Source organism: Triticum aestivum, chromosome 2A, assembly GCF_018294505.1.
Source record: "Triticum aestivum cultivar Chinese Spring chromosome 2A, IWGSC CS RefSeq v2.1, whole genome shotgun sequence".
Lineage (NCBI taxonomy): Eukaryota > Viridiplantae > Streptophyta > Magnoliopsida > Poales > Poaceae > Triticum > Triticum aestivum.
Window position 1 is genome coordinate 107,758,964 of NC_057797.1, and position 70,957 is coordinate 107,829,920.

Consider the following 70,957-nt stretch of genomic DNA (forward strand, 5'->3'; position numbering starts at 1 on the left):
TGGCGGGATTATAAGTGGCGTGCTAGCTAAGCCTCCAGGCCGCCGCCCGTTCTTGGCCTGTCACGCGAGGGCACGTGGCTAGGCCGTCCTGCCAGCCCACGCGTGCAATGGGACAGGCCCACAGGCGGGGCCCGCCACTACCGCGCCTCGGCGCCCGAGCGGATCCGCTGCGGCCCCGGTGGACGGTTGGGATTCCCATGGAGTTACTACGTGCAGTAACTTTACGTGGATCGTGGGGGTCGCGGGGTTGTGGGCGCAGTAAATCCCCATGTCCGCCCCTCGGCTTTGCAGCCCACAGGGCTATAAGTAGGGGGGAGAGGGGGGCACGCGCGCCCCTCCTTCCCACTACTCCTCGCTCTCTTCCTCCTTGCCGCTCCTCGCACTCCTCCTTCCTCTTTTCTTCTTTGCTCCGCCGCACGCCCAAGCTCCGGCGAACGCCGCGGTGACAGCTCGCGATGAGTTCTTCCTCCGCTGTCGCGCCTCCCCCAGTGCGTTCCGGCACCTGGGACGGCTCCGAGGTTCATGAAGACCACATCGAGTTCCTCCGCCGGACCCGTCGGCTTCCCAGCGAGGATCACGTGCAGGTGCGTCTTGCGCCGGAGGGGGAGATTTCCCCCACCCCGCAGGAGGGCGAGCAGGTCATCTTCTGCTCGCACTGCTTGCGCGGGCTGGGGCTGCCGGCGAGCAGCTTCTTCCGGTCTTTCTTGGAGTTCTACGGCCTCCAGCCGCACCACCTCACCCCCAACACAGTGGTGCTGCTGTCCGCCTTCGTGGCCTTGTGCGAAGGCTTCCTCGGAGTCCTCCCCACCCTCGAGCTCTGGGGGGAGTTCTTCTTCTCCAAGATCGGTACCCTGGCCGCGGGCGTGCCGGCTCAATGCGGCGCCTTCATCACCGTGCGAAGGTCAGGAGTCGACAACCCCTTCCCCTCCATCTCGCTGATAAAGTCGGTGAAGATGTGGTAGAGATCCTACTTCTACGTTAGGAATGTCGCCACGAGGGGCGACTGGGTCAATCTACCGGCTTTCGAAGCCGGCCCGCCGGCTGGAAGACTGCCCAACTGGTCGTACCGGGCCAAGTCGTTGACGCCTGCGGGAGCGGCGCCATCACGCGACTCCGAGTGCTGACGCAGTCGGAGGGTCTGACTGGTCCGGACCTGCTGGCCGCCTTCGTCTCGCGCCGAGTTCTCCCACTCCAAGGCCGACCTCGCATGATATGCCAGATGAGCGGGCACCGCGACCCGAGTTGGATGTGCACCAAGGACATGCCTCACGAAGAGGTGGCCTTCATGGTGAACTACCTCTCGGACAGCAGGCTCCTGGAGGACTGGCGATTCGGCAAGGAGCCGTACTCCCGCGCCAACCCCCCGCCCGTGGTGAGCGCCTTTCTTTTCTTTCTTTAGATTGTCTTCTTCTTGCCGAGTTTTGTTTTGACCAGTCGGCTTTGGTTAGAATCCGCTTCTTCACCCACCAGCCGTCACCTTGGGGCCTGCCCGTGAGTTCGTCGCCGACCGGGCGGAGAGCGACGTCGATGACCCCAATCTGGGGGCGGCGGCTCTGGAAGACGACGCCGAGGGAGGAGGGACAGCAGGCGACTTCAGGCCTTCGGCTACCTTCGCCGACTGGCCTGAAGACAGCACCGAGGGAGAAGTCGCCGCTCGCCATCGGCCAGGAGCCAGCCAGCCTGGCGCGGCTCTTCTGCCGCGCCGGGCGCTCCAGGCGGCGGGAAGAAGCGCAGGGTCGTGCTGACCTTGTTCGGCAGTCGACCGAAGAAGCCCAAGGGCTCGGCTGCGGCGACCCGGCGGGACGAGGCAGCCACGAAGGCCATCCGCTTCCGTAAGGAAGTGAAGAAGCCGCCGTTGGTCTCCGCGTAAGTATTCTGTCTTCAAAGTTTTATTCTTTCTTCGTGATTTGTCTGAGTCTCTGCTTGCCCCTCTTTCTTCAGGGCTCCCCTCTCTCTTGAGCGGGTCGCCGCCGCCTCCGTCATGGGGTCAGCGGAGACGTCCGCCACCACTCGGCGGATTGACCCCGCTGCTGACCTCCGGGAGGCGACGGAGCGGAATGCGCAAGAGAGGCGCAACGAAGAAGAGGCCCTCCGCCTGGAGAAGGCGGAGGCCGACAGGGCGGAGGCCTCCGCTAAGAAAAAACTAGCGGAGGCCGAAACCGCCGCCGCGGCGAAGCAGCAGGCTGAGGAAGCCGCACGCCGCCAGTCGGCCTTGCTCGTCACCCCGCTGAACTCTGCGCCGCCGCCTCCGGAGTTCATGGGGCCAACTGGAGATGCCGGCGGGGAGAACCTAGTCGAGGAGAGGGAAGGCGGCGACCCCTCTACTCCCGACGCGAATGTTCCGCCGCCGCCTCCGCCGCTGTCTGAAGGCGCCCAAGGTGAGCAGCCAGCGGACCCTCCAGTGCCGCCGACCGAAGACGAGGCCGTGGCGAGGCTACTCCTCCAAGTCGGCTCGCCAACGCGCCATTGTTTGGAGAAGGCGACTTCGGCACCTCACCCCCTGGAAGCCGGCACCGCCAGCTTGGCGGCCCCAGATGCCGAGGGGACGAGCGCCGCACCTGTTGGGTGGGTGCGAGGAGGCGGCACAGGGCCGCTGAACTGGGTGCTCCTGGACGTCCAGGCGAAGCTCCGTGCTGAGGGCGACGCTCTCCAGAGTTGCACCAAGGCGTTCCTAGCGTCGCGGGCAGCCGTCCGGGTATGTTTTTTTCCTTTGGTCTTTGTTTTCTTGCTCCTCTCTGTGGGGGCGCGCCAACGCACCCACTGGGTGTAGTCCCCGAGTTTCGGGCCGGCTACTGAGAAGGTGGCCCGGAACTCCAATTGATGAACTTCTGGGTACTAACTTTGTCTGAAATGCTTGTCGCAGGATTACCACAACCTCCGCGTCACTGCCTTCAACCGTAACGTTGAAGAGCTGGGCAAGCGGACCGCCGACTTGGCGGAGAGCCGGAGTAAGTCCCCCTTTTTTTCTCTGCGGGGGCGCGCTAGCGCACCCGCGGGCTGTAGTCCCCGAGATTCGGGCCGACTGCTGAGCAGCCGGGCCGGATCTCCCCGGCGACCTACTTTATTGACGATTGTTGTCTTTCTTCCTTTCCTTCAGGAGCCAATGCTGCTCTTCAAAAGCAGCTGAGCGAAGCCAACTCCGCCCTGCGCGCCAAAGGGGGGGAGTGCAGCAAGCTCGCCACAGAGCGCGATCTGCTGGCCACTCAGTTGGCAGAGCAGAAGGAGCTGCTTGTGAAGTCGCAGAGGGAGGCGGAGGAGACGGAAACCGCCCTCTTGGCCGAGTTCGCGAGCGAGCGCTCCTCCTGGTCTGACAAGGAGGCGCTGTTGTCCTCTGGCTTCCACGAGATTGAAGACATCGTTGATGGTGAGCCTCTTTATTTTCTTTCTTCGAGCTGCCGACTTAGATCGTGCCGACTCCTAGTTTTTGACTTGCTTCTTCGTTTCTTCGTGTCTGTGCAGACTTCTTCCCTGGGCAGTCGCAGGCCGCCATCCAAGCCATCGAGGCTGACCGTGAAGGTCGGAGGGCGGAGGGCGCAGAGATCGCCGCCGATGCCCCCCGAACTCTTGACGAGCACATCCTGAGCATCAAGGCTCACCTCCGGCCGGCTCACCAAATGTTACGCTGGCTCCAGCGCGTCGGTGCCCAAGTGATTGCTGCCCTTTGGCCGGATGTGCAGGCTCCGCGCACCCCCAGCCTGACGGCCAACTGGCTGGAGGTCGCGGCTGGTCGTCTTGAGGCCTGGAAGGGCTCTTCGGCCTGGGCTGGAGTGTGCCGGGCCTTGGAGTTCGTCAAGGCGTGGTACCCGGGGCTGGATCTAGACCGGTTGGCCATGCTTTGGTCGGAGGCCCACCCGGAGCTGGCGGCTGCGGAAGACGCCCTCGTCAAGCGTCCTGCGGCGATCGCCGAGTACACCGACACCAGCATCTTCGTCCCCGAGCGGTCTGAGGACGGCGAGGAGGCACCGCCGGAGTGGTTTGGGATGAACCCAGACTATGGCGAAGACTCGGCGGAGGTGATTGGCTCCAGCGTTGAGGAGGAGGACGAAGCGGAGGATGGAGGCGAGGCGGAGGCACCAGAAGACGGAGCAGACGGCCAGCCTCAGCCCGACCGCGCCTCCAGCAACGAGCCGCGTGCGACCGAGTCAACTGCCGCCGGAGGTGATCGAGCCGAGACTAGCCCGCCGGCTGCCCCGACGCCTGACGCTGGCGCCTCCTCCAACCCTCCGAATCCGTCTGCTGCCTCCTAAGCTGCCGATGTATCTTTCATTTTATCTGCTTCAGTAGTCTTTGAAGAACTTGTTAATTCGCACAATTCCACCCACGGGGTGTATTTTGAACCTCTACTCGACAATTCGGCCAAAGGCCTATGTTATGTAAATATATATATCTATCTTTTCTTGCTCATTGTTCTTTTGGATTTTTTCCTTTGCCGCTTTCTCTTAGTTGCCTGCCTTGCCAATCGGACAGCCGCTCTGCGGACTGTTGCTGGATCAAGTGCTAGGCTACTTTGGGGAAGCAAGTACTTAGCCGATTTCAAGATTGTTTGAGCAAGTTGGATAGAAGACGACAATCCGACTATCCGACAGTCGGTTTGCGAGAAAGGCTGGAAGCCGTCTTGAGCTATGTTTTATGCTTTGAGTCCTTAGCCATTTTTCATGCGAACACCCATTCTACCTTACCTCTACCCACTGTACAATCGCTCTACGAGCTGCGGCTTCTCACAGAAGACGGTTTGGGTGTTACACACTACTTGTCCGGCTGCAGGAAGCATTTCATAGTGCAAGGCGGAAAGTCCCCGGGCCGACTTGTCGAACCCGGTGCCAAGCGGCATGACAAAGAGTAACATGCTTGTAGGCATAATTTTTATCATACAGACAAAAGAGGGCAGTCCCCGAGCTCGTCTCGAGGGGCCCGAAGTCTTGGTACTTTAATACAAAAGGTAGCGTGGTACATACTGCATCAACTGTAAAATCTTCGGAGGAGATTTGCATTCCATGGCCGCTCTGTCTCCTTGCCGGAGTCGTCCCTCTTGCGTGCTCGGGGCTTCTGAGCGTCGATCAGGTAGTAGGAATCGTTGCCCAGTACTTTGCTGATGATGAAAGGGCCTTCCCAAGGCGCCGACAGCTTGTGCTGGCCGGCTGTTCGCTGGATCAGCCGGAGCACAAGGTCGCCTTCTTGGAAAGATCTTGGCCTGACCTTCCTGTTGTGGTATCGGCGCAGGCTCTGCTGGTAGATGCTGGACCGGCTGAGTGCCAACAGCCGGCCCTCTTCCAGCAGATCGACGCCGTCTTGTCGTGCTTCTTCTGCTTCCTCCTTGGTGTACATGGTGACTCGTGGGGAGTCAAACTCTATGTCCGTTGGGATGACGGCTTCGGCACCGTAGACGAGGAAGAAGGGCGTGAAGCCGGTTGACTTGTTTGGAGTCGTGCGCAGACTCCAGAGGACGGCTGGCAGCTCGTCGAGCCAGCAGCCAGCCGAGCGCTCCAGAGGCTCGATCAACCGAGGCTTGATGCCGGACAGGATGAGGCCGTTTGCTCGCTCCACTTGGCCGTTTGACTGCGGATGGGCGACGGACGCTAGGTCCAGTCGGATGCCCTGTGTTGCGCAGAAACGGGCCAAGGCGCCTTTGGCAAAATTTGTGCCGTTGTCGGTGATGATGCTGTGTGGTATGCCGTACCGAATTGTGATATCGGTGATGAAGGTCACGGCAGTCGGACCGTTCAGTTTCTTAATTGGCTTCGCTTCCACCCACTTGGTGAACTTGTCCACTGCGACAAGTAGGTGAGTTAAACCACCTCGTGCTGTCTTGAATGGTCCCACCATGTCTAGACCCCAAACTGCGAAAGGCCAGGCAATGGGGATGGTCTTGAGCGCAGAAGCCGGCTGGTGCGGCTTGGAGCTGAACTTCTGGCACCCTTTGCATTTTTGGACCAACTCCTTGGCCTCTTCCAAGGCAGTCGGCCAGAAGAAACCGTGCCGAAAGGCTTTGGCGACGAGTGCTCTTGAAGCCGCATGGTGGCCGCATTCGCCTTGATGGATGTCTTTGAGAATCGCCTGGCCTTGCTCTGGCTCTACGCAGCGCTGGTAGACACCAGTGACGCTGCGCCTGACCAGCTCTCTGTTGATTATGGTATAGGCTGCCGCCCGGCGTTGTACTTGCCGAGCTGAGGTCTCATCAGTTGGTAGCTCTTTGTTCACCAGGAATTTGAGGATGGGCTGGGCCCATGAGGGTGCTGCTATTTCTTCGACTACCAGAACTGCGACTTGGACGAGGGCGGCTGGGCTGGGAGGCGGCGGGTTGGAGTCAACAGCCGCTTGCTGGGTTGATGAAGTCCCCAGGCCGACTGGCGCGGTCCTTGGGCCGAGTTCTGGAATCTTCGAGTCCGCCACCGCAGTCCCCGGGCCGGGCTCGACTGTGGCGGCTTTGGAGTCATCCGCCAAAGTCCCCGTTCCGTCTGCCGGAGCTCTGGAGTCGGATCCGCCGTCTTCGGGAGGAGCCGGCACAAAAATGGAGTCTGATTCTGGTGAAGGCTTGACAGACGGCTTGAGGAGGCGTTGAAGGGCGACGCCAGATGGTATTGCTTGGCGGGTAGAGCCGATTCGTGCCAAGGCGTCTGCTTGGTCGTTGTCGTTTCTTGGCACATGGAGGAACTCGCACCCTTCGAAATACCCGCTGAGTTGCTGCACGAGGAAACGGTAGCTCGCCATGTTTGCGTCTTTCGCGTCCCAGTCGCCAGATGACTGCTGGACCACTAAGTCCGAGTCGCCATAACACAAGATCCGGCGGATGCCAAGTTCTTTGGCAAGCCGGAGCCCGTGAATGAGCGCCTCGTACTCGGCAACGTTGTTGGAGGCGGCAAAATGGATTTGCAGTGCATATTTGAGCTTGTCGCCTTTGGAGAGGTGAGGACGACGCCGGCTCCCAAGCCGGTGCGCATCTTGGAGCCGTCGAAGTGCATCCGCCAATGGGTGGAGTCAGGCGCTGGAGGCAGGTACTGGGTCTCGGCCCAGTCGACGAGGAAGTCGGCCAGTGCTTGTGATTTGATAGCGGTGCGGGGCTGGTAGTAGATGGTGTAAGGAGCCAGCTCTATGGCCCACTTGGCCACTCGACCAGAGGCATCTCGGCTACCGATGATCTCGGCAAGTGGGGCCGTGCAGACCACTGTGATTGGATGCTCTTGAAAGTAAGGCTTCAATTTCTTGGCAGCAAAGTGTACGCCATAGCACATCTTCTGGTAGTGGGGGTAGTTCTGCTTGGAGGTCGACAGTACCTCGCTCAGGTAATATACTGGTCTCTGGACAGGCAGCGCCTTGCCTTCCTCCTTGCGCTCCACTACCATGACTGTGCTGACTACTCGGCTGGTGGCGGCGATGTACAGGAGCATAGGTTCCTTGGGAGTCGGAGCCGCCAGGACGGGTGGAGTAGTCAGCATCTTCTTCAACTGGTGAAAAGCTTCGTCCGCCTTATGGTTCCACTCGAAAAAAGTGGTCTTCTTCATGAGTTGGTATAAGGGGAGGGCTTTCTCGCCCAGCCGACTGATGAATCGGCTGATGGATGCTAAGCAGCCGGTGAACTTCTGCACATCCAGCAGTCGGCTGGGTACCTCCATTCTCTCGATGGCCTTGATTTTTACTGGGTTGCATTCTATGCCGCGTTCAGAGACAAGGAAACCTAGCAGCTGGCCGGCTGGTACTCCGAAGACACACTTCTCGGGGTTGAGCTTGATCTGGAATCGGCGCAGGTTCTCAAAGGTCTCTTTGAGGTCTTCCAGCAGTGTTCCATGCTTTTCCGTCTTCACCACCACGTCGTCCATGTAAACATGGGCGTTCCGGCCGAGCTGCTTGAGGAGACACTTCTGCATGCAACGCTGAAAGGTGGCGCCGGCATTCCTCAAGCCGAACGTCATGGTGAGGTAGCAGAATGCTCCAAACGGCGTGATGAAGGCGGTCTTCAATCTGTCAGCCGGGTTCAGCTTGATCTGGTGATATCCTGAGTATGCATCCAAGAAACTCAACAACTCGCATCCGGCTGTGGAGTCTATCACCTGGTCAATTCTTGGTAGAGCAAATGGGTCCTTGGGGCAGGCCTTGTTGAGGCTCGTGTAGTCAATACACATTCGCCATTGCTTGTTCTTCTTTAGCACCAGGACCGGATTTGCCAGCCACTCCGGGAAGAAAACTTCCATAATGAAGCCGGCTGCTAGGAGTCGGGCTATCTCTTCTCCGACAACTCTTCTCTTTTCTTCTGATAAGCAGCGCAGGGGCTGCCTGACCGGCTTTGCATCAGATCGGACATGTAACTTGTGCTCGGCGAAATCCGTCGGTACACCTGGCATGTCTTTGGGAGACCATGCGAAGATGTCCCGATTCTCACGGAGGAAATCGACGAGCTCGCCTTCCTATTTGCTGTCGAGGTTTGCACCTACGACGGCGTACCTCTCTGGGTGCTCCGGATCCAAGGGTATCTTCTTTGTCTCTTTGGCCGGCTTGAACGAACCTTCGGCTTCCGACTCCTTCGGGTCGGGCGATATCTCCGGCTGCTTGCCGGCCATCGCCACAACTCGTTCAAGGAGTCGCTTCTCGGCTGCGATCACCAGGGACTCGGCCAGCCGACTGCTCTCGGCCGCGCAAGCGGACGACTTCCGGTAGTCGCCGGCCACAGTCAGAATTCCCCTGGAACTGGGCATCTTCATCTTGAGGTAGGCGTAGTGGGGGACCGCCATGAACTTGGCCAAGGCGGGTCGGCCAAGTAGCGCATGGTATGGGCTCTCAAGGTCCACCACCTCAAACCAAACAGACTCTCTTCGGAAGTGATCTTTGTCCCCAAAGAGGACGTCAATCAGGATCTTGCCGATTGGTGAGCAGGAAAGCCCAGGAACAATGCCGTGGAACACAGTCCGGCTGTTCTGAAGCTGTCTTTGCTTGATTCCTAACTTCTCCATGGTGTCCTTGTACAGGATATTGATGCTGCTGCCCCCGTCTATCAGAACTCGCGAGAAACGCGCGGCCCGTTTGTCCGTGGCAAAGGTGGCGTCCAGGACCAAGGCGTAGGAGCCCGGACTCGGCATCACTTCTGGGTGGTCAGCCCTGCTCCAGCTGATGGGCTTCTCAGACCAGTGCATGAACTCTGGCGTCTCTGAGGCTACTGCGTTCACCTCTTGTCGCTGCAGCCGCCTGCTGCGTCGATCATCAGCCACACTGGTGAACACCACATAGGCTCCATGCTCTTCAGGGTATTCGTCTTGTACTGCGCCGACTGGCCTGACTGCCGGCTGCTGGGGCGGAGGCGGAGGCGGCTGCCCAGCAGGCGGGGGTGGCAGGAGGCCGTCTCCCTTGGCGATCCTGGTGAGCCAGTGGCACTTCCGGGTGGTGTGATTCGACGGCTTCGCGCCGCTGTGGAACTTGCAAGGTCCATCCAAGGTCTGCTCATAGGAGAAGGCCGGCAACCAGTTCGGCTTGCCGCCTTTCTGTCGCTTGGGCGGAGGCTGCTCTTCTGGCTGCTGGGCTTCAACGGTCGCGACCTGCCGGCTGCCGGAAGCCGGCTGCGGGGCCTTGCGCTTGTTGTCGCCCTGCTGTTGTCGCCGGCCGGCGTCTGCCGCCGGAGTTCTTGGAGCCTGAGGAGCTACTTTGCCAGTCGTGCTGATTTGAATTTCCGCCTTCATGGAGGAGTCGGCCGTGGCGTACTTGTCCGCTATGATCAGCAGCTCGTCGAGGGTTTCTGGCTCGTCGCAGAGGAGCTTGTGCTTGAGGAGGGTGCCTTCTCGGCACCCGGCTGTGAAGTACTCGATGGCCTGCACCTCGTGCACGCCCTCGCAGGAGTTCCGGAGCTCAGCCCAACGCGTGAGGTAGTCGCGAGTCGACTCGTCAGGACCTTGCACGCACAAGGAGAGCTGACGAGGCTTGGGAGGACGCTTGTACGTGCTGGTGAAGTTGCGGACGAACGCTTCAGTGAAGTCGACCCAGCTGTTGATGCTGCGGGGCTTTAGGCTGTTCAGCCATGTCCGGGCCGTGCCCTGGAGCATGAGCGGAACGTACTTTACGGCGACACGCTTGTTGCCGTTTGCTATGCTGACAGCCGTGGAGTAGTCGACTAGCCAGTCTTCCGGCTTCACGGAGCCGGTATACTTGGGCGTGTCTCTTGGGAGCGTGAACCCTCTGGGAAAGGGCTCGTCCCGAATGCGGGGCCCGAAACAAGGCGGACCCAGCTCGTCTTCTTCTTCCAGCGCCAGGGACCGGTGAAGTCGGTCGATCCGGTGGCGGGCGTCATTCTCTCCAACTCCCTCTCGGCGGCCAAGGCGGTCACCGAGAGTCGGATGGTCAACAGGCGGCGGGGAGACTCGCCTCTCCTTGCGGGGAGGGGGAGGCGGACAGTCGTCCCGTCGTTCCACTGCTCTCGGGCGGCCATCTCGGTCGCGCTCTATGGTAATGCGAGTCCGACTGTGGCTGACAGCCGGCTCCTTGTCCTTTCTTCCTCGGGCGCCGCCAGTCGGCGTCCGAGACGTCGCGCCTTGATCTCGGTGCGGGTCGTCGTTTGGCCGCTGCGGCGCCTCCGTGCGGCAGCCGGCCTCGTTCTGCGCGGCGGCCGCGTCGAGGAGCCGCTGGACTCGCTCCATCATGAGGCGGCGTTCTTCGCCCTCGAAATTGTCCAGCTCATCCGCCGCTGCCTGGGCGGCTCGGATGTTCTCCGCCGGTGTAGCGTACACGGGGCGGCTAGCCCCAAACAGGCTGGCGATGGCTACGCCGCGCTGCTGGACCGCGCCAAGGCGGCTGGGCCCTGCCGGGGCCGGCGAGCCGCCAACGGCGCGATCCATCTCCCGCTGGTAAGCTTCTGACAAGCGTCTCATGCTGGCCAGCTTCTTCGCGCCTTCAACGAGCTGAAGGCGGCGCGCTTCTAACGTCTCCGCGTCAGCATCTTCCGGAATGGGCGCAGTCAGGTCTTGCAGCGCTGCGCCGAGTGAGTCGGGCGCTCCTCCGCCAGGGAACTCGTCATGACTGATGACTAGCACCTCAGTGACGGTGCTTCCGTCGCTCTCTGCGTGGGGGAGAGGTTCATCGTAGACCACCACGTTGGTGGGGAACGCGTCGATCGACGCGGTGTCAGAGTCGACCAGCATCGGGTCGGTGGAGCCTACGGACTCCAAGTCTACGGCAGGCTCGCCGGAAACGTGGAGTTGATCGAGGAGGCCCGCGAGGAGGTTTTCGGGGCCGCCCGCGCCTGCGTCGGACGCAGGTTCGTCGGAGAGGCGGACCTCGCCGACAAGTTCGGCCAAGGAGCTGGCTGCGCAGGCGATCTCAACGCCGCGCAGCGCATCGATGCAAACTTCGCCTGGCGTGCCTGGCTGGCTGCGCTCGCCAGGGAGGAAAAGGGTTCCCGTCCAGAACAGATCTCCGGACGGCGGTGCACCAGGCCCCACGGTGGGCACCAAATGTCGGGGGTTTGGTGCGACATATGCCAACAGATGGCTTATCATGGAGGGGGCGAGTAGAACGTCGCCGGTGCCTGGAAACGGGATCAGGTGAAGACATGCACGCCCGCGAATCTTACCCAGCTTCGGGGCTCTCCGGGGAGATAATACCCCTACTGCTGCTCTGCGGGGTCTAAGCATTATCACTATGGCCAAGTGTTTACACGGTGGCTCCTTGAGCTGTTTCTGGTGGTAGAAGAGGGCAAGGCTAGCTCTCTCCTTCTATCTGGTATGGTCTAGAACTACTGGGATCCAACCCCTTGCATGGGTGCCCTGGGGGGTTTATATAGGCCTACCCCCCAGGGGTACAATGGTAATTCGACTGGGCGCGGGCCCATTCGTTAGTGCCTCCGACCTCTGACTTCTCCGCCAACTGCTGGGGCCCGCCGACTGGTGGGCCCCGCCGACTGGTCTGGTACGGAGCCGACAGGCCGCGTCCGCCGCGGGCGGGTCTTGCCAGCTGCTGATTACTGTAGTGGCAACAGCCCCGCCGCCTGGCGGGCGATCACCGTGGCCACTCCCCATCTCATCTTGATTAATGGCGCGTGGGCCCCGGGGGAGGGCTCGGCCGACTCCCCCGGGCCGACTCTCGACGGGTCCGACTAGCGGTCCTCCCACCGTCTCCCGAGGTCTCGCTGACTGGTGGGCCCCGCTACCTCCAGGCCGTACAGACAAGCCATCGTGGGCGCAGGACTTGGTACTATGGTGCTGATGTCAGGGCCGGATGGGCAACAGTGCCACGCCGCACGGAGATCTTCCTGGGTACGGCGTGATGTGGCCATGCCTGCCCTTGGTAAGGGGCGGGGAGTGGGCTTCACTGTAGCCACGCCCCTGCCCGTCCCCTCCGATGAGGTCATGGTTTGTTGGAGTCGCCGGCTGACTCCCCAAAGCCGGCTTCCCTGGAAGTCGTCCCTGGAACTCGGCCGTGAGCGGGCAGTCGGCCGCCCTGCCGTCGACTCCTCAGGAGACGGCTCTTCATCCTGGGGTCTTGACGGGCGCAGCCTGCCCCGATGTCTTGAAAGGTCATGGGACCCGGGTTGGCCTACCCGTGGCCCATTACTCCGACATTCCTGCAATTGCACAATAATGTGCTATTAGCAAAAAGACCATGCATGAGCAAACCTCGATGGTAAATCGCAGTGTCTCCCATTGTTTCCCTGCAACACATATAAGGAAGATCTTGATCAGGTTAACTGAGAGTTGGCATACTATCAGTAGAATATGTATTGAGTACAGCCAAATTCGATTTATTTCTCACATGCATAACAATACAAAATTGTACCCGCAGCAAATGAAAATCAAATTGCAAAATTGAACCAGATAGTTAAATGGACAGCAGACCAAATGAACCAAAATAGTTAACTGAGCATGACATTGCAGAATAGAAACATGTACTAGAAGATAAGACAGGTAACAAAACAAAGAATGCTTGAGAATTGTACTACAAAATGTAGCAATTGTTGGACCAAACTATTAACTGAACATTACATTTCAGAGGACCAAACTTTTAACTGAACATCAGATTGCATATTAACATTACAGAGGACAAATCACTAGAAGGCACTGGCGGTGGCCTCGAGAAAACAGCACAAACTGTATTTTAAAGTAGACAACCGTGTGGCGGTGTCCACGGTGGCCTCGAAGAAGATGTGCTCCTCCAAGATCTGGTGGTCGGCACGCATGGAAGCCATAGCAACCTCGTGCGCGCGTGCGGCCATGATTTGCTTCTCCGCTGCCAGAGCAACCAAGCTCCATGTTATACTGTGTGCAAAATGGCTATGTGTGGCACTTAATTGGAGGTCATCGAACGGGGCATGTGGGACGAGGAAGAAGGAGAGGTGTGGGTGGTGTGTGGATTACCTGACCATATTGACAAGGAGGCGAGGAGGCCGCGCAATAAGAAGAAGGGTCGGCAGCAAGGAGGCGGCGCTGCAAGAAGAAGGGTCGCCGGCGATCGAGGAGGCGACGCTGCAAGAAGAAGGGACGCCAGCGAGGATGTGGCGCTGCAAGAAGAAGGGTTGTCGGCGAGGAGGCTGAGCTGCCAGTAAGCAGTAGTGAAGGTTTGAACTTGGAAAGCAAGGAGGAACAATGGAAATGTGGCTTTTGGTGGGAGGGAGGGGGGCAGATAGATATTTCCGCGGTGGTACAAAAAATTTGCTCGGTGCCGCAAGAGACTGGCGCACAAGTGTGGTTCAAGCGCGAGCGGTGGACTGTAGACGACGAAGCTTCGGCGTAAGCCAGACAAGACGGTGCACCAAGATATTTTATATCGCATCCCACACGATTCTTGCTAGTAAACTTTTTGTGGTATACCTTATTTTTTCATGATGTTTTGAAAGACAAAATGGTGTTATGGTGGGAAAGGATGGTGTTTGAATTGCTAAATCATTTATGTACAATGAACATGCAACTACATGAGTGTCATGTTTAAATTTGGAATTATTCCAGGTTCGCTTGGCATTTTTATGCATTAATTGAGTTTCTAGGCATTTAATGTGCATAATTCAATTTTGAACTACAAGCACGTGCTCTAGTGCACCAAATTTGAACTACAAGCACATGCTCTAGTGCACCAAAGTTCGGAGTCCCGGATGATATCCCGGACGTCATGAGGAGTTCCAGAATGGTCCGGAGGTAAAGATTTATATATGGGAAGTCATCATACGGTCACCAGAATAATTCGGGGGTTACTGGTATTGTACCGGGACCACCGGAGGGGTTCCGGGGGTCCACCGGGAGGGTCCACCTGCCCCGGAGGGCCCTATGGGCTATATGTGGAGAGGGACCAGCCCCTTAGTGGGCTGGGCGCCTCCCCCCCTAGGGCCCATGCGCCTAGGGTTTGGGGGAACCCTAAAGGGGGGGGCACCCCCTTGCCTTGGGGGGCAAGGCAACCCCCCTTGGCCGCCGCCCCCTCCTCAGATTGGATCTGAGGGGGCCGGCCCCCCTCTCCCTTGCCCCTATATATATGTGGGGGTTGGGAGGGCAGCCGCACCCAAGTTCCGGCGCAGCCCTCCCCCTCTCCCAAGTTCTTCTCTTCTCCTACGCTGCTTGGCGAAGCCCTGCAGGATTACCACGCTCCTCCTTCACCACCATGCCGTTGTGCTGCTGCTGGATGGAGCCTTCCCCAACCTCTCCTTCTCCCCTTGCTGGATCAAGGCGTAGGAGATGTCACCGGGCTGTACGTGTGTTGAACGCGGAGGTGCCGTTCGTTCGGCACTAGGATCATCGGTGATTTGGATCACGACGAGTACGACTCCATCAACCCTGTTCACTTGAACGCTTCCGCTTAACGATCTACAAGGGTATGTAGATGCACTCCCCTTCCCCTCGTTGCTAGATTACTCCATAGATTGATCTTGGTGATGCGTAGAAAATTTTAAATTTCTGCTATGATCTCCAACACATGGCACTTGAAAACTTGTTGCTCCAATGCCTCGAGCCTTGTCTCCATGCTTCCGGTCCTCCTTGGTCCCTCAACATCGCGGATATGCAGCAACCCCTCACACATATCAATAGTTTGAGGGTTTTGCAGCACCTCCGCGAGGTAGGGGTTGATGACCTTCTCGAAGAACTTGTCCTTGGGGGCACTTGAAGACGCCATGGCCATCTAGATTTGTCAGAAAAACAGCTCGAAACAAAGACAGAGGATATTTGCGTGATACGGTGGTCAAAACCTTCAGGAGATTATATAATGAATTTTTACCGACCAAAAGAAGAATCGTGCAAGAAAACGGAGTCCGAAGAGCACACGAGGTGCCCACGAGGCAGGGGGCGCGCCCTCCACCCTCGTGAAAGCCTCGTGTCCTTTCCGGTCTGCTTCTTATTTTCCTATTTTCTTAAATATTCCAAAACGGAGAAAAATTGCCATTAGAACTGTTTTGGAGTCGATTTACTTACCGTACCACGTACCTATTCCTTTTTGGATTCTAAAACGTTCTGGAAAGTGTCCCTTATGTATTCCTCCGGGGTTACGGTTTCAATAACATTGGTTTCAACATTTATGGGATTACCTGACATATAATGTTTGATTCTTTGACCGTTCACCACCCTCGGATTTGTGCCTTCGAAGTTGTTGATTTTTATGGCACCAGAACGATAGACCTCCTCGATGATGTAAGGGCCTTCCCATTTAGAGAGGAGTTTGCCTGCAAAAAATCTTAAACGAGAGTTGTATAACAATACATAATCACCTACATTAAACTCATGTTTTTGTATCCTTTTGTCATGCCATCTTTTAACTTTTTCTTTAAACAGTTTAGCATTCTCGTAGGCCTGAGTTCTCCATCCATCAAGTGAGCTGATGTCAAAAAGCATCTTCTCACCAGCCAGTTTGAAGTCATAGTTGAGATCTTTAATAGCCCAATGTGCCTTATGTTCTAATTCAAGAGGTAAGTGACATGCATTATCATAAACCATTTTATACGGAGACATACCCATATGATTTTTATATGCAGTTCTATAAGCCCATAATGCATCATCAAGTTTCTTGGACCAATTCTTTCTAGATCTATTGACAGTCTTTTGCAAAATTAATTTAAGCTCTCTGTTGGTAAGTTCTACTTGACCACTAGACTGTGGATGATATGGAGATGCAATTCTATGATTAACATCATACTTAGCAAGAATTTTACGGAAAGCACCATGAATAAAATGTGAACCACCATCAGTCATTAAATATCTAGGGACTCCAAACCTCGGAAAAAATAATTTCTTTAAGCATCTTAATAGAGGTGTTATGATCAGCACTACTAGTTGGAATAGCCTCTACCCACTTAGTAATGTAATCAACAGCAACTAAAATATGTGTATACCCATTAGAGGAAGGAAAAGGTCCCATATAATCAAAGCCCCGGACATCAAATGGTCCAATAACAAGTGAATAATTCATAGGCATTTCTTGACCTCTACTAATATTACCAATTCTCTAACATTCATCACAAGACAAAACAAACTTACGGGCATCCTTGAAGAGAGTAGGCCAATAAAAACTGGATTACAATACCTTGTGTGCAATTCTGTCTCCAGCGTGGTGTCCTCCATAAGCTTCGGAGTGGCACTTGCGTAGGATGTGTTCCTGTTCATGCTTAGGTACATAATGTCTAATAACACCATCTACTCCTTCTTTATAAAGATGTGGGTCATCCCAGAAGTAATGTCTTAAATCATAGAAGAACTTTTTCTTTTGCTGGTATGTGAAACTAGGTGGTATAAATTTAGCAAAAATGTAATTAGCATAATCAGCCTACCATGGAGCAGTACGAGAAGCATTTATGACAGCTAGTTGTTCATCAGGAAAACTATCATCAATAGGTAGTGGGTCATCAAGAACATTCTCTAACCTAGACAAGTTGTCTGCAATGGGGTTCTCAGCTCCCTTTCTATCAATAATATGCAAATCAAATTCTTGTAGCAAAGAGAACCCATCTAATAAGTCTAGATTTAGCATCTTTCTTTTCCATAAGATATTTAATAGCAGCATGATCAGTGTGAATAGTTACTTTAGAATCAACAATATAAGGTCTGAACTTATCACAAGCAAATACAACAGCTAAAAATTCTTTTTCAGTAGTAGCATAATTTCTTTGGGCACTATCTAGAGTTTTACTAGCATATTGGATAACATTTAATTTCTTATCAACTCTTTGTCCTAGAACAGCCCCTACAGCATAATCACTAGCATCACACATAATTTCAAATGGTAAATTCCAATCAAGAGATTGAACAATAGGTGCAGAAAACAAATCTTTCTTAAGTATTTCAAATGCTTCTACACAGTCATCATCAAAGACAAAATGGACGTCTTTTTGTAAGAGATTAGTCAGAGGCCGAGAGATTTTAGAGAAGTCCTTAATGAACCTCCTATAAAAACCGGCATGACCAAGGAAACTTCTTATACCTTTAATGTCCTTGGGGCACAGCATCTTTTCAATAGCATCAACTTTAGCTTTATCAACTTCAATACCTCTTTCAGAAATTTTATGCCCCAAGACAATACCTTCATTAACCATAAAGTGGCACTTCTCCCAATTCAAGATAAGATTAGTTTCTTCACGTCTCTGTTCTCTCCGCCGCCGCCGCCTCCTACGGCCGGAGCAGCGATGCCATCCGCAATCCCGCATCTGTCCTCCAACGGCTGGAGCCGCACCACCGCCTTCCATCCCCACGCTCCACACTGCCGCTCTCGGCTCCATTGTCGCTCGTGCCTGCCTTTCACTCGTACAAAGCCGCAGCATTGATGGCTTCAGAGACCACGGCACCCCGGCTGAGACGCGGGCATGCTTGGCGCTGGTTGGAAGGGGACCGGCAAGGACGTCCTGGTCCTCCCGGCTGAGCTCTTCCACGGCACCCGCAGTGCGACCGGTGCTTACTTGGCCGTCGGCTGGAAGGGGACGCACATACGTCCTAATCCTCTAGGCCAATCTCCTCCATGGCGCATGTGCTGCGACCCAGGCCTGCTTGGCGCTGTATGGGGGGACTCTGATGGGTGAGGAACTAAGGACAAAGGGAGCTCGGTAGGCAAGGAATGATGGATCTGTGAGAAGAAGGGAGCTCCATTATAAAGAAAACAAAACTGAGAGATAAAAGGATTATGGGTTATTCTGATGGTTGTTGGTAGTAGCAGGGATGGTGAAAATAAATCTGCGCCATGTCCTTTTGAGGGCTGCATGAAGGAGCTGAAAGCCCCGTTCAAAAATGAAAGGAACTGAAAACTCCAGCCCGGCCCATCTGTGTGCGAGAGAGCAAAACCAAGTTTAGCAAACGATGAGCAGGTGAGTGTAAGATGTTGCAACACAAGATTGAAATCTGGTATTCAATCAGTCTTGTATCACGATTGCTTCAGTGGGCAGTTTAAATTACAGTCTACTTTTATTCGGATTTTTTTACTGAAGTTGCCCACTATTTGTTACGTGAGGATCAACAAAGTTAGATCTTTGTGGGAATAGTGAATTTCCTTTTTGTTTGCATGAGTTACACTTACACTTAATTAGTATGGTCAGATTAGGTAAACTACACATGGTGATTTTATATGCTCTGACAGAGAACTTTTAAGTGGGTCAAATTATCTGTTAAGTTAATCTATTTTAGAGATGAACATAATAGCACATGTATCTCTAATTTAAACATATTATGTCCGTTTATTTCCATCTACTGTGAAAGAGACAAAGATACAAGAAGAGGATCTGTCGATATATGGACTTCCAAATCTTCGGTTCAAACATCAAGAGTGGACAGGATTTATTATCTCGTCAGCTCAGGAACATTATACTCACCCGCTCTAAGGTCGCCAAGAATGCAGGGAAAAAGATGACGAAGGTACTGGTCATGACCCCCGTCTTGTGCGGCCACCATGGTGACAGTACACGACCGGAATTCACAACGGGGCTGAGGTGGATCCATGGCAGGATCTTAAGCAATTGTGCATCTCATGTCATGTCGATGTACACGTTGCAGAGTGGGAAGAGTGTCAACAGCGACACGGTGAGGAGCTAAAAACATACATAAGGGCATCTCCAGCCGGCCCCCCAAGACGCCCTCCCAGGCCACTTTTTAGACGCCGGCGGGCAAAAAAATGCCCCACTCGGGCCCCCAGAAAGCTGTTTTTCGCCGGATTTGACGAAAGTTAGCGCCGACACACCCACCCCAATCCCAGACCCCTGGGGGGCAGCTGGGGACGCCGGCATGTCTTTTTTGCATGCACAGGCCCACTTGCCAGCCCCTCTTTCTTCCCTCTCTCTCCTCTCTCCTCTCCTTTCTCTTTTTTCTTTCTCTTCTCTCCTCTTCTTTTCCATCAGCCACCTACCACACACACAGCCGGAGCGGAGCACGCATGGCCGCGGAGGGGCTCATGCCCGGCGCGGAGCGGACAGCGCATGGCCGAGGCGGGGCTCGCGCTCGCCGGCCATCTTCGACGTCGCCGGCGAGCAGTCCCCTTGCATCACCACCAGCAGCTTCCCCAGCGCTTCCGGCGCGGCTGCCAGCGCCTCCCTCATCTTCCGCTCCCCGCCTCCCGCGCAGCAGGACAGCCACAGCAACGCCACCACGGCCTCGCGCCCCATTTGCCCATCACGGCCGCCAGCGCGGCTGCAGTGGGCCGCCTCTACTACAACATCAGCGCGGACTCCGCCGCGGCTGTGGGCGCGGCCGCCACGGCGAGCGCGAGCGCGGGCACTGCGTCGGCTCGGACCATCGACACTCGGGCGGGCCACGCGCGTACCCGCACAGCCGCGGCCATGCACAGGATGGCTGCCGGTGATGCGGCCTCCTTGAGGATCCTCACCAGATCAGTTTCTTGGCATCTTCGCTGACTCCGCCCGCATACAAGACGGCAGCCATGGCCTCCACGGCCATCTTGACCCGTCCATGCTTCTCCGTGTCGTCCCGGGTCAGGTAGGGCACCATCTCCGGCGCCATGGTGGCCAGGATCCTCACCGCGTCGACGTGCGCGTCGGTGCCCCTGCCCGCGCACTCCGGCTCCATGGTGGCCAGGATCTTAAGCAATTGTGCATCTCATGTCATGTCGATGTACACGATGCAGAGTGGGAAGGGTGTCAACAGCGACACAGTGAGGAGCTAAAAACATACATAGTCCTTTCATGTTTTCTTCCTCGTTAGTTTTCATAGCTAGTTTTCATAGCGGTTATGTTCTAATAGTATAACCCCGTTGCTACGCACGGGCAATTTTCCTAGTACATGTCAAAGGATGCAACTTATATACAACAAAACCAGACAACTTACAAATATCAAAGAATATTGCATAAAAGTTGGCCGCTTTTTCTAAGAGCATTTATAACACGAACCAAGTAAGCGTCGCTTACAGATATTTGAGCAATTTTTCATGTTGATTTTTACAAAACTTCCCCCTTGGATGCTAAACTATAGCTCTAACTGAGTCAAATACCCCTAAAAAAATCGAAATACAACATCCATGACAAACACAATCGATCAGAATTCAGACTTCACATAATCTCAGTCCAGCAATTTAAAGCCAGACGCTTGTCAATGAGCGCCCCAGTAGGGTATGACGCCCGCGTTGACGCCGACCATAAAGCCAACCCACAAAAAGAGAGCCACGTAAAACAGGCCGGTCGCCAGCGGCGAGCAGAGCCACGGGCACGCCGGCTCGAAGCCGTCGCCCTCGTCGCGCACGCCATCCTCCGCCTTCGGGTACGCCTTCCTAGCCGCCTCGTACTGCCGCTCGTCGTCGAAGTACGCCGCCGAGCCGCTGTGGTACCAGTAGCCGCCCACCGGTCCCTGGAACGCGCCCAGTGGCGGCAGCCTGGGGCACGCCCGCGGCCCGCCGGCGCCGGACCTGGTGACGAGCACGGTGGGGCAGGGCTCCCTGCAGATGCAGCACCGGCGGCTGGCGTGCTGGGACTTGGAGCCGGCGCGCATGCGGACCGCGCAGTCCGAGCAGACCTCGCGGTGGCCGCACGGCCCGATCGCCACCCACTCGAGCGGCTCCATGCACACCCCGCACTCTGATGGCTCGGCGGGCGCCGCGTCGACGTGGCAGGGATAGGCCGGAGACGCGAGCTGGTCGCCGACGTGCTTGGCTCCGCCGACGTCGATGTCGATGACGTGGCTTGGATTGCTTGGAGAGGCGAGCTGATGGCCGGCGAGAGGCCCCGTGTGCTTGGCGCCTCCGCCGACGTCCATGTCGATGGCGTGGCCGCCGTTGCCGCCGTCGACCTGAGCCATGGTCGAGTTTACTACACGATCGATGGAGAGTGGTTACGTCGATGTACCTCACTACCTCTATGCCCTAGACTAGCAGAGCCTGGATTCCCATGGCGCCGCTTGCTAATTGCACCCAATGTCACGTACGTACACGCCATATATAGGCTCGTGATCCGACACCCGGCTGAACTGGCTTCCGGTTCGAATTGACGTGGGGAAGAAGCGTTGATGATCGGAGTAGGAAGAGGGTTAGACCATCGATCCGACTCGACCGTGTCACCAAAGCTGACCGCAGTGCGCACGGGACGAAGGGGATCGATGACAATTTAGTGGATTTATTATTACGTTTATTAAAAAAAGCACAGCAATTCAGTGGATTTACGAGTCTTTCTTTGCAAAAAAATAGGAACTTCATCTAGAAAAAGACATTCAGAGAAACAGTGGGCATTATATCGAGGGGGGTAGAGAGAGCCATACACAGCATCAACAAACATTCAGAAGGGTTTTTAATGGTATCGTACATCATCTCTGCTGCTAAGCATATAAGAATGACTTTGACAAAATTTCTACTTTTTCTATCAAGAGGCGCAACGAGTTGCACGGCTGACAAAAATCTTCCGGTATACAAATTCACTTCCCAGTCTCTCTCATCAACCGCGAGAAAATAGTAGTAGAAACTACAAACTAACACTTACGGAACACATGATTAATCTCTAACCAGCGTCAGGATCTCTTAAAACCGCCTTTGCTCCCTCGGCTTCGACTCTGCGACGGTAACCCGGATCTGCCTGCCGTCAAGGTCCTACAGAACAAAACCATGCGCTCAATTAGCATAGCTATTCAGAAAACATTGTGAAGGAACTGTACAATTCACATCAAATTATTCAAACTTGACACTATGAACACAGTAATATACAAGAACTTACCACGCCGTCGAGGTTTGAGATCGCATTGTTGACCTCGTCGGCAGAGCCATAGGTGACGAAACCGAAACCCCTCGACCTGCCACTGTCGCGGTCATAGATGACCTTAGCATCAAGCACCTTTCCTTGTTCGCTGAACAGGTTCTCGAGCGTTGAGTTGTCAACACCCCAGGATAGGTTTCCGACGTAGAGCTTGTTAGCTGAATCAAAGCTGCTGCCGCCGCCACCGCCGCCCATGGTCCTCGGTGTTCTGGGTGCGAATTCATCTCTGGGTGGTGGTGGTCCGGAGTTAACCCTGAGAGGTCTTCCTTGGAACGTCTAATTTGAGAGATAAAAATCAATTAGTCAACAGTCTAATACTCCAACAACTGCACTACATATACAGAAAAACAAATAGTCCCAAACAATCAGCAAAGTTCGCACTACAATGCTTAATTATGCTGGAAATCAGATTTCATGTTTGTATCAGTAAGCTGAACATATCTGAGCATCATTGCTACATAACACTACATGAAAAACAAACACCCAACAATGTATACACACATAGTCATTTAAATCCATGTAATGTACCAAGATAAGGTGGTTTAAAACAGATGAAGTCTGCTTACATAGCCATTGAATTGCTCAACGGCGGCAGCAACTTCCTCAGCTGAACCCATTGTGACGAATCCAAATCCACGGCTCCGTCCGGTCATTCTATCGTATACAACCTGCAAGAAATGAGATAATATATCATTCTGAAAAAATAAACTATCCAAGGCTTAGGGTGCAGCTCTGCTACAATTGAGCATTGATTTGCAGAAGTAATTTACTGAAGCAATTCAAGCTTAGTTCAAGCCAAGACCATTTTAGAACATCTTATCTTATCCTGAAGAAAAACAACATATACTAGTATAACAACTCCACGACCATGCGCAGCTCTGCTGCAATGGAGCATTCATTTGCTGTAGTGATTTACTGAACCAATTCCAACTTAGTTCAAGCTGAGACTATTTTACAACATCTTATCTTATCCAGAAGAAAAATAACCTATACCAGTATAACAACTCCACGTCCATGCGCAGCTCTGGTACAATTGAGCATTCACTTGTTGTAGTGATTTACGAGGCCTCTGAAGTACTGAACCAACTCCAACTTACTTCATGCCGAGAAAAATTTACAGTACCTTATCCTATCCTGAAGGACACAATCTACACACCAACAATTCAACATCCCTTGGACAACCTGACACCACACTGAAACAAAACGTCCCGACTCCGAAGTCTCTATCCTAACCATGCAATGCCCAGCGGAATTTCAATTTAGCCCGTTATAATTCGCGCCAATCTAACTGTTAGTCAACAAGAGCAGAGAGTGTGAATTTATACCTCGACCATCTCGACGGAGCCGGCCTGCTCGAAGAGCCCGGCGAGCTGCGCGCTGTCCACGGTGAAGGGGAGGTTGCCGACGAAGACCTTGAGGTCCTCGGAGTACTCGGCCTCGGAGTCGCCGCCGCCCTCGCCCTCGCTCTGCTCCTCCTCGGCGTCCTCCGTCCCGAACTCGGACGACACGGCCACGGCCACGGGCAGCAGGAGCCGCCTCCGCGGCGCCAGCAGCGCCGACACGGCGCGCAGCGGGCCGCAGGCGAAGGAGGCCGAGGCGGCGGCGGGCCTGGCGGCGGAGGGGAGCGGGATGAAGTGGTGCGAGAGCGCGGTGGAGAAGAGGGTGGCCGCCATTGCAGAGGGGGATAAGACTCGCAGGGGATAAGGTTCTGCCGCTGGGGTTTGGAGACGAAGGGAAAGGGGTGAGTGTGGGAGTGAACTGTGGAGGGGGTTTTATAGTGTACGGGGACGATGGATGGACGGCCAGCCGATGAGCCACACCAACGGCTGGATATTTCTCTGGGGAGATATTTCTCTGGGGTTGGGATAAGAGGGGCTGTGACCCACTGGCAGTGTGAGAGGCCAGCCAAAATGTTTAGCTGGAACCTGGCTGTATTAATATTTTGGAATTGGATGGGATAATGCACTCTCATCAAGATCTTCTATTTTGCGGCTTCATGATAATTCACCAGCAAGCATCATTTAGCACCAACATTCTTGTTGAAAATGTTTCTTTTCCTTTAGAATTCACAAAAAAAAATGTTTCTTTTAGAGGAACTCTTGCTGAAACTGCAACTGGAAGGTGAAGTGGTAAATACAAGCTGCTCGTACCAGCCGAACAGCAACGAGATACATCCCAGGCTCCCAGCTCAAAATTTTATAGCATCCCAGGCTCCCAGCCCAAAAATTTATAGCATCCCAGGCTCCCAGCCCAAAATATAGGGCAATAGCTTTGACATCATAAACAATCCATGGAATAATACAAAGTTCCGAAAAGTCTCAGGTTCCGAATTCATAGTACTCTACAGCACATGGCATGTAAACCTAGGAAGCGTTTTCTCTTGCCTTAACAACAATTTGCTCTTTTGCCAAAAGAAACAATCACCACGGCCATGTAAAATGTGCTCCTCCAAACATCAGGCCTGGCCTCCCTTGCCTACAGAATTTCTACAGCTAAGGATATCTGTTGTGGTTCTGAAAACATGTGTCTGCTCAAATGTCATTCGCTCGCCAAGCTCGCAGGGTCTTTCAAGCGCTCCCGCAATATCTCGCAGAGCTTACTGCAAGCATCCATACAGAGCTCTACTGCCTGTTGATGATCAAAGACAAAGAAGTTAGTATGATTGTTGTTGCTTTGGCATTTCTATATACGAGAGTCAAGCAATTCTAATCGAAGCATCAAGAAATTGTGTATCTCAGATAATGCAGTAGATAGATAACACACATTGGTGATTTTGCCGTCAGTCCACTCCCCAGTCAGCGTAAGTTGTGTAATCTCCTTGCGGGCCGGCATGTAAGATACCATAAGGCCTCCGTCTTGCCATGCCTCCTCGTCTGAGGTTGGATCGATGAGAACGTTCTTCCCTAAACAGGACTGGCAGATCGAAGTTGAAACTGATCAACTTCCAGTTTAAATATCTCTCGGCAGAAGTACATGTGTCATAAAGCAGAGAGAGTGTGAGGGCATACCACGGATACTGATGTAACAAGGTCATACATCATAATCCCAGCATCTGCCAGTGCAAGACTAGCGCAAGATATTATAATGGGAAGATCGCCTGAAATAAAAGAGAGTGGTAAGGATGACAGTAGTTTCTTCTTTTTATCAGAAAGTATGGTACCGCGGAAAGAAATGGTGGGGGATAAAGGCTTCTGTCAAATAATATATGGATAGAGAATTAGAGATACAAAATGTATCGACAAATGTGATGAAATGCAGACTCAAAAGTAATAACTCATTACTTACCTACCTAAATATGTTCACTTTTCCTCAAATTAGTAATGACTACGAGAAAACAGCACGTTCATACTATGAACTTGTGAGTAATATAACTCAGCTTTAACTTATATTACAAGACCAAGAACATACTGCGTCAGTGACGCTAAGATGAGTAAGAATATGAACACAATTTCTGAATAAGCACTGGAAAATTAATTTAGGAGCATTTCCAAGTAGAAAGATGCAATATGCAACTAGTGTAATATACTGAAAACCAAAAGCAAAGCCATGAATAGTATCATACTGCCACCAGACTCAAGAACCAACGCAAAAACATCAACAGTTGTCTTCGGAAAAGTATGTAGCATTACTGCGCCTTCCAGGGCTTTGTGAAGCATTCCAGAGTACTCCTTGTTTTCCAGCCCCTGAAATGAAGATGCATGCTATCAATCTTTACTTTCAAATATATGTGATTGACTAAGAATATTCTCCAAATAGAATCGATGAGAGCTAATTAAACAGCATACCTGTCCACGTATACCAGTGGCAAATGTTGTATAGCTCACACTGCAATTGAGCCTACCAGTGTCACTGTACAGCATTGCTTTCTTGCTCTCCCTTGGGCCAAACCTGCAAAGATGATAAATAAATAAGCATGACTGACCAACATAGTTTTAAATAGCAGGATATGCCTCTTAGCGGTGGACCTCTTCTAAACGCTATAGCATGCTATAACAATGCTATAGCACGCTATTAAAGTGTGTGTTCATGTGTTTAGACCAGTGCCCCTTAGCACCGGACCTCTTCTAAACACTATAGTGTGCTACAGCATGCTATTTAAAACCATGCTGACCAATCAATCAATAAGATAAATCCAACAAGACTGCACAATCCAATACATCGAATTGACTACAAAGCTAGGAAGCACATGTTGAAGCTAAAGGACTTCAAAGTTCAAGATATCTTTGTGAATTTGAGATTTTGCCTATTGAGAAAGATTTAGCCATGTAGTCAAAACTCTGAAGTGATAACTGATGAGAGCACGAGATTATAAAATACTTGCATGTCTTTGCACACTCAGAATGATAGGAAATAAATGGATTCAAGATGAACATGCAATGTTCTCCGTTGCTTAGCAAAGTATAAGCATTTTCGAGTCCAAACAAAGAGCTTGTAAATATATATCAGTTGACCTTAACTTGGTGATATTTTATTCCATCAACACTCAGATAACTACTTAAATTGTCAATCTGGAATAACCTCCAAGGATGAATTTGGCATACCTCTAAATTTATGTTGAAATAGAAAACTGAAGTAACGGAAGATATATTTTTTCTAGAATAAAATATAAGACATTTATTTCACACTTGCAATCAAAACCATACAACATACATACAATGAGAAAAGAAAAATGCTGTTAAACTTACACTGACACAATGACCTTTGTCTTCCCAAATTCTGCATAAGCAGACCCTGATGCAGCAGTAGTTGGCCCTGTTTGCATAACTGCAACATACAATTAAATCAAAAACGACTTAGAATTGAAGATACAAACGCAGTTTCGACAAAGTTTATAGAACAATAAGCAATATTTTCTGGTCAAGGTTACGAGAAGAGAGAGGGAGAGGTTGTGAAGCAAACTTTCAGATAATATATCAAAGAAATGTGTGCAAGCATGTTATATATCATAATAATACACACACGCAAAATTGTATTCAGCCCTGAAAATTGTACGGTGTTTTACTACAAGCAAACTGGTTTAGCATATATCTACAAATCACCATGTTTTGAACATTTTATAACTAAAATCAAGCATTGAGAAAACTGGCACAAGGCTAAGCATAAATCCGTCGTGTTCAACACTTTGCAAGTTGAATCCATGCATGTTTTTCGTTCAAAGCAGAAAAGCACAACATCAGTGTAAGGCGAGTGAAGGCTAGAAAAGCCAGCAGGACACATCTAGAATGCTGTAGAAAATCATCATCTAGGGCAAACTGTCTTACACCTTCAGTATTCCCCAAGAGCAATAGCATTATAGCATCATCTGCAGAAACAGATAGCAGAGTACAGATTCTCCGAAGGAACACCGTTGAACATAACATATAACCCTTTGGCTGAGTACTGGAGAAGCACCACGAAAGCATGAAATCCAGGAGTTCCACCATCTAGTCAACTGAAAGTGCAAGTGGCCCATAGTCATGGATCCAATTCAAATTAATAAAGCATCTGTCCAGGAGTGCACAAGGAACGCCAGGCGACAAGCCATGACAGGTTTAGCCTGAATAAATCACTAGCCCAGGAGTGCACAAGGAACGCCAGGCCGCAAGCCATGCCAAGCAACATGTCTGTCAAGAGATACGGCAGCATACATGACACAGGACACACAACAAAACGACGTGGTCACACAGGCATTCCACAGTACAAATCCTAAAAGACCGCAGAACCCAAAAGAACTGGATATCAGCGTTGCATCAGACATGCGCTCACTGCTCATGCATAACGTCGAACACCACAGGTGCTGTCCAAGCAAAGGGACAGGCGCTCAACGGAGATTGTTGAGCACGAAGCAGAGCATTATACGGAGGTGCGCACGCAAGGAATGACATAGAGAGATGCAGGAGTGGGGTAGTTACATGCGGGGCGGCAGTCGTGCAAGGAGCGGCCGTCGGCGCGGGGCCAATCGGCGTCCTCGGCGAGGTGGCGCCGCAGCTCCTCCCTCCTCTCCCGGCGCTTGCTCCCAGCCTCCGCGGCCGGGGAGTACGTGTCCGCAGCTGCCGCCGCCGCCGACATGGCCGGAAAGTGTGTCTGCGTCGCCGGCCGCGCGCTCGAGCAGTGCTAAAACCCTAGGGCTTGTCTGTGCTGTTACGGCGAGGGTGGAGGGATGAGGTCGCTGCTTTTAGATTCGTATAAACGGAAAGCATACAGCTCCGGTTCGACCCAGTGGAACGGCGACCGCCCAGGGCCCCCGGACCTCAGGCCTCGACCCAGTTTTTTCTTGTTTTTCTCTTTTAGAAAACTACTGATTTATTCATTAACTGTCAACGTAGTAGAAAGAACACCAGAAAAATCCGTAGACCATCTAACAACGACTACAAGCATTGGAGCGAGCCAAAAACGCGTCACCGTCTTCGTCCCTCTCTCATTGAAGCCGAATTGTAATAGACATCCGAAAAGTCATGGTGTTAAGGCCTTATAGGAGCAGCACACCAGAACAGCAATCGCCGCCGATGAAGAAAAGCGTTGATCAAAAGGATTCAGCCTACAGACACACACACATAGACGAATGAAGACAAGATCCACGTGGACCCACTGAAGACAAATGCCGACCGAAATCCCGCAAGATCCGTCGGAGACAAATCTTCACACTCCCTTCGACTATGCTAGAAACACCACCGGGACGGGGACTAGATGGGGAGAATTTTATTTCATCTTCAGAGAGTCGTTGTCGTCTCGTCTCTCTGAGCAGGACACAAACTCTTAACAAAACCAAAAAAAGCATGAAAAACGGAGTTCTCCCATCGGCAAGGACCGGGATCCACCATGCCTCCATGGTTCTAAGATCACAGAAGACGAGGTAGACCGGTGGTGTCACCGGCGGAAGGCACAAGAAACTGTGAAAAGTTTAGACTGAGATTACGTGTGAAAAGATAGACTTTTTACGTTTAACAAATTTCATATACATTTTCTAATACACATTTAATAATTTTCACGGTTAAGGTATTTTCCCAAATAAGGATTGTCGACATGGCAAGTCGAACCCAGGATTGTTCAGTTCGGCAAGCCCTAGGATGGTCGGTTGGGCGCGGCTCGTGCGTAGAAGTTGGCCTGGCCATAGCGATCCACCCCGTCCATCCTTATTTTGTGTATATTTGGAATATACGTATATATTTATATTTATAAATAAGGAAAATACATCCTATCACCTAGTAGTAATTACCATCATGCCCCATGTCCTTTATAAATATATATACATTTGACATGAAATTTTGAAAAATGGTAGACATGTACAAAAAAATGTTTCTACTATATACAAAAATGTACAAAGTATATAATATACATATATATTAAAAAATATGAAAAATGGTAATCATGCATTTATATTTTTTAAATATATATATACTCCCTCCATCCAAAAATACTTGTCATCAAAATAGATAAAAAAAGATGCATCTAGAATTAAAATACATCTAGATACATTCCCTTTCATCCATTTTGATGACAAGTATTTTCAGACGAAGGGAGTATAATGTTTCTCATGTATACAAAAATTGACAAGGTGTGTGTAAATGTACCATGTGTTTTAAAAAGGTAGACATCAAAACATAAAATGAAAAATGCTAATAATATATTTAAAAATGTCAAACATGCGTAAAAATGGTTATAATGTATATGAAAAATGTACAACATGTATGGAAAATAGACATTAAAACATAAATATGAAAAAATGTTCATCATGTATTCTAGAAATATTAGACAATTCTCCTGATGTATACAAAAATGTATAAGGTGTATGTAAAAAAGTAGATATAAAAACATATATAAAAATGTTAATCATGTATTTGAAAAATGTTAATTATGTGTATAAAAAATGTTCCTGCTGTATATAAAAAATGTATGATGTGTATGAAAAGGGAAAATTGGCATCAAACATATATTTGTAAAAAAACGTTAACCGCGAAATTGTTGAACATGTGTTAAAAATGTACTTGATGTATACGAAAAATGTGGACTTGTGTTGAAAAAACTCAAAGAAAATTGAAGCAGAAACAAAAGAAAAACTAAGAAAGAAAACATAAAAAAACACAAGAAAAGGAGAAGGAAACAAAAGAAAACAAGAAAACCAGATAAAACCGAGACAAAAATAAAAGGATATAACAAAGAAAACATAAAAAAAGGAAGAAAACGGTGAATAAATAAAAGGAAGTGAAAATGAAAGAAAAAAAGGGGAAGCCTGAAACAAGGAGTAATCAGAACAAATGGAGGAATGCACGACTCAATCAATGATCTTAGGGTTTGACTTGCCACATTAGTGAATACCAGCTAAACACTCTTAAGGTTCAAAATAGATCGAGATAATAGAGTTCGGTTTGCTAATTTGGGGGATTAGGTGTTCAGGATTCGATTTAGCTTGTGTCTACAAGTTCAAGATTTGTTTTCAACTCTTTTTGTATTGTGTACACCAACATTCGCTTCTCAGCGTTTGTGGCCGAAGGTGATGTTTACTATTGGGTTCTTCATGCTCACTCACGATCTCCTTGACTAACCATAGGCGCATGTTCACCATGACTTCACTCTTCAATATCACGGACTACACCCGCTCAGTCCACACAACAATCATTCTTTCATGGAGATCTTGCAATAAAACATGGAGCTTTATGACTAGCCCGACCCAGTTGTGTAGCCCGACCCAATTGCGTACGTACAACAATAATTTGTTGGGACCCAAGTACTACGGACTACTCCCTCTGTCCCATAATATAAGAACATTTTTTGCATTACAGTAGTCTTAAAAACGTTCTTATATTATGGAACGGAGGGAGTAGTAACGAACAACAAAGACAGTGGTTAGCACCTTCTCTGACTTAGATAGACTAGAATTCATGTTTCGGGCGAAAGTGGTCATAGGATTGACTCAGACAAAGCGTTAGAAGTCAATCTCCGAATCTATAAGCATTGGTCTGCCATCTTCCCTTATCTAATCTCTCAGGCAATAAGAAAGTTGATCCATGTGGCCATAATATTCATACTATTAAAGGCAGATATATATGTCGCCTCATCCATCCATCTCCACTCCAACTCATGACCTCCATATCCTCACCGGTTTTTTTCTAGCTAAACTGCACCTCCCGTTTTGGTTTTCCTACTTTTTTTCTCAAACCAAAAAAGGAAAATGGTTCATATTTTTTTGCTCCCCTTGCAACGCAAAGGCATTTTCGCTAGTTGAGAACAAAAAGGAAAATATATAATTTTTTTAGAATCAGGAAAATATATAGCTTTTTTAGCAAAGATTATTAGGGGAGCAAAGAAAAAAATATATAGTTCACTGCAGTGCATTGGCTCACCTTGTGCTAAATGGGCCGGCCCTCCGAGCTCTCCTTGTGCACGAGAACACTGAACTTTGATATTGGGCTCGAACTGCACCTCCTGTTTTGGTTTTCCTACCTTTTTTCTCAAACCGAAAAAAGGAAAACGACTGATATTTTTTTGCTCCCATTGCAACGCACGGGCATTTTTGCTAGTGAGGACAAAAAGTATAATATATAGTTTTTTTAGAATCAGGAAAATATATAGCTTTTTCGCAAAGATTTTTTAGGGGAGCAAAGGAAAAATATATAGTTCGCTACAGTGCATTAGCTCACCTTGTGCTAAATGGGCTGGCCCTCCGAGCTCTCCTTGTGCGTGAGAACACTGAATTTTGATATTGGACTCGGCCGGCTCTTAGAAATATGAAGAGGCTGAAAGGGAAACTGCTAAAAAATTATGGAAAACTGTTACAAACAATAATATTAAGAAAATAATAAAAATTTCAAAATATATGTCGCCTCATCCATCCATCTCCACTCCAACTCATGACCTCCATATCCTCACCGGTTTTTTTCTAGCTAAACTGCACCTCCCGTTTTGGTTTTCCTACTTTTTTTCTCAAACCAAAAAAGGAAAATGGTTCATATTTTTTTGCTCCCCTTGCAACGCAAAGGCATTTTCGCTAGTTGAGAACAAAAAGGAAAATATATAATTTTTTTAGAATCAGGAAAATATATAGCTTTTTTAGCAAAGATTATTAGGGGACCAAAGAAAAAAAAATATAGTTCACTGCAGTGCATTGGCTCACCTTGTGCTAAATGGGCCGGCCCTCCGAGCTCTCCTTGTGCACGAGAACACTGAACTTTGATATTGGGCTCGAACTGCACCTCCTGTTTTGGTTTTCCTACCTTTTTTCTCAAACCGAAAAAAGGAAAACGACTGATATTTTTTTGCTCCCGTTGCAACGCACGGGCATTTTTGCTAGTGAGGACAAAAGTATAATATATAGTTTTTTTAGAATCAGGAAAATATATAGCTTTTTCGCAAAGATTTTTTAGGGGAGCAAAGGAAAAATATATAGTTCGCTACAGTGCATTAGCTCACCTTGTGCTAAATGGGCTGGCCCTCCGAGCTCTCCTTGTGCGTGAGAACACTGAATTTTGATATTGGACTCGGCCGGCTCTTAGAAATATGAAGAGGCTGAAAGGGAAACTGCTAAAAATTATGGAAAACTGTTACAAACAATAATATTAAGAAAATAATAAAAATTTCAAAATATATGTCGCCTCATCCATCCATCTCCACTCCAACTCATGACCTCCATATCCTCACCGGTTTTTTTCTAGCTAAACTGCACCTCCCGTTTTGGTTTTCCTACTTTTTTTCTCAAACCAAAAAAGGAAAATGGTTCATATTTTTTGCTCCCCTTGCAACGCAAAGGCATTTTCGCTAGTTGAGAACAAAAAGGAAAATATATAATTTTTTTAGAATCAGGAAAATATATAGCTTTTTTAGCAAAGATTATTAGGGGACCAAAGAAAAAAAAATATAGTTCACTGCAGTGCATTGGCTCACCTTGTGCTAAATGGGCCGGCCCTCCGTGCTCTCCTTGTGCACGAGAACACTGAACTTTGATATTGGGCTCGAACTGCACCTCCTGTTTTGGTTTTCCTACCTTTTTTCTCAAACCGAAAAAAGGAAAACGACTGATATTTTTTTGCTCCCGTTGCAACGCACGGGCATTTTTGCTAGTGAGGACAAAAAGTATAATATATAGTTTTTTTAGAATCAGGAAAATATATAGCTTTTTCGCAAAGATTTTTTAGGGGAGCAAAGGAAAAATATATAGTTCGCTACAGTGCATTAGCTCACCTTGTGCTAAATGGGCTGGCCCTCCGAGCTCTCCTTGTGCGTGAGAACACTGAATTTTGATATTGGACTCGGCCGGCTCTTAGAAATATGAAGAGGCTGAAAGGGAAACTGCTAAAAAATTATGGAAAACTGTTACAAACAATAATATTAAGAAAATAATAAAAATTTCAAAATATGTTGGCACATGCAGGTCTCGAACCTGCGACCTTCGCGTTATTAGCAAGACGCTCTAACCAGCTGAGCTAATAGGCCTGATTGATTTAATTTGTTTAGAGATTTTAAAACAGTGAACTGGCGATGGCAGGGTCATTTAGAATTAGCTGTTGGATTCCTTCGTGCTATTTAGATCCCTTGGGATGTGATAAATCGACTAGATATTAACTTTTGATCTGATCTCCCACTAGACTGGACCAATCCAAGATCTTTTGAATCAGCAGCCTTTGCAAGGGTTTGATTGTCTGTAAGAAACGTGACTTCTTGAATCCATAATTCTTGAGCAGTTTCTGCAACAAGGTGGAGCGCTTTCACCTCAGCCAGCATAGGGGAGTTAGCAGCATCTTTATACATGCACTTAAGGATGTCGATTTTGGATCCATCGGCTTTCATAGGAACTCCAATCCATGCATATGTTGGATTGAAATATTGTGAACCCCTGCCTAAGATGTGCCTGTGCAACCTGAAAATTTAGTTTCCTAAGATGGCCCGGTTTACGTCCTCAATTTTTTTTATTTGATTATGAAGATGAAAAAAATGTTCACACAAATACAATTGAATATTGTTATATATGAAATAAAATACTCATCACATATTTAAATAATATTGTGTATACAAAAATAAATTTCATTATTTAAAAAAGTACATGTACTTTTAAGAAGGAAAAAAACATATTCAAAAAATATATTCATGCACGTGTGGATATATGTTCATGTACTATAGAAAATTTTGGAAATTAAAAATTATAAAAAATAAACAAAGATAAAAATAAAAAAGTTAAACATGTGTAGGAAAAAGTGAAAGGAGAAAAACAGAGGAAAAACCACCTGAAACCGGCAAATGGGCCGGCCAAAGGACGCAAACGATGAAAAACAAAAGCATTGCTCGTAGTCGTTGTGCCTTTCTGGCCCAATTATATCACAAGAAAAGATGGTAGTCATTGTGAGGTGCATGTATGTGGCGGTTTAAGAAGCTGGACCCCTTAAATCTCCTGTACATATCCGGACGGACAGTACGATTACTATCAAGTCACGAAATTGCCACTTAACCGGACCCACATACTCAACTCAAACACCCGGACTGTCCGACACCCTTCAAACCCGGTCCATATGTGGGGGCAAATATGGAAAGGCCAGACACATCCCAAATCACTTCAAATCGTCCGACCTGCCATCTTCCTCTCCTCTCTTATGCCTTGTATGCACTGACGCCAGCATAGCTCCGACGCTCCGGCTGCAGTCGAAGTCAGTGGTGGTGCCTACGGGTGTCATTCCTTTTTTAGAGGTGTCAATGTTGGAGTCCTCCCCCTCCGAACATATTTTTAGGGAAACCCTAGATCCGGTCTCCCAGATCGAAAGATGGCGATGTTATTAACTTTGCTCGGCATCATTTCGCTCTTGGGGACATTGTCATGGAGTTGGATTCAGCTAGAGGGACTGGGGCTCGCAGAGGTTGTCGGTGACTGCTAGCATGACATCTCTGTGAGGGCGGTAGGAGGACCCTCCACATGCAAGAAGGCAAGGAACGTCAAGCAAGTTATATTTGCCAACCTTGAAGGATTGGGGCGGCATAAGTTCACTCTATCGGACATATCAGTCCTCTCCGGTATCGTCGAGGTTCGCAAACATGCTTGTGTTAGCTTGGTATAATACGACTATTTTTTAGTGTGCCACCTGGTAGCGGCGAAGTCGCTCGAGTGCCTAGCCAGGAGTGACATGGGCGTGTTGGCCTTTTGATATTTATATGCATTGTGATGTTTTAGGCCTAGTTTAGCTAGGAGTTGTTTAGCTTCTCGTCCTGTTTTGACTCGATAAACCGAGTAAGCCTTTTCATTTCTGTTTTTTGGCACTCGCCTTAATGTTGTGCAATCTTTCTTTGGGGAGGATGTTCTTAATACCCCTATTTTTTTGCGGTTGCTTAATACCCCTTTTTAATGGCTTGTTTTTTTTTTTTGCGGGGTGCTTCCACACACTTAACGGGGGTGGCTGCGCAGCCTCGGACCCTTCTGTAGGTGTCAACCTCACCAAATTTTCCTAGTTCGTACACCGCGAGCAGCTCCGAGGAAGCTTCCTTGTGATGGCGGGACGAAATAGCAGCCTGCTCTGAGGAAGAGATTCGCCGGGAGTCGGTGGCCTCTTTGTTTGTATCGTGTTGCACAGGGACCCAAATAATATGCTCTCAGGTCTGAGGATTGAACTGTCAGGCTTGATTTATCGACACGATTTGGCAGAGACAGATTCGATGACTACGCCAAAAGGCAAGATCATTGGTACGTGAAAGTGAAGCAAACCACCGGTCGATTTTGGGAGCAATGTGTATAATCAAAGATTTAGTTATGATCAATTGGCGAAATCAGTTCGATTCCATTAATAAGCTCGAGAATTAGTGCGTTAATTTGTTGCACAATCCATCCACCCCCAACTCGTCGCGTGGCAGAAGGAAAAACAGGACAATCAAGAACCCCCATCTTCTGCCGCGCGCCAGCTGAGCGGCGCACCGTGCACCGGAACGAAAAGAGAGGCTGCCTCGGCTCGGCCGATCCGTCAGCAGAGGCCGTCCTCGAGGAACCGGACGAACTGGAACAGGTTCATCCTGCCGTCCCTGGACCCGCAGCTCGACGAGATCATGGCCCTGCACGCGGCGTCGTCGACCTCCGGGAACCCGAGCCTCGCCAGGGCGCCCTGCAGGTCCGCCGCGCCGATGAACCCGTCCGCGTCGCCGTCGAACACGGCGAACGCGCGCCGCACCTCCGCGAAGCTCGGCTCCTCGGCGTCGAACAGCCGTGACACCTCGGCGTGGCCCAGCGTGGCACTCAGACCGTCCCCGGCGGCGGTCACTCCCAGCCCGATCCTGGCCATGATCGCCTCCACCTCTTCCTTCCTCAGCTCCTCGTCCTCCTCCTCCTCCTCAGCGTGGACGTCCTCGCAGCACGGTGCGACGTGCGCCGCCGACGAGGTTGCGTACGCGCACTTGGCGTAAGCGGCCGGCGACGGGACGACGATGGACCTGGCGAAGGACTGCAGGAAGGAGGCGTAGCTGTGGAAGAAGGCGGACGCGACGGTGCCGAGGAAGCCGACGAGGTAGGGGATGAGCTGGAGCTGCAGCGGCTCCCGGAACGAGAGCACGCGGCGGAGGAACGGTCGCGGCGCAGTCGCGTCTGCCATCGCTAGACTTGAGAGTTCACTGGTGTCGAACAAACAGTTGGCGCCGGCTAGAATGGACAATGCTGCGCGCGTGTACAAGGTGAGGTGAGGACGAACGATGGTGTGTGTGAAGACGGAGGGAGGGCGGGGGGTTTATATGAGAGGCCCGAGCTCGATCATGGAGTAAACAAGTCGTGGAGGGAGGAAGCTCCCTTTGCATTGCATATTTGCATGGCGTTGTGGAGTTGGCAACTTGGCACGGCGCGCTCGAGGGAAGCTGCGTGCGTGCTTCCCCAGGCGTGAGAGTGATGGTTAGAGCATCTTCAGCCGTTGACCCGTAGGGGGCGTCTAAAATCGCCGTCTGGGGATAGCTGGCACAAAAAATCGGCCCGAGGACGAGTTGGTCCCCAGCCGTCGGCCCCAGGGCTGCCCAGGCGCGTTCAAAAAATAAAAGTATATAGCAAAGTTCGGTAAAGTTCGGCGAAGTTCGGCTAAACACGACAAATTTTGGCCAACTAGGGCATATATTTCAACAAAGTTCATGGATTTTCATTACATATCAAATATATAAACTAATTTAAAAAAGAAACTGGCTGAACGTCGAGTAGTCGCCGTCGTCGCCGCCATCGTCACCGCCGTCGTCATCGTTGCCCTTCTCCTCCTTGACGCGGGCGCCCCTGCTGGCCCCGGCGTCGCCATGGCGGACTGGTGGCGGCGGCGACGCGTCGTCGTCGTCGCTGTCGTCGATGACGACGACGACTCCTTCGTCGCGGCCCCGGCGGCGCTCCGCGAAGCGCCGCAGGGAGGCGCACTGGCGCTCCCTCGCCATCTTCAGGGAGTCCCGGCGTGCCCATTCAAGAGCCGCGTCGTCGTCGAGCTCGACCTCGCCGTGCTCCGTCTTCATGGCGGGGAGACCCGGCTCCGCCTTCACCGACGCGAGCCCCGGCTCCGTTTTTGCCTTGACAAAGCGCGGAGGAGGAGCCGATGAGGAGGCGCGCCGGCCGCCCTCGTTGATGATGATGCCGGCGCTGCGAGTGCGCCGGCCGAGCGGCGTCTCCGCCGCAGGCTCGGCATTGAAGCCGAGCAGCGCCGGAGTGCCGGAGGAGTGCGAGGAAGAGCGCGAGGAGGAGGAAGAAGAGGAGGCGCCGAACCCCCTTGTCACCCATGGCCCGTCGCGTCGGCGGTGCGCTTGGGCGGTCGCCCTCGCCGGGGGGTACGCCAACGGCGGGTTGTTGCCGCCCTCGAGGTGCGTCAGCACGCCCTCGAGTGTGCGGCCGGGGACGCCCCATCACAGGTGGTGCCCCTCGCTGTTCTTCAGGCCGCTGACCCCCGCCGCGCCGTTGGTGGATGCCAGCCGCTGCTGCTGACGGCACTCGAAGTACGCCGCCCAAGCCGCGTGGTTGTCGGCGGCGTACTGGGGGAGGGAGAGCTGGGCGTCGGTGAGGGAGGCGCGCATGACCTCGACCTCGTCGGCGAAGTAGGAGGGTTTGGCCACGGCGTCGGGCAATGGGGGAATGGGCACTCCCCCGTTGCTGAGCCTCCAGCCCGTCGGCCCGGTGCGCATGTCCGGCGGCGCTGGGATGTTCACCTGGAACAGGAGCCACGCCTCCTGTTCGCGGAGCATGCGACGGCCGAAGCCGTTGGCCGCTGCCTCGTCTCCGAGGAAACGCTCGGCCATCGGGAGAGGGGGAGGGAGGGGATGGGTGGCGGCTCACGGGAGAGGGAGAGGGAGAGGGAGAGGGAGAGGGAGAGGGAGGGCTCGGCGGCGGCGCTCGGGAGAAGTAGAGCTCGGCGGTGAGGGCGGGGCTAGTGTGGCCACAGGAGAGTGAGGCCACCGGCTTATATAGCCGCGCCGCGCCCGTGTGTATGCGTGCGAGGGAGGGGAGGCATCGGCGGGCCGTCCCGTGACGCGCCGCCCGTGAGGAATCAATGGCAAGGCTGACCGGCGACAGCCTTGCCATTGATTCCCCGCGGAAAACCGATGCGTTGGGGGACGACGAGGCGCGGTGTCACTGACGCGGCTGGCCCGCGGCTTTTTCGCACCAAAACCTCTCGCCCCGGCGCCCCCCGGCGCGCCGGGTTCGGCCTGGGTCCACCGGCGCTGATTTCGGCCTAGGCCGACGAAAATCGGGCTCCTGGGGGCGCGACTGGACCGTTTTTTTGGCGCCGGCGCGAAAAAATCGTCTGGGGAGGCCTCCCTGGGGACGCGATTGGAGATACTTTTAGGGGTTGGAAATGCAGCAACACTAATTATCAATGAGTGTATAGAAAGAAAATGGAAAAAGGGATTTCGAAGAATCCTTCGAGAATTAGATCCACTTTATTTGAGTTGCAAAATTCCTGCTATGAATTTCAGGAAATTCGTTGTATCTCTGGATTCCCGAGAATCTGAAGTTGTGTGTTTGTTTACTGTGCCGTTGTGCAGCTGTAGGAGTTGTATGTGTGTTGTGAAATATTAATAATATGACTTGTTGATGAGTATGATGTTTATATGCAGAATAAAGAGCAGTTAGCTGTTTTGACTACATGAATGGAGAATTGGCAAAAAAATAACCATATATGAAATATTAAATAATCTACAAATGTAATGATTGTAGAAACATATTATCCAAAATATGCCTATGAAACATGGCATCCAAATAAGCATGAACCATCATAGTCTTACATATGAAAAATATCCTTTAAAATATGCACTAACCATCATAGTTTTACATGCGCACATATCATCCAAAATATGCACCAATGATCTTAATCTCATCAAGCAATATGTCAAACTATGGTTGATCCTCCAATGATCATTTAGCAATGGACTCACAAGTTGCTTGCATGGTTGTTGGAAATATGCCCTAGAGGCAATAATAAATTGATTATTATTATATTTCCTTGTTCATGATAATCGTTTATTATCCATGCTAGAATTGTATTGATAGGAAACTCAGATACATGTGTGGATACATAGACAACACCATGTCCCTAGTAAGCCTCTAGTTGACTAGCTTGTTGATCAATAGATGGTTACGGTTTCCTGACCATGGACATTGGATGTCGTTGATAACGGGATCACATCATTAGGAGAATGATGTGATGGACAAGACCCAATCCTAAGCATAGCACTAGATCGTGTAGTTCGTACGCTAAAGCTTTTCTAATGTCAAGTATCATTTCCTTAGACCATGAGATTGTGCAACTCCCGGATACTGTAGGAGTGCTTTGGGTGTGCCAAACGTCACAACGTAACTGGGTGGCTATAAAGGTACACTACGGGTATCTCCGAAAGTGTCTGTTGGGTGGGCACGAATCGAGACTGGGATTTATCACTCCGTGTGACGGAGAGGTATCTCTGGGCCCACTCGGTAGGACATCATCATGTGCACAATGTGACCAAGGAGTTGATCACGGGATGATGTGTTACGGAACGAGTAAAGAGACTTGCCGGTAACGAGATTGAACAAGGTATCGGGATACCGACGATCGAATCTCGGGCAAGTATCGTATCGCTAGACAAAGGGAATTGTATACGGGATTGATTAAGTCCTTGACATCGTGGTTCATCCGATGAGATCATCGTGGAACATGTGGGAGCCAACATGGGTATCCAGATCCCGCTGTTGGTTATTGACCGGAGAGTCATCTCGGTCATGCCTGCATGTCTCCCGAACCCGTAGGGTCTACACACTTAAGGTTCGGTGACGCTAGGGTTATAGAGATATTAGTATGCGGTAACCCGAAAGTTGTTCGGAGTCCTGGATGAGATCCCGGACGTCACGAGGAGTTCCGGAATGGTCCGGAGGTAAAGAATTATATATAGGAAGTGCTATTTCGGCCATCGGGACAAGTTTCGGGGTCACCGGTATTGTACCGGGACCACCGGAAGGGTCCCGGGGGTCCACCGGGTGGGGCCACCTACCCCGGGGGGCCACATGGGCTGTAGGAGTGTGCGCCTTGGCCTGTATGGGCCAAGGGCACCAGCCCCAAGAGGCCCATGCGCCAAGAGATAAGGAAAGGAAGAGTCCTAAAGGGGGAAGGCACCTCCGAGGTGCCTTGAGGAGGATGGACTCCTCCCGGGCCGCACCCTTCCTTGGAGGAAGGGCCAAGGCTGCGCCTTCCCCCTCTCCCTTGGCCCTATATATAGCGGGGGGAAGGGAGGGCAACCATACCTAAGCCCTGGCGCCTCCCTCTCCCTCCCATGACACATCTCCCTCCTCCCGCAGCGCTTGGCGAAGCCCTGTTGGAATCCCGCTACTTCCACCACCACGCCGTCGTGCTGTTGGAACTCCATCAACCTCTCCTTCCCCCTTGCTGGATTAAGAAGGAGGAGACGTCGCTGCTCCGTACGTGTGTTGAACGCGGAGGTGCCGTCCGTTCGGCGCTAGGATCATCGGTGATTTGGATCACGACGAGTACAACTCCATCAACCCCGTTCTCTTGAACGCTTCCGCGCGCGATCTACAAGTGTATGTAGATACACTCCTCCCTCGTTGCTAGATGACTCCATAGATTGATCTTGGTGATGCGTAGAAAATTTTGAATTTCTGCTACGTTCCCCAACAGTGGCATCATGAGCTAGGTCTATTGCGTAGATTCTATGCACGAGTAGAACACAAAGTAGTTGTGGGCGTTAATTTTGTTCAATATGCTTACCGTTACTAGTCCAATCTTGATTCGGCGGCATTGTGTGATGAAGCGGCCCGGACCAACCTTACACATACGCTTACGTGAGACCGGTTCCACCGACTAACATGCACTAGTTGCATAAGGTGGCTGGCGGGTGTTTGTCTTTCCCACTTTAGTCGGATCGGATTCGATGAAAAGGGTCCTTATGAAGGGTAAATAGCAATGGGCATATCACGTTGTGGTCTTTGCGTAGGTAAGAAACGTTCTTGCTAGAAACCCATAGCAGCCACGTAAAACATGCAAACAACAATTAGAGGACGTCTAACTTGTTTTTGCAGGGTATGCTATGTGATGTGATATGGCCATGAAGAATATGATGAATGATATGTGATGTATGAGATTGATCATGTTCTTGTAATAGGAATCACGACTTGCATGTCGATGAGTATGACAACCGGCAGGAGCCATAGGAGTTGTCTTTATTTATTTATGACCTGCGTGTCAACTTAAACGTCATGTAATTACTTTACTTTATTGCTAAAGCGTTAGCCATAGTAGTAGAAGTAATAGATGACGAGACAACTTCAAGAAGACACGATGATGGAGATCATGGTGTCATGCCGGTGACAACGATGATCATGGAGCCCCGAAGATGGAGATCAAAAGGAGCAAAATGATATTGGCCATATCATGTCACTATTTGATTGCATGTGATGTTTATCATGTTTATGCATCTTATTTGCTTAGAACAACGGTAGTAAATAAGATGATCCCTCTTTAAAATTTCAAGAAAGTGTTCCCCCTAACTGTGCACCGTTGCGACAGTTCGTTGTTTCGAAGCACCACGTGATGATCGGGTGTGATAGATTCTAACGTTCACATACAACAGGTGTAAGACAGATTTACACACGCGAAACACTTAGGTTGACCTGACGAGCCTAGCATGTATAGACATGGCCTCGGAACACAAGAGACCGAAAGGTCGAGCATGAGTCGTATGGTAGATACGATCAACATGAAGATGTTCACCGATGATGACTAGTCCGTCTCACGTGATGATCGGACACGGCCTAGTTGACTCGGATCATGTAATCACTTAGATGACTAGAGGGATGTCTATCTGAGTGGGAGTTCATAAGATGAACTTAATTATCCTGAACATAGTCAAAAGGTCTTCGCAAATTATGTCGTAGTTCGCGCTTCAGTTCTACTGTTTAGATATGTTCCTAGAGAAAATTTAGTTGAAAGTTGATAGTAGCAATTATGCGGACTAGGTCCGTAAACTGAGGATTGTCCTCATTGCTTCTTAGAAGGCTTATGTCCTTAATGCACCGCTCAGTGTGCTGAACCTCGAACATTGTCTGTGGATGTTGCGAACATCTGACATACACGTTTTGATAACTACATGATAGTTCAGTTAAACGGTTTAGAGTTGAGGCACCGAAGACGTTTTGAAACGTCGCGAAACATATGAGATGTTTCGAGGGCTGAAGTTGGAACTTCAGGCTCGTGCCCACGTCAAGAGGTATAAGACCTCCGATGATTTTCTTAGCCTGCAAACTAAGGGAGAAAAGCTCAATTGTTGAGCTTGTGCTCAGATTGTCTGAGTACAACAATCATTTGAATCGAGTGGGAGTTGATCTTCCAGATGAGATAGTGATGTTTTCTCCAAAGTCATTACCACCAAGCTGCTAGAGCTTCATGATGAACTATGATATATCAGGGATATATATGATGATCCTTGAGATACTCGCAATGTTTGACTCCACAAAAGTAGAAATCAAGAAGGAGCATCAATTGTTGATGGTTGGTGAAACCACTAGTTTCAAGAAGGGCAAGGGCAAGAAGGGATACTTCATGAAACGGCAATTCAGCTGCTGCTCTGGTGAAGAAACCCAAGGTTGAACCCAAACCCGAGACTAAGTGCTTCTGTAATCAGGGGAACAGCCACTGGAGCAGAATTACCCTAGATACTTGGTAGATTAGAAGGTTGTCGCTAGAAGTATATTGGATATACATTATGTTAATGTGTACTTTACTAGTACTCCTAGTAGCACCAGGGTATTAGATACCGGTTCGGTTGCTAAGTGTTAGTAACTCGAAATAAAAGCTACGGAATAAACGAAGACTAGCTAAAGGTGAGCTGACGATATGTGTTGGAAGTGTTTCCAATGTTGATATGATCAAGCATCGCATGCTCCCTCTACCATCGAGATTGGTGTTAAACCTAAATAATTGTTATTTGGTGTTTGCGTTGAGCGTAGACATGATTGGATTATGACTATCGCAATACGGTTATTCATTTAAAGAGAATAATAGTTACTCTATTTATTTGAATAATACCTTCAATGGTCTTGCACCTAAAATGGTTTATTGAATCTCGATCCTAGTGATACACATGTTCATGCCAAAAGATATAAGATAGTAATGATAGTACCACATACTTGTGGCACTGCAATTTGAGTCATATTGGTATAAAACGCATGAAGAAGCTCCATGTTGATGGATCTTTGGACTCACTTGATTTTGAATCACTTGAGACATGTGAACCATGCCTATTGGTATATATGCATGAAGAAACTCCATGCAAATGGACCGTTTGGACTCACTTGATTTTGAATCACTTGAGACATGCAAATCATACCACATGGGCAAGATGACTGAAAGCCTCGTTTTCAGTAAAATGGAACTAGAAAGCAACTTGTTGGAAGTAATACATTTTGATGTGTGCAGTCCAATGAGTGTTGAGGCGTGTAGTGGATACCGTTATGTTCTTACTTCACAGATGATTTGAGTAGACGTTGAGTATATTTACTTGATGAATCACAAGTCTGAATTATTGAAAGGTTCAAGTAATTTCAGGGTGAAGTTGAAAGATCGTCGTGACAAGAGGATAAAATATTTATGATATGATCATAGAGATGAATATCTGAATTACGAGTTTGGCACAGAATTAAGACATTGTGGAAATTGTTTCACAACTAATACAGCTTGGAACACCATAGTGTGATGGTGTGTCCGAACATCATAACTACACCCTATTGGATATGATGCATACCATGATGTCTCTTATCAAATTACCACGATAGTTTATGGGTTAGGCATTAGAGACAACCACATTTACTTTAAATAGGGCACCACGTAATTCCGATGAGATGACACCATATGAACTATGGTTTAGAGAAACCTAAGCTGTCATTTCTTAAAAGTTTGGGGCTGCGACGCTTATGTGAAAAAGTTTCAGGCTGATAAGCTCGAACCCAAAGCGGATAAATGCATCTTCATAGGACACCCAAAACAGTTGGGTATACCTCCTGTCTCAGATCCGAAAGTGATAAGGGATTGTTTCTGGAATCGGGTCCTTTCTCGAGGAAATGTTTCTCTCAAAAGAATTGAGTGGGAGGATGGTGGAGACTTGATGAGGTTATTGAACCGTCACTTCAACTAGTGTATAGCAGGGCACAAAGAGTTGTTCCTGTGGCACCTACACCAATTGAAGTGGAAGCTTATGATGTTGATCATGAAACTTCGGATCAAGTCACTCCCAAACCTCGTAGGATGACAAGGATGCGTACTACTTCAGAGTGGTACGTAATCATGTCTTGAAAGTCATGTTGCTAGACAACAATGAACCTACGAGCTATGAAGAAGCGATGGTGGGCCCGGATTCCGATAAATGGCTCGAGGCCATAAAATCCGAGATAGAATCCATGTATGAAAACAAAGTGTAGACTTTGGAAGAACTACTTGATGGTCGTAAGGCTATTAGGTACATGTGGATTTTAAAAGGAAGACAGACAATGATGGTAAGTGTCACCATTGAGAAAGCTCGACTTGTCGTTAAGATGTTCCCCGACAAGTTCAAGGAGTTGACTACGATGAGACTTTCTCACTCGTAGCGATGCTAAGAGTCTGTTGGAATTATATTAGCGATTACTGCATTATTTATGAAATCTTGCAGATAGGATGTCAAAACATTGTTTCCTCGACGATTTTCTTGAGGAATTATGTGATACAACCGGAAGGTTTTGTCAATCCTGAAAGATGCTAATAAGTATGCAAAGCTCCAGCAATCCTTCTAAGGACTGGAGTAAGCATCTCAGAGTTGGAATGTATGCTTTGATGAGATGATCAAAGATTTTGGGTTTATACAAAGTTTATGAGAAACTTGTATTTCCAAAGAAGTGAGTGGGAGCACTATAGAATTTCTGATGAATATATGTTGTTGACATATTGTTGATCAGAAATGACGTAGAATTTCTGGAAAGCAAATAGGGTTATTTGGAAACTGTTTTTCAATGGAAAGCCTGGATTAAGTTACTTGAACATTGAGCATCAAAATCTATAAGGATAGATCAAAACGCTTAATGGTACTTTCAAATGAGCACATACCTTGACATGATCTTGAAGGTGTTCAAGATGGATCAGTCAAAGAAGGAGTTCTTGCCTGAGTTGTAAGGTATGAAGTTAAGACTTAAAGCTCGACCATGGCAGAATAGAGAGAAAGGACGAAGGTCGTCCCCTATGCTTAAGACGTAGGCTCTACAGTATGCTATGCTGTGTACTGCACCTGAAGTGTGCCTTGCCATGAGTCAGTCAAGGGGTACAAGAGTGATCCAAGAATGGATCACAGGACAGCGGTCAAAGTTATCCTTAGTAACTAGTGGACTAAGGAATTTTCTCGATTATGGAGGTGGTAAAAGAGTTCGTCGTAAAGGGTTACGCCGATGCAAACTTTGACACTAATCCAGATTATTCTGAGTAGTAAACTGGATTCGTATAGTAGAACAGTTATTTGGAATAGCTCCAAATAGAACGTGGTAGCTGCATCTAGGAGATGACATAGAGATTTGTAAAGCACACACGGATCTGAAAGGTTCAGACCCGTTGACTATAACCTCTCTCACAAGCATAACATGATCAAACCCAGAACTCATCGAGTGTTAATCACATGGTAAATGTGAACTAGATTATTGACTCTAGTAAACTCTTTGGGTGTTAGTCACATGGGGATGTGACCTTGAGTGTTAATCACATATCGATGTGAACTAGATTATTGACTCTAGTGCAAGTGGGAGACTGTTGGAAATATGCCCTAGAGGCAATAATAAATTGATTATTATTATATTTCCTTGTTCATGATAATCGTTTATTATCCATGCTAGAATTGTATTGATAGGAAACTCAGATATATGTGTGGATACATAGACAACACCATGTCTCTAGTAAGCCTCTAGTTGACTAGCTCGTTGATCAATAGATGGTTACGGTTTCCTGACCATGGACATTGGATGTCGTTGATAACGGGATCACATCATTAGGAGAATGATGTGATGGACAAGACCCAATCCTAAGCATAGCACTAGATCGTGTAGTTCGTATGCTAAAGCTTTTCTAATGTCAATTATCATTTCCTTAGACCATGAGATTGTGCAACTCCCGGATACCGTAGGAGTGCTTTGGGTGTGCCAAACGTCACAACGTAACTGGGTGGTTATAAAGGTACACTACGGGTATCTCCGAAAGTGTCTGTTGGGTTGGCACGAATCGAGACTGGGATTTGTCACTCCGTGTGACGGAGAGGTATCTCTGGGCCCACTCGGTAGGACATCATCATGTGCACAATGTGACCAAGGAGTTGATCACGGGATGATGTGTTACGGAACGAGTAAAGAGACTTGCCGGTAACGAGATTGAACAAGGTATCGGGATACCGACGATCGAATTTCGGGCAAGTATCGTACCGCTAGACAAAGGGAATTGTATACGGGATTGATTAAGTCCTTGACATCGTGGTTCATCCGATGAGATCATCGTGGAACATGTGGGAGCCAACATGGGTATCCAGATCCCGCTGTTGGTTATTGACCGGAGAGTCATCTCGGTCATGTCTGCATGTCTCCCGAACCCGTAGGGTCTACACACTTAAGGTTCGGTGATGCTAGGGTTATAGAGATATTAGTATACGGTAACCCGAAAGTTGTTTGGAGTCCCGGATGAGATCCCGGACGTCACGAGGAGTTCCGGAATGGTCCGAAGGTAAAGAATTATATATAGGAAGTGCTATTTCGGCCATCGGGACAAGTTTCGGGGTCACCGGTATTGTACCGGGACCACCGGAAGGGTCCTGGGGGTCCACCGGGTGGGGCCACCTACCCCGGGGGGCCACATGGGCTGTAGGGGTGTGCGCCTTCGCCTGTATGGGCCAAGGGTACCAGCCCCAAGAGGCCCATGCGCCAAGAGATAAGGAAAGGAAGAGTCCTAAAGGGGGAAGGCACCTCCGAGGTGCCTTGAGGAGGATGGACTCCTCCCTGGCCGCACCCTTCCTTGGAGGAAGGGCCAAGGCTGCGCCTTCCCCCTCTCTCTTGGCCCTATATATAGTGGGGGGAAGGGAGGGCAACCATACCTAAGCCCTGGCGCCTCCCTCTCCCTCCCATGACACATCTTCCTCCTCCCGCAGCGCTTGGCGAAGCCCTGTTGGAATCCCGCTACTTCCACCACCACGCCGTCGTGCTGTTGGATCTCCATCAACCTCTCCTTCCCCCTTACTGGATCAAGAAGGAGGAGACGTCGCTGCTTCGTACGTGTGTTGAACGTGGAGGTGCCGTCCGTTCGGCGCTAGGATCATCGGTGATTTGGATCACGACGAGTACGACTCCATCAACCCCATTCTCTTGAATGCTTCCGCGCGCGATTTACAAGGGTATGTAGATCCACTCCTCCCTCGTTGCTTGACTCCATAGATTGATCTTGGTGATGCGTAGAAAATTTTGAATTTCTGCTACGTTCCCCAACAATGGTCGCATAATCACCAACCACAGTGTTAGAAACATGGCCTATGGGTAGGGGTTGTAATTTCCCTGGCTTGTACTCTATGTCTCTCATATGGCTTTATCTGATGCAATTATGAAGTGACATGCGTGAAATGATCCGAGCTTGCTTGTCACAAGGATAACTTGGCATTTTCAATAAAATACGACGTTTCATCGCCAAATGCACACTCAACGACATTGCGCATGGATGAATGTGCATAGATTAAAAAAGATCCTTCGGTGGGAGAGCTTGGCAAAATTCCGGCACATGATACTTTTGCATTTTGTATGGAGCTAAATATCCATCATAACGGGGATATTCTAAGCCAACAAGATAGTACCTTCCAGCATAAAGCAATAGGTTTATACATGAAATCAACAAGATGAACGAGACAATATTGTGATGCATACATAAAAAATGGATATCTATAGATGTATGCACAAACCTATCTACATACTTGACCAAAGTATCTCTAAATATGCTTGGGTTGACTGCTCTTCCTCCTCTGTTTCATCATCTTCAACATCGTGCACTTCAGTGTTCTTACAACCAGGCATGATAGAACTTTCTCCTGTAACATTGATATTCTCAAAAATGATACATAGTTCCTCCAATTTTTAGGACCACACTTACGAAACTGCAAGATGTCCTTATTTCCTAGATAAATAGTTTGGCACTTGTCAACAAAAAGTCCTAGTGGAATATTAGTTACATAACAATTTGATCTTATTAAGATAACTTACTTCATCGATTTTTTCCCACCATTCATCGTCATCTATCACGATGTTACATAATTCCAACTTAGTTCAGTTGCTTTGTTTTTAAGGATCAACCAATCCCTAGAAAAAGTCCTTAGGCTGCTCCCATTAGTTTTTGTACCACAACCTAGTGTAATGTCTTCCGATCTTCTCTAGAATCCAACTTCTACGTTCTTGTACCTAGCAACATTCAAAATTTTGAGAGGTCTATTCCCCTTTTGTTTCTCAATAGCAGCAAGTTTGCAAAACACTGTGGTCACTTCCACATTTCAGTTGGCTTTTGATCTTTTGACATCTATGCATATGGCATTCATAAGTACAACTAACCCAGTATATGAAATTTAATCAAACTGAACACACCACATATTGTAGCCAGGAGAAGAGAAAAGAACATATTGTTGGGGAGGAAAAATATGACAGAACAAATCTCACCTTGCAGCGTTGGATAGGGGCGCGGAGTTGGAGTAGCTTGGGGCGTCTGATACAAAGCTCGTGCAGGTAGTGGCTTCAAGGGAGCTTGTGGGCAGTGCGTCCCTGCTTGGGGGTGGCCAGTGACGCAACTGCAACTGGAAGCGACGACGGATGCAACTGCAGCTCGTAGATGGAGGTTGGCCAGGAGCGAAGGACAGTGGACAGAGGTAGGGGAGAGGTGGAGCATCCGGATCTATGGAGAGCAGGCGAAGGTAGACGGCGATGGTGAGGCATCAAGGAGGGGTGGAGCAGTGGGAGACGGTGCACGTGCAGCTCTCGGGCGGCATACGCCGAGCTCTGGGCTGGAAGTGACGACTAGAGATTGACATGGAATCAGATTGTTTGCAGGCAGCCTCACTGGCGAACAGTCTAATTAGTAATAAGTCCATATTTGCTTTCTTGATTGAGGAGATCAAGGTGAATATGGAGGAACATAGTTCTTCTATTACCCACATTGGTCTTACTACTAATATTGCTAGTGATTATATGGCAAACTTTGGTAGAATCCAATACCGAATTGCTTTGTGGCTGGGCTCTGGACTCAAAGGCATCATTGACATTATTAGATGAGATTGTAATCCCTAAACTTTAATTAATACAAGAATTATTCTTGAAAAAAGAGGTCGACCTAGGTTCTGGTCATTTTGGTTTACAAAATTGGCTAACGTGGGTGTGAAGGCTCCATGCCTTGATGGAATTTTCTAACAAGGAAGTTGAAGCTAGGCTACAATGGTAACTTAAAAAAAACACGTTAGGAAGTTTCCCAAATTATCAAGATAAATAACATTGTACGCTAGAAAAATAATGTTCCACAAACATGTGGGTTTTAAAGTTCAAACCCATGTTTACATTATGCTGAAAGAGATGTCATATTGTTTGACACTATTAATTGTTATTTTTCCACACTTGTCAAACCAAGATCCTCCAAACTACAATCAGCAAGAACGTCCCAGAAGTTCTCCATCATTTTAACTCGTCTAAGATTACCACCCTCCTTCTCATGAGAGTAGAGGATCTCGTTAAAGTCACTTGCCACAAGCCATGGAAGATTAGCTTGGTGGTGTAGATCATGCAAATTCGTCCGTAAGGGATGCCTCCTCTCTCATTTTGGTTCCCACAAAAATAAGTAAATCTCCATGTATTTCCATCATTGTTCTCTAACCGCACATCAATAAACCCAGGTTGAGTGAATTGCGGAAAAACCATGAACGACTTTTTCCACATCAACTTCAAACCTCCCGTCAATCCATCACTTTTCGAGCATTCAAACGAATCCAAATATAGTCGCTTGGTAAGCTTTTCTACTTTGACTTTTTTAGGTGCGATTTAGGCAGAAAAACTGCATCTGGCCAAACTTGCTTCTAGATTTCTAGAAGCAATCTCTTTGCCGCAACACTGGCCATACCGCGACAATTCCACACTAGTATTTTCATTACATTCAGTCACCCCCCCCTTGGAGGCCACCAATATCTTATCGGTTAGGGTTTTTTTGAACAAATCAGTTAGGTTGTTGGTCACTCTACCATCATTCATCCTTAACTTCTTTTTGTTCTTCAAATTTTTGGGAGTATTTTCCTCCCCTTCTGGCATCTCCTCTGGATCAATTGGTACATTCTGGCCTCCTTCAAGCATGTCTACCATAGTCAGAACCTTCGATTTACCCTCCATGTTACCAGTGATCAAGGGTGGGTTTCCTTTTTGCATTGAGTCTTTTACCTAGCAATCTTGCACCGTCTCATGTTTTATTATCAACCACTTCATTACCAGTGCTCGTAAGCACCAAAGCATCATTGGACTTGGCAGCAGTATCATTCCCATCATGGTCCATGTCGCCTTTGTACACATCCTCAATTACAGTATGCTATGAATTCCATCTACCACCTCTACTGCCAAATAGCCCAGCTGTATCAGCATGAAAACGCCCACAAAAACCACCTGCATTGCCTCAACCTCTTCCCCTACTTGTATCTCGGCTAGGGCCTAATCCTCTTCCTCCTTCACGCCTTCTCTTGGTTGCTAAATGAACGAACCCCACTCCATATCATCTTCATTGAGCTCTGCCATGCCACACTCCTCATGCCAACGTCCAAACTACCGCACCAATAACAGACGCGGGTAGCTTTTGAAATTTAACTTGATAAAAATCAGTATTCCCGGCCTTGGTGAAGCTGGTAAATCTGGCCAGTATCTTATTCACATCAAGCTTAACCCTAACTCGGACGAACTAAAAAATGAACCTGCTAGGTAGGGTAATTTGCAGCCCCTGCACATCTCCAATGCGCTTAGCCATGTTCTCTACAGACTATTTCCTCTTCAAAACTCCATCTGGCAGGCTATGTATTTGACACCAGGTTTCGATCTTGTCCAATTTAGCACTTTCCAGATTAGTAAAACTGTCATATTCAGCAATTATCAGAGTCGTACCTTGGAAATCCCAAGGGCCTTGGTCGATAGCCTTATTCCAATCAGCTAAGCAATTGAATTGCACCGAGAAGAGGTCGGCACTAGTCCTTCTCCACACCACATCCCTCGTTGAGTGCCATGCGACTCTTACATCCGCAATTAGTGCTCCTTGACTAAAAGTTTTTATAGTCAATAGTCTTGCAAGGGCTAACCACTTCGGCTTCTTCTCCGGGTCGTCGACTTCCTCCTCCCAGATCATATTATCAAGTTCGTCATCCTCCAGATGCAACCTTTCTAGTAGAGCGCTGGGATCATCATATTTATTGTTACGGGACTAGACACTCATGCATATCTGCCACGATGATCAATCTCCCTGTTGCTTCCTCAAAACTCTAAGTTCCCAACCAACCAAGACTGGGCAGCTAACCAGGTCATGAGTGGAGGACGACTAAGGGAAAACTCGGGGCATCGGCCGCCGGACGACTGAAGAACCCTAGGTGGGAAAACAAAATACTAAGATAGTGTTTGCTTGTGCACTTACAACACTTAGACAATGAAATTGGCATCCTCAAAAAAACCATGAAACCATGAAATTGGCGTCCTAAAAAAACCATGAAATTGGCACAGGTTCAAATGCAGCTGCAAAAGAGAATCCCTCAAAATTACGATCTGAATCCGGCTGCTTCCGCAAGAGCAACTCCAACGGGGCGACCCAAGCGGACACAGATTTTGTCCCTTTTTTTGTCCGTTTGGCTCGCCCGTCCACCTAGCAGACATGAGGCGAACACGCACGATCTGCGGATGCACCCAACGCGCCGCTCGTGGATGACCCAAAGCGGACAAGCAAGATGCAGATTTCCTACCGGCGCCGCCGTGTTCCTCCGTCGCCACAGCCTGCACTGGGAGCATACGAGATCAAGGTGGGCGGGCGGAGTCGATAGCTAGCTCCGACGGCGACCTCCCACCCCTGCTTCCACGCGCCGCCGTCCACGTCGTCGAACTGGATCCGGTGTAGAGGTCCCTGGAGGCAACGGCGGCCGCGGCGGCCTCTGCCTCCATGGAGTCGCGGCGGAGGGCCGGCCTGCGAGGTGAGGCGGGCGCGAGGGCCGGCGGGGGACGACGCGGTGGACAGGGAGGAGGGGAAGTTCAGGCGAAGGAAGGTGATGAGGAAGAAGAAGCAGGCGGCGGCGAGCTGGAGGACGCGACGGGAGGAGGAGGAGGCAGAGGCGGGGTGGGGGTCGCGGCCGCCGCCGCCGCCTGAGAAGAGATGCATCGTCGCCGACAGGGAGTTGCTACTGGTACAGCTGTGGGAGGAGGCGGAGGTGGGGTGGAGTCGCGACTAGGGTGGTTTTCTCGCTCGGTCACTGATACGTGGGTCAGGGACGGACACGAGAGGAAGGCAGCAGACGAGAGCGGACGACGAGAGCGCCCGCTTTTGTCCGTGCGGAACCATTTATGTCCCATTTTTGCGTTTAGTTTGGGTCGGGAGGGATGACAAGCGGACAGCAGGCGGACATGCGTATTCGTTTGGATCGACTCGTTGGGCCGATTTTTGTGTCCGAATAACCCAAACAAACGAAATGGGTCACCAAGTTGCTCTAACGACCTTAGCCGGTTTCCTGCAGCTGGCACACTTGGATCGCACGCACGTCCTGCTGTCCAAACTGGCACAAACCATATTTGTTCCTAGAGTAAACGTAGTACACCGATCCGGATCCATTCTCGGGCTAACCGCGCTTAGCGCTAAGCAAAGGGTTAGTACCCGCCGTGCGTGTACATGTCCGGGCAGTGTCTCTGCGGATCCGGATAATCACAAGGGTTTCGCGGTTTACGAGTGGCGTTCGTACGTACTTAAGTCCAAGTTGGTCCGATGGAGCTTTAAAAGGCGAGCCCCCGTGCGGCCGTGTGTGCTCGGTCGGTCGTACAGCTGGTACGTACGTCCACACAGGCAAAACCTGACGGCTTCACATGCATGCAGGCTTCGCTCGTGGGTGCAGGTTTATTTTTGTCACTGTGGGAGCGTGGTTTGTTTAGGCCCTAATTAGTAGCTCGTCATGGGCTTGATCCACCGGTTTAGCTGGCACCACGCTCGGATTCAGTACTGTGTCTGTCCGATCTGATCGGGGGCTGTAATGTGACAGCTAAGAGCATAGTTAAGGCTGGCCACAGTGGAAGTAACATCACTAGTAACATCACATTTTTCAAGATAATTTTGCTTATGTGACATATATTTAATGATGAGAGAGGTGATGGTGGTAACTTAGTCTAGTCATAGTGGGAGTAACTAGCTAGTAACATAGTGCACTTCAAAAAAGTTTACTTACATGACATATAGTTAATGAGAAATGGTAACATAATATGTTATAACATAGCGCTTCGCAAAAAAAAAATGAGTCTACAGTTAATAAATGAAGTCATCTATGACACTAGTACTCCCTCCGTCACAGTTTAGAAGACACAGTTAAATTTGCGTGCGTTTCCACAATAGACAAGGTTTAGTGCGCATTGCATTTATTTCTAGTAGCTAATTAGTACTCCGATATACTATTTCTATATGCATGCGTAGTGTGAATGCTATTTTTTAGCCCATCTCACAACCAATAGATAACCACCTAGGTTCCAGAGAATTTCCAAGCACGCCTTTTAAACCGTGACGGAGGGAGTACTATGTTACTATGCACTATGAAGATAGTAACTTAGACTAGTGCATGACACTAGTATAAATTACTCCCCACTATGATCAGCCTTAACTAGTTACTGTAACATCACACATACCAAGATAATGAGTCTATAGGCTAATAAATGAAACATAACATGACAACACACATATGTTATTATCCACTGTGGAGGTAGTAACATAGCCTAGAAAAATGTGATGTTATTAGTCTAAGTTACTCCCCATTCTGAGTATAGCCAGCTGCTGGCTATAAGGCTGGTCATAGTGGGGAGTAACTTAGACTAGTGTCATGCATATGACACTAGTCTAAGTTACTATCTTCATAATAAAAAGTAACATGATAGTAGTATCATAGATGGCTTCATTTATTAGCTCGTAGACTCATCTTGTCTTGAAAAGAGCTATGTTACAGTAACATATTATGTTACCATCTCTCATTAATGACTTGCCACATAAGCAGAATTTTCTCGAAGTGCGTTATGTTACTAGCTAAGTTACTCCCACTATGACTAGCCTAAACCAGTGCCATGTCATCTACAGCCCATCCTAAAGTCAACATGTACAATAATAGATCAAAAGAGTGTATTACTTTTTTTATTATGTGGTCTACCTTTCATTCTCACAAAGTGTCTAAAAGCACGTGCTAGAGCTGGCTCTTCACAAAAAGCCCGCTTAGAGCATGGTTAATAATAAAGCCTGTTGCTGGTTATAAGCCAATGTCACATCATATACAACCTTTATAAAAGCCCACTAATACAATAGTTTGACTGTAAGCTAGCTGTACTAATTAATGTTTGCATGTAAAGGGAGGCAAGAACACACTTTTAATTGGTGGAAGGGCCTGCTCACACCGCTGCATGCATTGCTTTTTCTTGTTTCTCGCGTTGCAGCCGACGATACCTGGAGCGCCCGCTCCCTTGTCTTTCGGTCCATCTCTCTCCTCCAGCAGTGATTTCCGATGACGTGGCACTGCTTATAGCCGGCTGACTAGACCTATTGTATTTGTTCTTATCTTCTCTTTTCTTTTCTCTTTTCTCCAACTAAACAGAAATATATTAGTTTGTTTCTTATAGCCCGCTGACTCCTCTCTATCATACTTGCTTTAAGTAAGAGTTAGGAGACGGTACTGAGGGTAATTAACAAGAGAGCATATGGACTTTAATCAATCAACTAACCTGTCTCTGCGAAACATATTGCCGTTGTCGGCCGTACGTCGCATGTGGAGCACGGTATCTATTGTATTACTTTTATTTACCTCGACATACATGTATGTATGCGTTTGTACTGTATCGAAAAAACAGACACGTATGCCATTGCATCAACTTCGCTACTTCTATTTTCTCAAGATGCATATGAGAAATGCTATTTATAGTCAACATGCATAGAACCCACTTTATCAACCCTACTATTTTTGTTTCTCTCAACATGCATGAGAAATATAGTGAGAGAAACAACAAATGCATGCACGAGATTTTGGAACTATATAATTAACATATCGTATTTAAATTCCAGGCTACAAAATTTATTAAAATAAAATATTATAATCAATTCCGACAGCAATGCAGAGGGTGTAGTATAAATAATACGGAATGCTCGAGAGTAGCTGCTGCAAAAAAAGCACTCTTGTTTGAGAAACCATACATCGTATGGTTTTTCTTGCGTGGACCTACAAGGAACTAAATGCATCGCATGAACCTAAGCCATGGTATTTTCAGGCTTTGACTGTTGCGGTCTGCATCTAATGGGCCTAGGGCAGAGATGCCTCATGAGACAATATACACGACTGCCTCTTCACTCTCTGGAAAGAAAAAAAAGTGAGCACTGACCCCTTCCTTCCCTAGATCGTAGAGAACGCCGACCGTTGGCGCAAGAGACGGGAAGAGGCTTCCGGTGACCAAAGAGGAGGAGTAGGAAGATGGAGGCCGGTCACGCACCCGTGCGATGCATTCCTATCTTCCCCCGCCGGAGATGCACGTACGGCGGAGCCACGAGAGGCATCGACAACCACCGACCGTGGTAAGGGGTACTCTCTGTACCCTTTTTTTTGCTATAAAAAAAGAGAAGAAGGAACTAATTTTCAAGCAGCGTTTTTCTATTGAAATTTGTATTGCGTCCCGAGGTAGAATGTGCTCAGTTTATTTATTTTTTAGCTTAGGCAAAAACACTGCCTTTTTCAATCTGATCAGCATACTGCTATGCATTACCCTCCTACTCCCTCCGTTCCAAAATAGATGATTCAACTTTGTACTAAAGTTAGTACAAAGTTGAGTCATCTATTTTGAAACGGAGGGAGTAGTTACCAAGGTATGAACATATGGCTAGCAGTTTTTACCGCTATGGTCATATGCCGTAGGACTATAAGAAATGTGTGAAAATATTAATGTATTTTATTTCCTTATGAAGTGGAGGAAGAAGTGAACTACACAACACCCCTCAATTAAACAAACACTTTGTAGTATTTCAGTACTAACTGAGAAAAGGAAAGAAATTAAATCTAATAGAAAAGAGAATAGTTTCTACTCCCTAGAAAGCGCTGATATGTCTCCAATTGCCGGCTCAGTCTTTCGGAGGTGCTCATACTGAAGAAGCGTTAGCGACCTCGATTTCCCAACTGCCGCAAAATAAAAGGAAATCGAAACCGAGCTTGACCTGAAGACCCAGTTGATTTGCAGAGACTCCATCCCGATTGACCAGCTTACTCTCTGGTGTTCAACTGAGCGTCCCGTTTGTAGCTCCAAATCCATGCGCCAATCATCATGCTCTTGTCTCGCTCGGACGCTCGGTGGCGCTGTTCCAGTTCCACCGTTAGTCTCGTTCTCGTTGGAACAATCAGGCGGCGACTTCTGCGTTAGATCACTTGGATGAAAAAGGAGGTGGCGACGAGACCAACCACACCATGGCAAGGCGGATTCGAGTGGAGTTTTGTTGGTTCAGTGCACCGGGCGCTAGCAGCAGCAGCACGCAGGCTGCCGGGAAGCGGGGCGAGCATCAGATACTTCGGATGTGTCCGCTCGTTAGTCTTCACTCGTGTGATGCTCGTAGACGGAAGGTGCACGCGAGCTCGGGCAGAAAGCGTTTCATCCGCGACTCTAAGGGTCGGATCAGTTCTTTAAAAATCACTTCTAATCTATTCGTCAAAATAATAGCAGTACGAAGAACACAAAAAGTAACAAAAAATCACATCAATGTCTGTAGATTAACCTAGCGACGACTACAAACATTGGAGTGAGTCAAAGGCGTGAGTCGTCATCACCCCTCTCTCATTGGAGCTGGGCAAAACTTATTACAGTAAATTGTCATAAAATCGTCGTGCTAAGATCTCAGAGGATCAGCGCACCAGGACAGCAACCGCCGCCTATGAAGAGAAGCGTAGGTCGAAAGAATCCAACATGTAGACACGTGAACACATACGAACGAAGACCGGATCAATCAAAGACAAAAACCAACCGAATCTCATGAGATCCGCCAGAGACACACCTCTACACGCCCTCGGATGATGCGAGATGCACAGCCAGGACAGGGGCTAGGATGAAAGAACCTTATTTCATCTTCAAGGAGTCGCCACCGCCTCGCCTTCCTAAGAAGGACACAAACCCTAAACAGAGTAAAAACACCTAAAAACGAAGCATGAGCCCTCCTACTGGCAATGTTAGGGATTCACCATGCCTCCATGGCCCTAAGGCCACAAAAGATGAGCCAGATCGGCGACGACGCTGACGGGAGGCGGGGAAACCCTAAATGTCTAGGAGCCTTTTTTTTCTTTATGGGGAACCTAGAGTTGCTCTAACTCCTCTTAACCCAGGCCATTCAAAATAGGGGGTGATGTGTGTGTATGTATTCCACAAGAATTCAGTTTCGGCCGTTGTGCCCGCCAGAGTCGAGCTGGCAAAATCCAGGACCTACTCCAAACTCTAAAGTGGGGCCTATCCTCGTAGAAAAATGAAACGTCCTTAAGGATGACAATGCATAGGATATGATGTGGTTACAATGATCCAATATCCATACCCATATTTTTTGTGTCATGAAATCTTACCCATACCCTACCCAGCGGGCATAAAATCTATACTCGTGTCCATACCCTACGAGTATCCATAGTTCCATGCCCACTGAGCATGTCAACACACCACTGAGTAGTGGCATAGTTGCTAGGTCCATTGACGCCACCGGGAGGTTCATAGGGTCGGGGAAATGGTGATTGTGAGGATAGTGGGGGTTGGGTATTGCTGGGGAATGCGAGCAGAGGATGGAGCTAGAATATGATATGCATGTCTAGTTCTTCACAACTTACATACAAAAACTCAGTAGCTTAGGTTTATGACAGATATGATCTACCCATATGTATAATGTAGAAATGCATGTTCTAGCCAATGCAACCAAAAGACCGATCTGATGAAAGAGACTAAATAAATTTATACGTCAACACTCCCCTCACGTACGTGTGGCTCCCTCAGGCCTAAACATGGACCGAAAGTGGGCTGCAATTTAATTGCGCCAGCCGGATCTTGAACTCAAGACCTTTTGGCGCTGATACCGTGTAGAAGTGCATGCTCTAGCCAATGCAACGAAAAGACCGGTTTAATGGAAAAGACTAGGCAATACATTTATACATCAACATATACTGATGAGACTATAAGGTATGATAAAATTAAATGTGGTTTTCTTACCAGCACAGGTGAGCCAGTTCACTTAGAAGATGCTTTGTCTAATATAGAGCGGAACGAAGCTATGGCAATGAATATTTGGAACTTATGAAGATAAGACATGGCATCTAGTCCCCCTAGAGAAAGGCAGAAATATAATTAACTGTAAATGGGTCTATAAAATTAAGAGAATGTATGATCGAATCATAGACATATATAAGGTTAGATTAGTAGCAAATGGGTTTAAGTAAAAGTTTGGCATTGACTATGAGGATATCTTTAACCCTGTTGTAAAATCAGCCCAACGGTACTATCGATTGTTCTGTCCAGGGGATGGAATTTTAGACAACTAGATGTGTACAACTTATTTTTTTTTCATGATGTTCCTGAGGATGAAGTGTTCATGCGGCAACCACCAGGATACGAAAATAAGGATGCACCTCATTATTTGTGTAAATAGGCTAAATCCATTTATGGTCTAAAATATGCCCCAAGAGCCTCATATTCCAGGTTGAGCACTCAGCTACAACAACTGGGATTCACTCCTTCAAAAGCATATACCTCCTTATTCTTCCATAACAAAGGCAGTATTGTCATATTTGTTCTTGTTTATGTTCATCATATAATTGTTGTTAGCTCACCTTCGGATGCCACAACAACATTGCTTCAGGATCTTAAGTTGGAGTTTGTTGTCGGGACCCGAGATATGATGTACACAATACTAGTTAAGAAGATCATACATGAAGCTGAGATTTGTACTTGGGCACACTGTCATAAAAACGGGTCCCTCAGCACCATATACTCTTGGAGAGACCGGAATAAGTCTGGGCATCCCTCGTTCCCACACAAGTCTGGAGGCCGGCGGTGGCGGAACAAGGTTAGAGGGAGACGGGAGCGGCATGGAGGCATTGGCGTGAGTTGCTTCGGCGCACCGGCATGGTGTAGCTGCTAGGTGCGGGAGGGTTGTAGAAGATGGGTTTGTGTTGTTGTGATGAGGAAGGAGGGATGAGGTCTCTGCTATTAGATTTAAGAGAGAGTTCCTTATTTGGCCCTTCCTTAAAATTTGATTCCCTTTTTGACCTTAGTAAAAAATTTCTTCCTGTTTTGACACTCAAACTTTATTTTGTTCCCTCTATGACATTTCCGTCAGTTTTGACAACTAACACCGTTAAATGTAACATAAAAAGTCCATTTTACCCCTGATGTATTTTGTGACCAAAATTATGAACTGGAAGTCAAAAGCAATGGCGACGTGGCAATGCGTCAGTGCCTTGAATGTGCGTGCATGTGTGTATTTATACATGAGCCATGCATGACTAGTAACGCTATAAGTTAAAACAAGATTAGTACATGGATAATGGGAAGATGTACACGGGTGGAGGAAATTCTCCCAAGCTAAGTACTTGTGAGAAGAGAAGAATAGATGTGGAGTTTTTCCTCTGGCTCATGTCGGTCTGACTCAGCAGTAGTACAAAGTAAGTAGAAGTACAAATTAATCATGAAGTAGCTAGCTATGTGGTCTGATATTTATGGGATGTACATGCATGTGCTGGCAACACTCTAGAAATACTTGGGACATTCAAATGGCTACATGGAGACTATGCATGGTGGCCAGGTTTGTTTGGCCTTTGCACTAGCGAGAGGGGCATCAACTGGAAGGTCTCGGGGCGCGACATCCGGTGCCGCGACTTGGGCCTGCACAGCGCCGCCTCGACCGTCCATCATTATTTGCCGCGGCTCCCTCCATGCCTCGCGCCGCAACTAGATTTTTCTGTTTTTTCGACATGGTAAAGCAGGGGTAAATAAGATATTTCAAGTCACATTTGACGGTGTTAACAGCAAAAAGTGACAGAAGTGTCATAGAAGGAATAAAATGAATTTATGATGTCAAAGAAGGAAAAATGAAATTTCTAGGGCCAAATAGGAAACCAGATTTTACCAAAGGGCCAAATAAGGAATTCTCTCTAGATTTAATGGGCATGCTAGGCGCCGGTCAACTGATCTCATATGAGATTGGTCCCCTTCTACACCATTGTGTAGTAGCGATCTGAGCCATTGAAAAAGCCATCGTCGAGTCCTCCATTCACCTCGTTTCGTCTCAAAACTGCGAGAAAAAAGCCCCTAGTTGTCACGTCAATGCAGCGGCACACAACCGCTCCGTGTGCTGTAGACATGACCTGCTCTGAGTCAATGGACAACAGCACCCATCGCCTTCGACACTTTTTCTCTCCTCGTCGTACATTTTTCGCATACACGCTCAACATTTTTTATACAGTTGAACACTTCCCATATACATGATCAACATTTCTCCAAATACATGTTTGAAGAAAATGAGTACAACTTGAACATTTTCTAAATACACGTTGAATTTTCTTTTAGCATTACATTTAAAAAAAGAAAACAGATACACCTTGAACATTTTTTAGATACATGATGAACATTTTTATAAACACACTTTCAACAGTTTCTCGAATACACGTCGTATATTTTTTTTGTATACACGCTTGATATTTTTGTTGATACACATTGAAACTTCTTTCAAATATATGATGAACACTTTTTAAAATATATGTTTGAATTTTTTTTAATACATGTTAAACTTTTTTCAAATACAATGAATTTTTGTTTTTGAACAAATGTGAATCTTTTTGACTGATATGAGTATTTCCCAAAATTTTCCCGAACCAAAAAAATGAACACTGCATGAATATATTTTTAAATGCATGACAAATGCTTTTAATATTTTAAGTAAATTAAATTTTGGAATACATGTATTTATAATATCTTGAAATATAAAAAAAGGTACAAAAACGAAAAAGAACAAACAAAAAACTGAAAGAAACAAACAGACAAAGGAAAAAATGAACATAACGGTACTTGGCCAGGCTCCTGGAGCGTTCCTTGATGCAAGGCTATGCTCAGTCTCGCTTAAAGCGAGATATAGTCGCACTGAGACATAGAAGCCCACCCCTTGCTCCATTTTCGTCGCCCTTTCCTGTTGGAAGCTCGTTGCATGCAATAGTGGCTAAACACACGGGAAGTGCATGGATGAATTCGGATACATCTGAACCCATTTTAAAAAACACATTTCTAAATGCTAAAAATATCTGAAAAATGTTGCACTGGTACGTCTTCATGTTTTATGTGCGTGCATAAAGTTTTGCGGAAAAATAACTTTTTTGTGGTGTGTGCAAAAAATACAAAATATTGTGTCGTGGAACGCTATTTAGAAGCACTGAAATTTGTCTTTTTTGTGGAGACAAAACAAAAAGACATTTTTTCACAAAACTTTGTTCCCTGCACATACATTTGCGACATGCATGCATGGAATTTCCTTCGAATTTTTTGAGATTTTAAAACATGCTTAAATTTGGGTGCAGATGCCCTGGGTTCAGGACGTGCCTACTCCTAGACACACAGGGGTAGTTCGACTTGGCCAATCCATTGACGGTAATGTAGCATGCGGGTTTACTGTAGCAGATTGTCCAAAAAATTGCAAACCATTTTGGACAAAAGTGAATTTTTTTTTGAAAAGATGAAATATTTCAAAGTTGGTGTTTTAATGTCTGGGTGGGCTGTCAACCCCCCCCCCCCCCCCCCCCCCCCCCCCCCGACACGATGAGAACAACGTGACTCGCCTTGTGAATTACTCCAACCCACTCCGCAGTCACAGAGTCCAGAGACAAATACGTATACGCATGTGTCAAACGTACGCTCGAATGCAACGGCCGGCGCTTCCGCGCAGCTTCCGACCTTCCTAGCCCGCGCCAAGGTCTCCATCGCGCGCGAATCACGTCACGCTCGGCCGCTCGGCATCAGGGTCGCATGCATGCGCCCCCGCTTCCACACACTTGTTAAACGCGGGTGGCTGCGCGGGCTTGGACCCTTGTGATCGTGTCAACCTCACCAAAATTTCCCACTTCGTACGTACTCCCTCCGTTCCGAATTACTTATCTTGGATTTGTCCAGATACGGATGTATCTAAATGCTAGATACCTCCGTATCTAGACAAATCTAAGACAAGTAATTCGGAACGGAGGGAGTACACCGCAGGCACCTCCGAGGAAGCTTCCTCGTGATGGCAGGACGAATTGGCAGGCTGTGATGTCGAGTTGTCGACGCGCGCACGCACGCGACGGGATCGGGCCAGAAGGAGTAGGGAGATTCGCAGGGCAGCAGCGCAGGGGCGTCGGTCGCCTTTGTATCGTCTTTGAAGTCTGAGGGGTTGAAGTCTCAAGTTTGAACTGTCAGGGAATGCACGCATATAATCAAGGCAGCTGAGATCGCCAGAGTTTAGTTATGATCAATTGGCGAAATCAGTTCGGTTCCATTAATAAGCTCGAGAATTAGTGCGTTAATTTGTTGCACAGTCCGTCCACCCCCAACTCTTCGCGCCGCAGAAGGAAAAACAGGACAATCAAGAACACCAGCACACACACACGCACACATCTTCTGCCGCGCCAGCCGAGGCGCGCACCGTGCAACGGGTCAAAAAAGAGAGGCCGGTCGGTCAGTCAGCAGAGGCCGTCCTCGAGGAACCTGACGAACTGGAACAGGTTCATCCTGCCGTCCGTGGACCCGCAGCTGGACGAGATCATCGCCCCGCACGCGGCGGCGTCGACGTCGGGGAACCCGAGCCTGGCCAGGGCGCCCTGCAGGTCCGCCGCGCCGATGAACCCGTCCGCGTCGCCGTCGAACACGGCGAACGCGCGCCGCACCTCCGCGAAGCTCGGCTCCTCGGCGTCGAACAGCCGGGACACCTCGTCGTGGCCCATGCTGGCCCTCAGCCCCTCGCCGGCGCCGGCCACGCCCAGCCCGATCCTGGCCATGATCGCCTCCACCTCCTCCTTCCTCAGCTCCTCCTCCTCCTCCTCCACCACCTCCTCCTCGGCGTCGACGTCCTCGCAGCACACCGCCGACGACGTCGCGTACGGACACTTGCCGCAAGCCGCGGCCGGCGACGGGACGACGATGGACCTGGCGAAGGACTGGAGGAAGGAGGCGTAGCTGTGGAAGAAGGCGGACGCGACGGTGCCGAGGAAGACGAAGAGGTGCGGGATGAGCAGCAGCGGCTCCCGGAACGAGAGCACGCGGCGGAGCAGCGGTCGCGGCGCCGTCGCGTCTGCCATCGCTAGACTTTCGAGTTCGTCGGCGCCGGCTCGAACGGAGAATGCCGCGCGCGTGTACAAGGTGAGCAGGCGAGGATGAGCGACGGCGTGTGCGAGGATATGGTGGGGAAGGGCGGGGGTTTATATGGCGACCCGGGCAAGGAATATCACGGGGTAAACAAGTCCGGTCGAGGGAGGAAGCTCCCTTTGCATTGCATGGTGGCGCGCGAGGGAGGGAAGCTGCGCGCGTGCTTCCCTCCGGTCCGGCGTGAGGGTGACGGTTCGGGGCTGGAAAATAATTATGAGTCGACGTCAGGAAAATAAATGGAAAGGGGTTGAAGAATAGGAGGAGGACGATGGACCGGAGAGGAAATCGGGAGTGGTGGTTGCGCGGTCTGGTGCGGGATCAATTCGTGTATCGGTTGGCATTTGATGCCTTGACGAAGTGTGTGTGCATCAGCTAGCGTAGGAAGCTTCGGGGAAAGTGGTGTGTGTGTGTGTGTACTGTGTAGGTGTAGCTAGCCGGCAATAGCAAAGTAACCAACTGGGCTACGTGCGTCCGAGTCCGGCCAACTATTCGTTCCTGGCCATTTCGGGTTACAAAATGAATTGGCTATTGGGTTGAGGGTGTGAAGGCGCCATGCCTCCAAGGAATTTTCCGGGGAGGAAGTTGAAGCCAAGTTACAATGGTAACTTCATGGAAAACGTCGTTTCGACACTATTAGTGTTACTATAATGTTCTACAAACATGTGGGTTTTAAAGTTCAAAACCCACATTCACATTATGCTGAATAGAGATGTCGTCAACTTAAAACAAAATAAAATAGAGATGTAATATTGTTTGACACTATTAATTGTTAACAAATAAATCATACTTGCTAAATGAATTTTATTTTGACCTTGAAATTTTACATGCTTACAGAACACCACCTCCTAACATACTGTTTTTTTTTTTGTAAACAACTCACTCCTTCCCGTAATCTAAGGTCGATTTGCAAGCTGTTTTAGCTTTGCAAAACAATCTTATATAATGGGATGAAGGGAGCATTTGAAACATAGTTTAAATGTGATGTTCACTGGTTTCCACCGGACATAGGTCTGGACAATTTGACTTTTCCGGCGTTGAATGTGATAATCTCGAGGCTGTGAAGATGGTGCAAAGTGGAGATTTTAAGAGATCAAAATGTACCTTTTAATCAGGGAGATTAATGGTAGTCTAGCTTAACATAGTTCTTGTATTACTCATATACAACGTAGTCAACATTTTGCTAGTCATTTCATGACTACTTTTGGTAGAACTCAAGTCCGAACACCGAACTGGTGTATGGCTTGGAGTCTGGACCAAAGAAAGTATTTCACATAGTCGGTCATGATGGCGAGATTTCTCAAAAAGAAAAACATAGTCGGTCGTGACTATATTTCTTGAGTTTGAGTAATACAAGAATTTTCATGAAAAAAGGACAGTTTATGTTTTTGCTCAGATTGCTTCGGGAGCTCTTAGACTACTTTTTTTTGGCACTAATCAGGATTTGATGTTGCATATAAAACCTTTTGATTTTATATTGTGATTTCTAAATCTAAATGGCGTGTTTTTTGGAACTCGGTACAGAGGCATGCGCTCATACATTCATCTTTATGAACATATGCACGCACATCCTACCCCTATGAGCATCTTCGAGTGACTGGGCGTAGTCGACGGGAACGTCTTCTCCCACTGAACACATGTCGCCGAAAGGTCTGAAATAAATCCTGAAAAATTCAAGCACCAGTGTCAATTCTAGGACTTGAACCCTTGTGAGTTGGGATATCACTATCCTCCTAACCATCTAACCACATGTTGGGTCGCGGTGTGTTATTTTCTAATGCCTAAGTCAATGCTTCTCATGTCTCAATGTTATGATTCTCGCATGTTAAGGGATCGTGACTGTATAAGAGGCGCGTCCTTGCAAAAAAGAAAAAGATTGGACAAGTAGAAAAATCTTATTTCTGCATAAATAAAATCGGGTCAACTTATGTTTTCATAACAACTAAACTATTTTATTTTTCTATTGACACATCAACATGGTAAGAGTATTGCTAATTACTTTTAATCTTTTTTTCTAGAGAGCACAACTGACAAAAATAGGGAGAGTCTAAAACTACGAAAAGAAAGGGGGGGGGGGTTGTGAAAATGTAGTTTTTTTCTGTCAAATAAAAATTGTATATTTTGAATAGTATTTTGAAAAAAAATGATTTTCTAAAAGGAAACTGAAGGAATTTTAGCGATAACATGTCTATTTTCAAGAAGATAAAAGACAGGATATTTTTAAAAAAAAATTAGCAAATGAATTTTTGAATCTATTGAAATTTATGGCTTTCTAGAATATTTATAATTATGATTTTTTGTTACTTTTCTTTTCGTGGCCAACATGTGAAACCACGACAGCTTCGTCAAAACCGTTTCCGTCAGGGTAAAGGACCAAATGTAAATGTTTTGACACTTCTTTCCCTACTATAGCTTTTTTGACACTCGAGAGACTAAGACGGAAACTCAAACTTTGACAATAATCAAGGGACAAAAAATGGACATTTTTCACGCACAAGACACTACTAACTTGTAATAAACCATGAAAGTGGCACAAATTCAAACGCTCGTTTTTCTCTTCGCAGAAAAAAAAGTTCAAACGCTCGTTAGCTGTCACGGCGAAGGGAATCGCCTCGAAATTACGATCTGAATCCGGCCGATTCCCTAACGACGTAGCAACCTCCTGCGTGCAGCTGGCGGAGTTGGATCGCACGCACGTCCTGCTGGCCAAGCTCCACTAACCGTACTACTTAACCCTAGAATAATGGCCAACATGATCCCCCGCTCCCATTTTCAATGGACGCACGTACACCCATCCGGATCCACTGTCGGCCTAACCACGCTCCTCGCTAGCAAATGGCTCGTCGCTGTACGTGTGCGTGTCGGGGCAGTGTCGCCGCGGGTCAGGATAATAATCACAAGGAGTTCGCGGTTCACGAGCAGCGTCCGTCCGTACGTACTTAACTCCAAGTTTTCGTGAGGATACTCAAGTCCAAGTTGGTTCGGTATACAGCTGGTACGTACGTCGACATGGGCAAAACCTGACGGCCTCACATGCATGCAGGCTTCACGTACGAGCAAGGTTTATTTTGTCACTGTGCGTGCGTGGTTTGTTTAGGCTGTAACTAGTGTCTGGTTATGGGCTTGATCGACCGGTTTAGCTGGCACCACACTCGGATTCAGCACCATGCCCGGCAGATCTCATCGGCCTCTAATGCGACAGCTAAGTAAGGGTCAGGAGGGTGCACTGGCAGTGATTAACAAGAGAGCATATGGCCTTTAATTAACCTGTAAGCAACACACATACACTGTCAAGCAAGTTGTTGCTGTCGGCCGTACGTCGCATGTGAGGGTACGGTATTTTGTGGCTTTGGAAGTGGTAAAAGAATTACTAGCCAAACTTGTTCGTGTCTGGATGACAAAACAAAGGATGCCGGCCTGGCCCTGGCCCTGGCCGGCAGAAGCTGGCGTTTGAACGGGTTTGGCTGCCTGCCTCCTGCCATAGGCTCGACCCGGTCGGACCAGCCATACGCGCGCAGGCAGCACAGCTTCAAACCAAATTTAGATTTGAAACTGGGAGACCGCGTGGCAATTTCCGTGCTGGAACGGCGGAGTTGTGTGTCTCGTGGGAAAAATCGTGTGTGTACAGTGCAGGACAGTTGGTGCGAAATTGCTGGTGCGGACTGCTCGGAGTTAACCATGCGCCGGGGCAACTGAACTAAAGAATGGCCAATCGTTCGCGGGCGACTGTGCCTTTCACTGACAAGTCTCACTCCGAAGAGCAGCCGGCTGTAGAGTAAAACTTGCTGTCCAACACGACCCGGGCGGGGTCAATGTATTCTCTCCGTCCCAAAAAACTTGTCCCTGATGGAGGGAGTACGTACGAGTCTGTTGTCGACCGGGTTCGACTGGCGACGTTTTACACTGGAGGAAACTTTCAGACAATTCTGTATGCATCATCGAGAAGCGACCTCATCCGTAGTGTGGACCCGTACATATACGCCATGGCTGGCTGCTAAGCAGACGTACGTACGCGCGTATGTAGGGCCGGTGTGTGAGTGTGGATGCGTTGCGTACGCAAGGAGACGGGATGGTAAAGTGAGTGAAAGCACCGGCGGTTTCCCAACTGCCTCAAATGTTTTCTCTATTTAACCGGAGCTTGACCTGCAGGCCGGGTTGGTTTGCACTTTGCAGAGGTCTCGGTCGACCAGTTTACCCTCGGGTGCTAGCTCCGAATCCATGCACCAATCATGGTGGTGTTGTCTCGCTCGGGCCCCATGGTGGCGTCGTTCCACCGTTAGTCTCGTCAGAACAATCAGGCGGCGACTTCTGCGATAGATCACTTGGAACTTGGAAGAAAAAGGAGGTGGCGACGAGACCTTGCGCGGCACCAACCACAAGTCCACAACACACCAAGGCTAGACAGAATTCGAGTGGTTCAGTGTACCGGTCGCTAGCAGTAGCAGCACGCAGGCTACCGGGAAGCAGGGCGAGCATCGGATGCGCACTCGTCGGTCTTCGCTGATGTGATGCTAGGAGACGGAAGGTGCACGCCAGCCGGGGCTGAAACCGCTTTATCCACGACTCTAAGGATCGGACCAGCCCGACTCCAAGAACAATGTGAAATTCAAATGACGACCCTGTAGACTAATACAAAGACGCATCTACAGCCAAACTTGAGAAATTCGACCCCTCAAGCGTCCACGGGCGCGCATGCGGACACTAACAAGTCAAGCCTTATATTATCCTTCTCACAACTGGACACCTTAATTCAGGGGCGATTTTACCGTACGGGCACCCTGGGCATGTGCCCGGGCTCGACGCCGCCAATTTCCCGAACTTCCGAGAGCTTCTGAAGCCACAAGAATCGCAAAAGTTGCTCATATAGGCTGAAAACTCGTGAAAATACGCTGCAAACTGAAAACTGCTGAATAACTGGGCCAACGTGGTCATTTTCTTGTCTATTGGGCCTGCCTTAGAACAACCAGGAGGTCATGAACCGTTCGTAACGTGGGCCACAACCAACTCGAGAAAATCAGGAGAGGAATCGATCGATTTGTTGCCTGTCGAGTAGAGACGAGGAACTCGGGGAGATGGGAACGGGCGCTCGCGCGGCACGCCCAAACCCTAGCTCGTTACTCCATTCTCGAAGACGATCTGGCCACTGGTGGAGGGCGGACTGCCGGAGGGCACAGTGAGCTGCAAGAGTGTTGGCGCGCGGCGGGGCCACTACTCTGTTGGGCAGATCACGTATAATCAAAAGTGCAAGCGCCGAGGCGGCGGCTCCTCCTGTGAAAATTTCATTCCGTCTCCGGCGGACGGTGACTCTTTGCCGTCCGCAGTAGCCGTGCCAGCAGCACTGCCAAGTGTTCGACCAAAACAAAGCCGCGATCAAGAGGCAGCTAGCACCAAACTGTCAAAGAGGGCTACCGCGGCACACGATAATTAGGTGAGTCATTCTCTGTAGTTTTACGAAAAATTATGCAATTTAACATTGATTGTGTCGATTCAAATTATGTTTGTTCAAATTTCAGAATTGGGCATATTTTGATAGATCAGATATGTGATACTTGTGATTTTCGAAAGACCAAAATATTCTTTAGCTTACATTGTGCCCGGGCTTTAGCAATTCGCTAGCTCCGCCACTGCCTTAATTAGCATATATCTTAAATCCATACAAACCCATGCAACTATGTAAACGATGCTACATCGTCCAACTACTACAACGTGCCATCAGACTACCAACATTTAGCATGTTTGGTTATGGTGAAGAAGATCGTCCACGACTGACTGCCATTGTCCTTCCCGTCGCCCTTGTCGTCCTTCCCGGATCTGCTCGTCGCCGGAGCTGTCCTCACTGTCGTTGTCCTCCTTTTCCTTCTTTGGTGGCAGTCCAGCCATGGCACAGACCGTCCAATCCTGCTCTTGGACGAGGGCGCACGTGTTCCTCCGCTGCCACTTCTTCACAATGCGAGCGTGAATGGCTTCCTCCTCTGCAGCTGCTGCATCAACTGCTTCCGTCGCCACCATGTCAGCAGCGAGACGGGCCTCGGCGGTGAGCGAGTCCTGGACTAAGGGGTCCTCGGGCGTCCGGCCTGTTGCCATGGGCCGAACTGATGGGCTATGAAGAACATGAAGACCGAAGACTGCACCCGTGTCCGGATAGGACTCTCCTTGGCGTGGGAGGCAAGCTTGGTGACGGAATATGTAGATTCCCTTCTTTGTAACCGACCTTGTGTAACCCTAAATCCTCCCGGTGTCTATATAAACCGGAGGACTTAGTCCGGATAGGATATACTCAATACCATAGTCATACAGGCTAGACTTCTAGGGTTTAGCCATTACGATCTCGTGGTAGATCAACTCTTGTAACACTCATATTCATCAAGATCAATCAAGCAAGAAGTAGGGTATTACCTCCATAGAGAGGGCCCGAACCTGGGTAACATCGTGTCCCCTGTCTCCTGTTACCATCGACTTTAGACGCACAGTTCGGGACCCCCTACCCGAGATCCGCCGGTTTTGATACCGACATTGGTGCTTTCATTGAGAGTTCCACTGTGTCGTCGTCTCAGAGGTTGATGGCTCGACTTATCGTCAAGGAAAATATCACCTCCGGAGGAGCTCTGGCATCTGGCCAAACCCTTCGGCTGGGCGGTTTTACCATGATCGCCCGCTCAGCCTTTGAGCCAACGAGGATGACCTCCCGAGTCATCGAAAAACGTCTCTGCGTTGATTCTGAATACGCCAAACGGATGGATCCGACGGAGTTATCGTCTTTGAATGAACTC

General features: G+C 48.7%; 4 protein-coding genes, 1 non-coding gene and 1 pseudogene across 5 annotated transcripts; all 6 read right to left on the reverse strand.

Moving 5' to 3' along the window:
• Positions 1-19,309: 19,309 nt before the first annotated feature.
• LOC123191569 (uncharacterized) lies at positions 19,310-19,943 on the reverse strand (annotated as a pseudogene).
• A 1,674-nt stretch (positions 19,944-21,617) lies between these two features.
• On the reverse strand, positions 21,618-23,860 carry LOC123187853 (29 kDa ribonucleoprotein A, chloroplastic). Its single transcript, XM_044599815.1, has 4 exons — positions 23,434-23,860; positions 22,675-22,776; positions 22,070-22,384; positions 21,618-21,945 (listed from the first exon to the last, which is right to left on the reverse strand). The coding sequence occupies exons 1-4, from the start codon at positions 23,779-23,781 to the stop codon at positions 21,877-21,879; spliced, it is 834 nt and encodes a 277-aa protein (XP_044455750.1). The 5' UTR covers positions 23,782-23,860; the 3' UTR covers positions 21,618-21,876.
• A 491-nt stretch (positions 23,861-24,351) lies between these two features.
• LOC123187854 (exosome complex component RRP41-like) lies at positions 24,352-28,290 on the reverse strand. The gene is made up of 7 exons (XM_044599816.1): positions 28,000-28,290; positions 26,794-26,872; positions 25,894-25,996; positions 25,671-25,791; positions 25,117-25,205; positions 24,872-25,021; positions 24,352-24,736 (listed from the first exon to the last, which is right to left on the reverse strand). The coding sequence occupies exons 1-7, from the start codon at positions 28,154-28,156 to the stop codon at positions 24,647-24,649; spliced, it is 789 nt and encodes a 262-aa protein (XP_044455751.1). The 5' UTR covers positions 28,157-28,290; the 3' UTR covers positions 24,352-24,646.
• A 5,150-nt stretch (positions 28,291-33,440) lies between these two features.
• TRNAI-AAU (transfer RNA isoleucine (anticodon AAU)) lies at positions 33,441-33,514 on the reverse strand. The gene has a single exon. It is a non-coding gene; the product is annotated as a tRNA-Ile (tRNA).
• A 2,277-nt stretch (positions 33,515-35,791) lies between these two features.
• LOC123184945 (probable calcium-binding protein CML46) lies at positions 35,792-36,760 on the reverse strand. The gene has a single exon (XM_044596975.1). The coding sequence runs from the start codon at positions 36,637-36,639 to the stop codon at positions 36,019-36,021; it is 621 nt and encodes a 206-aa protein (XP_044452910.1). The 5' UTR covers positions 36,640-36,760; the 3' UTR covers positions 35,792-36,018.
• A 26,499-nt stretch (positions 36,761-63,259) lies between these two features.
• On the reverse strand, positions 63,260-64,245 carry LOC123187855 (probable calcium-binding protein CML46). Its single transcript, XM_044599817.1, has one exon. The coding sequence runs from the start codon at positions 64,121-64,123 to the stop codon at positions 63,509-63,511; it is 615 nt and encodes a 204-aa protein (XP_044455752.1). The 5' UTR covers positions 64,124-64,245; the 3' UTR covers positions 63,260-63,508.
• Positions 64,246-70,957: the final 6,712 nt, after the last annotated feature.

Excerpts from the sequence above, each read along its gene's own strand:
- LOC123187853 (XM_044599815.1), bottom strand. The coding sequence starts at position 23,781 with ATGGCGGCCACCCTCTTCTCCACCGCGCTCTCGCACCACTTCATCCCG. Across the intron at positions 22,777-23,433 it reads GCTCCGTCGAGATGGTCGAG|GTTGTATACGATAGAATGAC; the intron begins GTATAAATTCAC and ends CATTTCTTGCAG. Across the intron at positions 22,385-22,674 it reads TTGAGCAATTCAATGGCTAT|ACGTTCCAAGGAAGACCTCT; the intron begins GTAAGCAGACTT and ends CTCTCAAATTAG.
- LOC123187854 (XM_044599816.1), bottom strand. The coding sequence starts at position 28,156 with ATGTCGGCGGCGGCGGCAGCTGCGGACACGTACTCCCCGGCCGCGGAG. Across the intron at positions 25,206-25,670 it reads GGTTCTTGAGTCTGGTGGCA|GCGATCTTCCCATTATAATA; the intron begins GTATGATACTAT and ends CTTTTATTTCAG. Across the intron at positions 24,737-24,871 it reads CTGACGGCAAAATCACCAAT|GCAGTAGAGCTCTGTATGGA; the intron begins GTGTGTTATCTA and ends GATCATCAACAG.
- LOC123184945 (XM_044596975.1), bottom strand. The coding sequence starts at position 36,639 with ATGGCAGACGCGACTGCGCCGCGACCGTTCCTCCGCCGCGTGCTCTCG.
- LOC123187855 (XM_044599817.1), bottom strand. The coding sequence starts at position 64,123 with ATGGCAGACGCGACGGCGCCGCGACCGCTGCTCCGCCGCGTGCTCTCG.